The sequence below is a fragment of the Grammomys surdaster genome, unplaced genomic scaffold (assembly GCF_004785775.1).
Source record: "Grammomys surdaster isolate TR1022 unplaced genomic scaffold, NIH_TR_1.0 125953, whole genome shotgun sequence".
Lineage (NCBI taxonomy): Eukaryota > Metazoa > Chordata > Mammalia > Rodentia > Muridae > Grammomys > Grammomys surdaster.
The window spans coordinates 1-64002 of NW_021620773.1; the positions used below are offsets into that span (position 1 = coordinate 1).

General features: G+C 38.7%; 1 protein-coding gene across 1 annotated transcript; it reads left to right on the plus strand.

Annotated features, from left to right (window-relative positions):
* Positions 1-9159: 9159 nt before the first annotated feature.
* Positions 9160-53973, plus strand: Abcd2 (ATP binding cassette subfamily D member 2). Its single transcript, XM_028753674.1, has 10 exons — positions 9160-10327; positions 11899-12079; positions 17712-17833; positions 21367-21532; positions 22362-22456; positions 25928-26073; positions 35919-36064; positions 40816-40900; positions 47150-47275; positions 50805-53973. The coding sequence occupies exons 1-10, from the start codon at positions 9389-9391 to the stop codon at positions 51022-51024; spliced, it is 2226 nt and encodes a 741-aa protein (XP_028609507.1). The 5' UTR covers positions 9160-9388; the 3' UTR covers positions 51025-53973.
* Positions 53974-64002: the final 10029 nt, after the last annotated feature.

A 64002-nucleotide genomic window follows, 5' to 3' on the forward strand; every position in this document is an offset into this window, starting at 1 on the left:
TAATTGTTTATATATATATATATATATATATATATATAAACAATTAAAAAATAGAAACCATGAATTTGAAAGAGCAAGAACAAGGATATATGGGAATCGTTGGAGACAGTAATGTAATTATCATTACTTTCAAGTATAAGAATCGCTTTTTGAAAGCGTAAATATGCTAGACTAAAGGTAACTAGGCTTCTAGGTATTTATTAACCATACTTGAAAGCATATGCCTATGTGGACAAGAGGACAAAATGACAGCCAGCATTTTAGGCTTTACGTAAAAAAATTCTCTACCACAGTGGCTTCAATTGGCTGCTAGTGCTCACTGAAAGCACTCTCACGCTGAGGCCCCTTAGATGATCACAGTACCAGCTAACCCTGTCCTCTCTTGCCTGCACTCACAGAAGACACAGGAAATAATCAGATTTTCACTTCATAATCACTGTAGGGCTTCATCGTAGAGAGCCCATCTTTCTAAGAAAAGTTTATTTAAAATTGTATATAATGTTTTTTTAAGGTTTTACATTTATTTGTGTTTGTGTGTGTGTGTGTGTGTTTGTACATATGTATGCGTGATCATATGTGCAATTAGAGGTCAAAGGACAACTTCAGTAGTCAGTTCTATCCTGCCTCTGTACAGAGTGCAAGGATCAAACTCTGGTCATAGGGCTTGACAGCATGCACCTACCCTCCCTGAATCCTCCTGCACCTCACGAATCCTAGTGTTTCACATGTCTTAGATTTACTCTATAGAGTATCGATGGGGGCTTACATCTAAAGGAAGGCTCTCCTCTTTCTGATCTATGATCAAAACAAAAGTTCTAAGAAATTGTAACCATGTTTCTTTATTCTGTGATTTAGGCTCCTGGTAGCTGAGGCCAGAGGTACAGCAGTACTTCATGTTGAGAAAAGCAATCTTAGACCGCGTTTCCTTCAGAACACTGCTTTTGTAACTTCCAGCAGCAACTAAAACATTAATCGCAAAATAACCAAGAAGTTCATGATTTGACAAGAACACCTACAGTGCTTTTATCTTTGAAACTTCCATGCAATATTTAATATATATTATTTTAAATTACGTATATGTGCACATGAGAGCAGTTGTTTGTAGAATCCAAAAGAGAGTGTAGTATCCCAGAAGCTGAAATTATAGTCTATTAATATTAACTTTTTTAAAAGTCAAATTTGAATACTCATGTATCAACCATATTCTAGTAAAGTCTGTAAGTGAATTTCTAGTTTTCTCTACAGCGTGCTAATTAATAGAACACTAGCCAAAATAAACCATTTGCTTTGTTTTTACATTTATGTGTTTACTTATTTGTAAATATGTGTGTAAGCATGCACATGCCACACTGTTGGGTAGCAGTTTCCTCCAAGATTGAAACATACTATCCATACAAGATTGAAAAGGACCATCCAGCAGAGAACCTCCTCAAGCCAGAAGGCAAACAACTGAAATGGCTGCAGGAAATTCCTGAAACTAACCTTACTCACTAGGCCCCCTCCCTCCCAGAGTAAACAAGGCAGTAAAACAGATCAGGCAAGCTGACTGGAAGAAAATTAAACTAAGTCATTTGAAAAGGACAGTCCCCAACCTGTGTAGCTGCCTGCAGGGTGTGCAGCAGATTTTCTGCTTTGGAAGCTGTCACCTATGCTGGGGTAGGCTTTGGTGATTCAGCTGTCTTTGAGCTATTTCTGCTCCTGTAAGTAACCCCTCACCCATATTCTTCTAAGAAACGTCAATACATTTACCAAGTTGGACTTTGGTACTATCTGTACTTAGGTCTGTCATAGGCCCTCTATCTGGGGTAAGTAGACATAAATATTGTGTTGTGTCTCCACAGGAAAAAAATTTGTCACACAATACACATCTTGTGTGTGAAGATCAAGAGAACACCTTTCCCTTACTCAGTTATCTCCTTTTAGCAGGTGGGTCCCAGGGATTAAACTCAGGCCACCAGGTCTGGATGACAAACATCTTTGCTGAGCCATCTCAAGGGTCCATTTTGTTTTTTAAGATGGTATTTTTGGCCTGAAACTGGTGGAGATACTCTCACTATAGCCACTCTATGGGAAATTACAAGCATGAGTCCCCACACCCATTTAAAAACATGTACATTTCTGAAATACAATGCTAACATATTCAACAGAGGTGCTCCTGTTAAAATCACTAGCCATCTTTCTCCTATAAAATTCCTTAGTGATTTATATTAGTATCCTGATATCCTGGAATCTATTTGTGATATAATATATATATATGTGTGTGTGTATGTCATATATATCAAATATATATCACATATACACATATAATCATATATTCACATATATATCAAACAAATTAATCCTGATCAACATATTTTATCAAGTTAGATTAGCCTTAAATTATTTCCACCAGTGCACATATAAGGTAAACTACAATGAACAGTTAAATAATTTAACAGTTAAATAATTGTAAATTTATAATGAATTTTTATGTAATTAATCCTGAGTACTGAACAAATTTTTATTCAAGGTAAGTATTCATTGTATTTGTCTTTTTAAAAACAAGCTATGAGCTGGGCATGGTGGTACATGCCTGTAAACCCAGCCCTTTAGAAGCTAAACAGGGGGATTATTGATTCCAGACCATCCTAGGCTAAACAGTGAGATCTTCTCTAAGGTCAAACAAAACTAATAATAATAGGTCTTTTAAAAATTATAATTTGAATATAATACAACTGGGAATAGGGCTCATTTGAAATTCCTGCATAGATTGTATCCCATGCCCACCGGTCCTCACTAGAGGAGGATGCCTGGAATGGAGGGAAAGCAGCAGCAACCCCGCCCTGCCCACCGTGAGCCCTCAGAGAAGCCCCTGGAGAGTGGGAAGCTGAGTTTGTTTGGGGCCCTGGACAGTACCGAGGTCTCCATCCTGGCATTTACCAGGGGAGGCTGTGACCTTGCCTCGGGCCTGGGATGATGGCGACACTCCGGGACCACGAGGGATGGATCTCAACCCGAGCGCACACCTTACCGGGAGCCCCCGACCCAGTTCATCTCTCCAGAGGCTCCCACGCGGGGCCCTCGCGGCTCTCTTGCACACTGAAGGTCACGCAGAGGGACCGCAGGCTGCACCTCTCCCGACAGGCACCGCGTAAGAGTGCCTTCCGGTGTGACACCAGGGATCCCTCGGTGCGCTTCCGGTTAGGCCTCCCATAGCTGCCATGCTTTCCTGCTGGTTCTGTGTTGGGCCTTCAATTCACGGGCTGGACTTGGAAAGGCGACCTTGAATTCGAAGGTAACGTTGCCAACCAACTTGTTGCACCATACCCCAATTCTTGACTTGAATTTGAAGTACAATTTTAATCTTTAGAAAGCATTGTTGAGAAGAAGCACCGTACCGGACAGTTGTGTACGTTTTGTGAATCTCTTAAAGGGCTTTGCAGAGCTTTGATTAGCCGTGATTAGCTGTGAAAATTTCTTTCTGAACAAACAAAATCCTAAAGAAAAAAAAAATGGCTCTATGTTGCTTTGTCTTCACAAAACATTTCTCTTGCAAATTGTCACGTTTGTTTTTAAACAAGTTTTAATTGAGCAGTGGTAGAGCTCGCCTTTAATCTCAGTACTCCAGGATGAGGGTGGGGGTGGGGTGGCAGAGGCAGGCAGATTTCTGAGTTCGAGTCCAGCCTGTTCTATAGAATGGGTACCAGGACAGCCAGGGCTACACAGAGAAACCCTGTCTCAAAAAATAAAAAAAATAATAAAATAAAAATTAAAAAAACAAAAAACAGGACAAACAAAAAACCCTCCCATTAAGTTTCTTGTTCCAAATAAACAAAGTAATTTTTCAAATTGTCCTGATTTCTTCCAGAAAAAAAGTGTCAAAATATAATGCTTATCTAAGTTGCCAAGAACTGGTAACTAAAATAAATACATCTTATTTAAAAACATTAATCCTAATTTTATAATAACAATCCCTACCAAATTTTATCTGAACAGGTGAATTCAGCATTTCAGACTGTTGATTTTTATTTTAATTATCCATACAGACAAAACAGGTACGATAGATCTGAATCTCCAAACTTCAAAAACTTTGTTGGATAACTGAAAGGGGAAACTTAGCTAATAAGCTATCCTTTTCTTTCTTTCTTTCTTTCTTTCTTTCTTTTTCCCTTTTGCCTGGAAATAAACAAAAAGTTTGTTTGTTTTCTGAGAAGATTGAAGGACAGAAAACCTAGATAAATTATCTTTTCTACCTAACTAGAGTTTTGTTCCTAGTCATAGAGGTGCAGTGCGAGTATGAATCAGGTTACAGATTAACATTAAGAGACACTTAGACAAGCTAGTGCTGATTTTTCCTTCACAGCAAATGATAGCTCTGTGAAAACAAGGGCACAGTTGAAATGTTGACCTACATGTTATCGTCGGTGTTGTTTATGCCTTCAGTCAGTAAGCCTCATAAGAGATACATTTAGTTTAAAATACCACTATTTAGGAGCCAGTATATCAATTAGGTACTCTTTTGGGTTTGGAGGACTATTCAAGAGAACAGTATTGTACAAAGAAAATACTATTTACTATTTCTTAAAAAGAAAAAAAATGACCCACTCAGACTTCTTAAAACTTGAGTAATTTATCTTTTATTTCTAAAGATTGCTGATTTATAATGAAAACATAAACTGTATTATATATTTATATATTTATAGTTCTCATCATTAGAAAGATGTTTCTTTTATACATTATGAAACATATTTTATATATAAACATATATGATTTTCAGCTCTGCACTTAATATTGGTGATCCATGATACTACAGCACCTTTTTAGAGAAGAGTGGTTTAATTGCATTTAGAAAAAAATTTAAATAAATTTTTATTTTATTTTTTATTTTATATGCATGAGTGTTTTGCGTGCGTGTGTGTGTGTGCCATTTTCATGCCTAATATCCTTAGAGGCCATAAGAGGACATTCAATTCCCTGAAACTAGAGTTCTAGACAGCTGTGTGTCACCATGAGGGTGCTAGGATCCTGGGTCCTCTGTAAGAGCAGCGAGTGCTCTTAACTGCTTGGCTATCTTTCCAGCCTCCTGCACTAGCAGATTTGAAACATTAATATCATACTACTTTTCTCAGATTATTAATCCCCTTGAGAAAATGTTAATATTTTTCATATGAAATTACATTAAGCTTAGAGGCCTGAGTGGAAATTTATAATGCTTACTAAGATAACAAGTGATTTTTTTTCACTTCTTTTTTTCTCTCCCAGTTTGAAACTCAAACTAATATTAACTTTATTTTTGGCTTTCAATAAAAATTAAAAAGAAATCCCCTAACAATCTTAATGTCTTACTTTAAAAGAATATGTAACCATGCATTGTTTAACAAAACAAACACATTTTGAGATTCATTCTAATGGCTTTATCATTGGCCAAACATGAAGTGGACTACCACAGAACTAGTTAGAATGTATACATTATTTTGTATGTTCTCTTAAATGTGTACGACAAAGAGATACAATTAACATGAGAAGTATAGAACTGTAGTGTTTCTTAAAAAGCCATTTAATAGTCAGGTGTATCCTGCACAACAATAATTGGACCAGTAGCATTATTATTATAATCTAGCATATGGTATTTTGTTATATTATGTCCAGGAGCACAGTAAGTCTATTTACTATATGGTGGATTCAAACGCATGAGTAATGCTTTATTCTATTATGGCTATACAATGTCAATAGGCAAGAGGGAAATTTTCAGTTCTTAAATGTGATTCATTGTTAACTGGGATGTTTTGTGGCATATTTTCTGTCTTCTTTTCTCTCAGATTGAATTCTTCTTTTCCTATCTGAAGCCTCGAGTCTAGTTTTAAGTCTTAGGACCTACCCTCCCCTATTTGGAACATGTGTGTGGAGGATAATGGTGAGGTTTACGTTATTATAGTTGGGTCTGTGATAAACTAGCTGACTCTCAAGTCAAACCACACACTGACCTCTTCCATAATACTAATAAATGACCTTCGACCTTCCTTCTCATGCCAATTTTTTTGTCTTGATTATTTTCTTCTTATTTAATTATTTTCACAAGTCTCTTACCTCTGGAATTCAAAGGTTGCTTCTGCTACCCCATTATACCCCAATATATTATTATCTGGCCTACTGTCTTAGTTAGGGTTTCTATTGATATGAAAAGACACCATGACCATGGAAACACTTATAAAAGAAAACATTTAATTTGTACTGGCTTACAGTTGAGAGGTTTAGTCTATAATCATCATGACAGGAAACATGGTAGCACACAGGCAGACATTGTGCTCAAGAGGTAGCTGGGAGTTCTACATCTGGACCTGAAGGATGCAGAAGACCTGGCTTGAGCATTTGAAACCTCAAAGCTCATCCCTGGTGACATACTTCCTCCATCAAGGCCACATCTTCTAACAGTGCCACTCCCTGGTGACCAAGCTTTCAAACACATGAGTGTACATGAGCTTACCTCTTTAATGTTCCCTTGACCTAGATTTTCTGATCACTGCCCCTTCTCTGATATGGCTGCTTCTTGTTTTCTAGTGATGAATGCTATTTCCTTCAACTGCCAGCTGCTGTCTAACCTAGTCATTCAGCTTGAATGAACATCCTGCCATTAACCTTAGTGATGTATATCCTGCCCCTATCCTTCCCAGCTGCAGTTAACCCTTCTATGTTTAGCTACCAGAAGACATGACATAAGTGATTTAGTTGTGTGTGTGTGAAAGAGTCTTATTTTTTTCATGCTCCAATAGCACGATCCAAGAAATAAAATATTTTGTCAATAACTATTATGACTCCAAGATCTCTACATTTGGGCTTAGAAAAAAATCAATCCCTTGCCCAGTGTTGAGAATTGAAAACCTCAATGCTTCATGCGTGTTAGGCAAGCACTTTAAATGCAAAACCATATAACAGCCCAGAAAGTCCTTTATTATTTTTGATTTTTTAAGTTAAAATATAATTTCATCCTCACCAACTATTTCCTCCCTCCAACCCCTCCTATATCCTACAATTGCTTCTTAAATTCATGGCCTCTTTTTCTTTAATTGTTATTGTTACACACACATACATACACATGCGCACAGGTACATCACACACATACAGACATGCACTTGCATAAATATATAAATAAGACCTAGTGTGTCCATTTAGTGTTGCTTGTGTATGATTTCATGGTTGAGCACTTAGTATGGGGTGACAAGTTAAGGGTCTCGTTCACACCTAGGGAAACCTATTTCTCCCTTTCTTAGCTTTCCTTAGTTGCTTGCAGTTTTTCGTCTAGGGGTAGGGTCTTCTTAAGAGTTCTGTTTCCATATTTGCATGTCTTCTGGTATCCTGTTTGTCCTGGCCCTGTTGAAGCAGCTATGCAGTTAAAGGATCTTGGGTGACGCTTCCCTGGTATTTCTAGGAGACATACTTTCATAATAGATTTTTCTGGTACTCTGGCTCTTCTAATCTTCCCACCCGTCTACCCTGTTGTTTCCTGGGCCCTAGGTGCAGGAGATGTGTTATAGATGTATTAATTAGCACCCCAGGGAGTCTTAACAGCATGACCAAATACCAAAGATATTTTTTATTGGTATATTGGTGAATCTGTTGAGTTGAATGCCAATAAATGATCGCTGTATAGCAAACGATTCTTAGATTTAGTAGATGTATACCAAAGAGCCTAAAAGAACACTGCTTTAAAAAATATTCTTCGTAAAGGCAATTTGTTGACTCATGTCTAATGAACAATCAAGATCACTCAACATTGGGGCACATATTCTAGCATAGAGATTTGCAGACTTCTATATACAATGGTTTTTTTTTTTAAACAATTTGACTATTTTATTTAAGGTCTACACTCACATCATAGAATAGCATTGCTTTCATTTTACAGACAGATGGCAAAGCTGAAGCACAGAGAGGACTAGTAACACACACAGAGCTGACCAGCTGTGTGATGTTACAACCACCATGTAGCCATCTTTCACTTCTTTATTATGGCGTGATCTATGTGAAGCTAAATCAGGACAGAGGTGAGGCTGTCAAAGTGCAGTCCTGCCCTGGAACTACTATGGAAGGATCAAAAGGAGGAGTCTGTGGACAGTAAGGCCCAAGTATAAAACGATTCTTGGCTTAACGGTCATATAACACTAGCAGGTTAAAATGGGCAGTTCTAACTTACTGTGCCTGGCTCTGGCTTAAATGTACACCTTCAGGATTACTGGAATGTGAATTATTTTTAAACATTCTTGATTTTTATCAAACAGCAAAAATGTTCATAGAAAGAAGCCAGCAGATTATCTCTGAGCCTAAAGAAAACTGGAGAAAAAAATGTCTAGAAGAAATGCATCCTAAAAATCGTTTTCCATCACTGAATTCCAGCTTAATTCCCAGCTGATTAAATTCTTATTATAGAGCTGCATTACTTCCAAAGAAAAACTAAGAGAGATTTTTAAGTCACTTTGTAGGCAAATATTAATATGTCAGATGAACATTGTTAAACATAATCATGGAGCAGAAAGAATTTTACTATCAGGAGAAGTTAGTACGAAGGAGTCTGGGAGATGAGCTCTGGGTGTTTTCTGTAATACAGGAGCTCGCCTCCCGCTTATTTACAAGGGACACCCTCAATAGCAACCTATCTAGTAGGTTCTGCGAATATCTGATAAAATCGAACAAGGGCGAACGGCGGGGGAGTAAGGGCTGGAGGGACAACATCTTCTGAACAAAACATTCTCAAGGATATGTGTTTGCTATTTTGTTTTATGGCTTTCACTATCACTCTTGTCTGACTCCTTTCCCTAGGCCGGTCCGTTAATCCTCTTGAGGCTCCGCCCTCCTCCTCTCGCTGGTTCTTTCTCTTTGGGCTCATTAAAGCTGCTGCTAGCCTTCTTTCCCTCTGCTCTTCCCCTTTGTAGAAATCTCAGAGACGGGATGTATATTCTGAAACTTCTGAGGGTTTCTAAGTGACGCTGAGCATGCTCAGAAGCTCTAAGGGAAGGTTTGTTCTCCAGCAGCTGACCTTATTCGACCTCTCCAGAAATAGTTATTTAACTCTCTGAACTCCTGTTTAAGTATAGGATTTGTTTTGGCTCTCTCTTCTTTTTTAAGGTTCAGAGGGAAGAGGCGAGGAGTCCAGGGTCTCACCGCCAACGCAGCCAATGAGAAGCCTGTGGGTGGAGCCTGGCCAGCTCAGGCTGCTGAGGGACTCGCCCCCGTTGGATGCGGTGGAGTTTGAGCTTTGCTGCATCCGTCACTGAAGAACAAAAAATAAGAGTAGAGGAGACAAGCTGCAGACCATGGGAGGCTGTGAGGTTTTCTGAAACGTTTGTTGGGCTTTCCGCGGAGCATGAGCTTTTAAAACGAATTCTTTTTAAAGAGACCTATTTGTGTAGCTGGAAAAATGATACACATGCTAAATGCAGCAGCCTATCGGGTGAAATGGACCAGATCCGGTGCTGCTAAAAGGGCTGCCTGCCTGGTGGCTGCGGCATATGCTCTGAAAACCCTCTATCCCATCATTGGCAAGCGTTTAAAGCAGCCTGGCCACAGGAAGGCGAAAGCAGAAGATTATCCGCCTGCAGAGAACAGAGAAATACTGCATTGCACAGAGATCATCTGTAAAAAACCTGCGCCGGGACTAAATGCAGATTTTTTCAAACAGCTACTAGAACTTCGGAAAATCCTCTTTCCAAAACTTGTGACCACTGAAACGGGGTGGCTCTGCCTCCACTCGGTGGCTCTAATCTCAAGAACATTTCTGTCTATCTATGTGGCTGGTCTGGATGGGAAAATCGTGAAAAGCATCGTGGAAAAGAAGCCTCGGACTTTCATCATCAAATTAATCAAGTGGCTTATGATTGCTATCCCCGCTACCTTTGTCAACAGCGCTATCAGGTACCTGGAGTGCAAACTGGCATTGGCCTTTAGAACTCGCTTAGTAGACCATGCCTACGAAACCTATTTTGCAAATCAGACTTATTATAAGGTGATAAATATGGATGGGAGGTTGGCAAACCCTGACCAGTCTCTCACTGAAGACATTATGATGTTCTCACAGTCTGTGGCTCACCTGTATTCCAACCTTACCAAACCTATTTTAGATGTAATTCTAACCTCCTATACTCTCATCCGGACAGCTACATCCAGAGGAGCAAGCCCCATAGGACCCACCCTGTTAGCAGGACTTGTGGTGTATGCCACCGCTAAAGTACTGAAAGCTTGCTCGCCCAAATTTGGTTCACTGGTGGCTGAAGAGGCCCATAGGAAGGGCTACTTGCGGTATGTACACTCCAGAATCATAGCCAATGTGGAGGAAATTGCCTTCTACAGAGGACATAAGGTAAGACAGACATTAAAGCAACGGGTGAAACGTGAGACTGTTCGAGCAGCCTCTGCACTGCAGGATACCATCTGTTGTCTTGTTGACAGACCCACTTTCTGAGCATTTTACAGTCCTCCGGTAGCTAAATCGTGCCGAAATACATTAGCCCTTTAAATCATCAGCCATTAGAGAATTAAAGAGTCCAAACTTTTCTGAAGTTTTATGAGAATAAAGTGTCTGTTCTTTTTTAAATGGTCTACGTAGCCTCTGTTACTCGAATACTGCTGTAATGAATGAACTCAAAGGCGTTTTCTTCAAACTTAAAGACTAACTTGGTGAAGGGTTCTGTACCTTGTGAAGAAAATGCACATTTGGGAACGAGAGTAAACCCCTTTGGATTGAGATGGAGATGTTAGGGGATCTTCGTTGTTCTTTTGTGTTCAAGGAGGGATAACTGCTTTCAAACAGAAAACCATACAGACAGTTTTGCGAGACTGATCAACGGCAGTGTGCAGATTAAGAAATACAGTGGAGGGTCTAATGAAATGGCCTTTCCTTTCCTTTTACCTCATGCTGAGGACAGAATTTTGACAGAGATAATTAAATTTTGCCTAGGAGAGGAGTAAAAACTAAGATTAGCAAGAACAAGAATAGGAAGGAGCACTAGGATGCTATTTTTAAATGCTAAAGATCTTTAACAGCTGGATAATTAGCCCAGTTATGTAAAATTGTGGTGTATCATAGTGGCTTCAGAATGTTGAGTATGATATAAATTGGGGGTGGAGCTATCTGAAATATAATACCAATGGTTTGGCAATATATACCGAAGCATTTAAATATATATTTTAATTACCAAGCAGAATGTTTCTTTTACAGCATCAAGAATTATCATTGTTTTTTTCTCAATAATAGAAGTAATCCAAAGGGAAAAAAATCTAAACTAACTTAGGACCTCTATTTCTGCTTGGAATTTGCTTTGTATGCTGTGTCCTGATTTGTTCTTTTTTGAACCGTTGAACTCTGTGTAAATTAGTAGATTCTTCACTTAAAAGACAAAAATCTGCGAAATTGAGCCAATTCAAGATAGTCTAATTATACATGTTTTGTTTGGGTTTTTTTTTTTTTTGGATAGTTTTCATGTTCTCAAGAATGATATGGGTTTAACAATGCTAACTTGTATCTTCATAAAATGTAATTTACTTTTAGCTTTTTAAAATTTTAAAATTATAATTACAAGTCTCTCCCTCTCCTTCTCTCTTTCTCCTCCCTCTCTTTTTCTTTCTCTCTGTTGAAAATTAAACCTTATATATGACAGCAGTAGGCTAGTGCTACTAAGCCATGCTCCTGTTTCACTTATGTGTATTTCAAACAATATTATATTTACCAGATAATGTGTTTTCATAAGTAATACTAAATTATGACTAATTCTAATATCTAGTTACATTTATTTCTTGTAGAAATGTATCAACAATGGCTATACTAAATACAGCAAAATAATACATCTACATCATGGAAGAGAATCTTAAGCAATGTCAATGTTTATTTCCATAGCTCGTGCTGGATTCATTCTTATCTGTTTCCCTTTTTAGGTAGAAATGAAGCAACTGCAGAAATGTTACAAGGCTTTAGCGTATCAGATGAACCTTATCTTATCCAAACGGTTATGGTACATCATGATAGAACAATTCCTGATGAAGTATGTGTGGAGCAGCTGTGGACTAATTATGGTGGCTATACCTATTATCACTGCAACCGGCTTTGCAGATGGTGGTAATAACATTCATCTTAATCTTAAAATATACGCTTAACATTGTTTCTCTTGAATATGCCAATGCATGTCCCATGTGTTATGGGTGTAGACAGCTAGTATCAGTAATTGTTTGTACTCAGAAACAGTGACAATCAGACCATCAGTGTGAAAGAAGCAACAGGTAGCTCAGGGGACCTTACCAAGGAAGTCTGTGACACAGTAATCTCTGGAAGTCTACCTGGAACAATTTTAGTTACACTGCTCAGTGACTTTTTGGTTTATGTTTATCCACAAATCAAATCAGTGTATCTTCAGAAAGGGTATGATGTAAACATACCTCATGGTTTGTTCTTAACATCCCAGAGGATTGAGGATATAAGTTTTCTATAACTGAATTTATCCTGATTTGTGATTTGAAAGCTGATTGGCTACTTTAGATAACCAGGAATGCTATTTCAGGGTGCATGTATGCATCACGGAATGGGTTCTCCTCTATGTGTAGTAATACAGACATCTTTCCCTGACATGATTTGGTGATGTTTAGGGGTGGGACTTACCAAGTTGCAGTGACCTAATTCGATCCTACCCCTGCCTCTACAGTTTTTTCTTTTGGTATAACTAGGAAAGGTAAGGGCACGGGAGGCAGTGTTACGGTTGTAGTTGATACAGAAAGTTCGAGTCTTTACTGGCAGGAATGAAGGGGTTACAGTTAGAGTTCCACTTCCATAGGCTCATATTCAAGAATTCAGCCAAGCACAGAGCAGAAGTCAGAGTCTAAAGCAAAAGCAGAGAAAATCTGTCCATGAGCAACACATACCTTTTACTCTCTACAGAACTCACTGCAGGGGCTCTTGCCATAGCCTTTGCATCACATGAAGTATTGCAGATAACCTGGAGCTATTTAAAGAACACGGGGTGATATAAACCCTGCAATCACTCCAGTGGTTTCTCTAAGCAACTTGGCATAGGTAGATCTTAGACTCTTCAGGGTCCCTGAACCAGCCTCCCCATTCCCCACAGATACAAAAGAATGGCTGCAACTGATGAAGAAGGATTTTTCTGTTCTCCAAAAATCAAATATCCTCCCTCTTTAGAAACTACTTGATCAAAAATTTAGGAGTGAGCCTAAAGCAGACTTTTGAGAGAAACAGTCTGATTTCAAACTTGGCCCCAACAATTCCTACTGAGGCCCTCTTAGTCACATCAAATTCTCCCAAACGTTGGTTCCCTCTTCTGGGAAAATGAAATACAGAAGGTTACTTCAGAGGGATTTGCTAAGAAATTTGGCAAAATATAAATTAAAAAGTTATTTCTTAAACTGATAACATTCATCAAAAGGTTGCATATCTAATCTACATTAGATATACTGCCCACAAGAAGATGATAATACAGTGTAGTTGGCAGTGTTTGGTCCTATTAGAAACCCCTGGTGTAATCCACACAGAATAGAAAAAAAATAACGCAGCTATTAATGGTGACAAATTAACCCCACAGAGGTTAGTAAGAAGTAAACATGTATGCCATGAAACTAACTAGCTTACTTACCAAAAGGTAATGAGGTATCTAAAAATAAATCCTCCAAACACTGACAAAACCAGGCCGAAAAAAAACATGTGATGATTTAATCAGAAGTGAAACAAAGTATCATGTAAAGCGCCTTCGAAACATCTTGCAGCTGTGGGCAACGGAAGACAAAAGGACCCATCTGCAGTATGATACTTGAGAATATTTCAAAGTCTGTGGAAATGAAAGTTGCTATGTGTGAACATGTGCTCAGACTTCTAAATATATTTGACTCCTGGTGGCCCAACCAAGTGAAAATACCATTTCACTTGGTGAAAATACCATTTCACTCGGTGAAAATACCATTTCACTCGGTGAAAAATCATTTTTTCACATACTAATATCAGTTTCAGGTTTCAGGTCTAGGAATTATATGCCATATTCTCTAATCTTGTCTTAAATTTTAATTTAAGGCCAGGTGTGGTGATGTAAGCCTTTAATCCCAGCACTCTGGAGGGAGAGTCAAGTGGATTTCCAGGAGTTCCAGGACATCCTGGATCTACAAAACAAAGTTCCAGGACAACTCAGGATATGTAGAAAAGACCCTGTCTCAGAAAATATATATAATTTAAACTTAATCACTTAGTTGCCTCTTGTGATACAGATAAAATAATTTCATGATACTATATTTCAAAGCATAAGAAAGTGGTGGGTAGTGGTGGGGATGGGGAGCAGACAGTGAGTGAATCAGTGGCTGAGATACAGCCCAGTGGTTGAGAGCACTTGCTGTCCTTACAGGGAACTGGAGATTAATTCTCAGCACCTCCACTGAGTAGCTCACAGGTGTTTGTATCCCTAGTTCCAAGGTTCCTTGTCTGGTCTGCATGGGCAGCAGCTCTCCTCACAGGCACACACCCACCTGTCCCCACATACATATATACATAATTAAAAAGATTAGTTTCAAAATATGAAACAGAGTAGCAAGGAGAAAAAGAGGATGAATAATTTTGAGAGGGAAATGGGTATGGGGTGGGGATAGAAAGAGAGGACGGAGACCCTTGGCTTGATGGAATAGCTAGCCAAGCTTTGGGGAGACTATATAAATGTATAGGCCTTAGTTTTCTTAACCATGTGGATAACGGTACATATCATTCAGAGCTACTGGGAAATTATAATGTACCGGTATGCTTTGAAATAGTGTTTTGTGAGTAGTAAAAAGTCAAGTGTCAGGTCTTGTCAGCGTTTTATTATATTCCCAGCCTGTGGGCTCTGCTTTGAAAGTTCTGCTTTCAAGTGACCCTGAGAAAGTCATTCTACTCTTCTGCAATTCAAATCCCTCCTATGCAAAATAGGGGAAGTTAGCAGGATTGCCTTAAGGATCAATGCTAAGCTTAGTATGGCTTCAGCTCATATGAAGTGATTAGTGGCCATTGGCTGGTATCATTACTATTGTTGAAAGGAGCAAGGAACCAGGAAGTCAGAAGTAGGAACTGTCTGGGTCAACGGTTCTCAACACAACCCCTTTGGAACTTGAATGGCCTTTCACAGGGGTCGTCTGTCCGGTACCCCGCATATCCAATATTTACATTACAATTCCTAACAGCATCAAAACGACAGTAGTAGCAACAACAGTAATGGTATGGTTGGGGTCACCACAGCATGAAGAATTGTATTAAAGGGTCACAACATTAAGAAGGTTGAGAATCACTGTGTTTGGAGAAAGAGCCTGTGTAATTTTGGTCAATGGGAGAAAAAGATAAGCATCTCTGTTGTAGATCTGCTTGGACACCCCTTTACAATGTCAAGTGAATGTTCATAGTGAGGATAGGGTATTTATATTTCAAACAAAAATTACTTCTAGAAGCATGCTGTTTTTCCCTTCAGAAGAGGGCCTCAGCGCCTCTAACCTAGAGCTCTTGGATTGGCTAAATCCACATAGGAGCCCTTGGGTTGGGCATTAAGTAACTCCTGGCATAGGAGCCCTAGGGATGGGAGATACTATGTAACTCCTGGCATACTCCCTTTCCTCCTGGACCACAGTGACCACATTGAAACATGCTCTGTAAATTGACAGGAGGAACTGATGGGCCAATCACTGAAAGGGAAACGTACAAGTATTTAATTATTCTTCATTTATTATTTTAAGGCTATGTATATACTAAGAGAAAGACAGATTACAAAGGAAAACATGTTAGTGGTGACTTTGTTCTTCATCAGAGAATCAAATTGTGCTGAGAAGTGAATAGGTGAGCAGTTTAGGTCACAGGTTTACAGAAGACACTAAACGATCTGGCCTTATCAAAGAGGTCAGGCAGTTGACAGCTACATGCAGGACTGATGTTACTGGCACCTGCTTCCATGATGCCTACAAAAGAACACGGCAGGTTAAAAGTTACACACTTAGGGAAGATATTTATTTTGTTGCTAAAAGCATGAAGAAAGCCTGGAAAGCATTAATCTGCCAAAGCAACATGGAAGCTGTAATTCCTATCAACCTTTATCCCTCTGTACAATTGGTTTTTGCTTGACAGAGGTTGCCAATGAAAGGTCAAACCCCTTTTAACCCACATTCCTATAATCCAGTGATGGAGTTAGCCAGATGGTCAAAACTCAAGCCTTTTCTTGGCTTTAGTGCAAGAGGAAGTCACTCTTTTGGTAGCTGGCTGAGAATCCCGTAGAACTTCCATTGCTGTTAAGTGCCTCTCATTGTGCACTTAAGTGTATTTTGAAAGTAGAGTCAAGTATGTGCTGTACACCTGTAACCCTGGTACCCGGGAGGCTGAAGCTGAGGATCACCATTTAAAGACTCGGGCAGTTTGACCTACAGAGTGAGGAGAATCAAATGTGTAAATTCCAAAGAATCGACAGAGATGGGCATGTCAGTGATTCAGCTGAGCTGAAGAATGGTAAATGTTTGGGAAAGGAGAAAAATATCAAAATGATGAAGGCTAGATCTGTTCAAATTCCAGTTAAAGAAACTACACCATATTATTTTGTATTCTTGTTAATAGGTTGGTGTAAGTGTGTGGGTACATGGTGTATATACGTGTTTAAATGAGCCTGTGCATGTCTGCATCTGAGTGCATGTGTGCATATTGGTGCATGTGTGCATCTGAGTGCATGTGTGTATCTGAGTGCATGTGTGCATATTGGTGCATCTGTGCATATTGGTGCATCTGTGCATCTGAGTACATGTTTACATCTGAGTATGTGTATGCATCTGAGCACATGTGTGTGTCTGAGTGCATGTGTGCATATTGGTGCATGTGTGCACATGTTTACATCTGAGTATGTGTATGCATCTGAGCGCATGTGTGTGTCTGAGTGCATGTGTGCATATTGGTGCATGTGTATGAAGACCAGAAGTCAATGTCAGGCATCTCTTGAGATAACTCTCCACCTTTATTATTTCTTTACTTTTAATTTTTAAAATAATATTTTTTATTATTTAAAAATATCATCTGTATATACATGCATTTATGTGTGTATGTCTGTGTATGTATGAATGCAGGCACATATATATTGCATCATGCATGTGAAGGTAAGAAGACAGCTTTTGGCAGTTGGTTGTCTTCTACTGTGTAGGTTCTGGGGATCAAACTCAGGAATTAGGCTTGGTAGCAAGTGACTATGCCCACTGAACCATCTCAACAGCAACCTCTCCCCACCTTTCCTCTTTTAACCCTGAGGCTCATTGGTTCTTTGCTGACTGGCCAGTGAGCTCCAGAGATTCTTCTATCTCTCCAGTGATAAAGCGAGCATCATGCCCAGATTTTTCAAACAGGAGGAGTACAGGAAATCCACACTTGGGTCCTCACACCCACACAGAGGGCACTTTACTGAGCCACTGTCGCAGCCCCCTCAAGTGAGCACTTTTACTGAGACTGTCAGGAGAGTGTTTCACAGTTAGCAGGAGAGTGGATACAGGAAAAGTGGAAAGGAAGGTAAATGGAAACAAACTAATAGATTTATTTGTGCTAACTCTTCTCCTGAAAGAGAAACTTCTAATAAAAGCTAATACACATACGGTATTATTCTAGGAAACTGCTGATAGTTATGAAGTATTGTTATTTTGGCCATCACTTGATTGGTATAAAATAAGACAACGACTTGGGAGGAAAACTCAATAGTTCTGTGATTTTCTCATAGATCTGGAAGATGGTCCAAAGCAGGCTATGGTTAGCGACCGGACAGAGGCCTTTACTACTGCCCGGAATTTATTGGCCTCTGGAGCTGATGCAATTGAAAGGATTATGTCTTCATACAAAGAGGTAATGTAATTTCTTGCAGATTTGCTTAAAATATGAATGCATCTGAAAATAAAGCGGTGTAAAGTGTCTCCCTCCCTCCCTACCTCTCTATCCCCCCCCCCACTCTTCAAAACTGCCAAGAGTATAATTGATGTCAAAGGAAGCAACTCTAAAATGAGGTGTTCTGTTATTCCTGTTTACAAGCATGATTTTGCTTGCTTTTAAATGAAGAGAACAAAAAGGAATTGCTCCTGTGTGGCCTCAAGAACCCATGCTTCCGCTTCATTTATATTCAGACTTCTTCCTTTACAAGTCACTCACATGATCGCCTCAGACTTCCTGTCTGTCTGTATCCCTGTTTCCGTACTTGTAAATTGGAGTCACGACAGCAATGATTTTGTAGGGTGTTGAAATTTCATAATGTGAGATACTTAAGTCAATGCATGTCAACACTCACTGGCTGTTAGCTAGTAATACCAGCTTTATATCTTCCAAACTTAGTTCATCTTCCATTGACGAAGTCTTTCCAGTAAGATGATTCTGCTTCTTCTCACCATCTTTGAAGCATCTGGATGGGCTTCTCTGTCTCTCTCACCTTACTACGATATGGTTCTCTCCCCTGCACCTAACCCTGAGCTCTCTGAGAGCAGGGGCCATCATACACATCTTTCTATTTCTACCATCCATTCTAATACATAGGTATACGGCTAATAAGTAGTTTTTTAAAAGAATGATGGAAAAAAAAAAGACCTGTAGCTACCTCTAGGTTAAAATCAAAATGACTGGGCAATTCAGATATTTCTAAAATTCTATTAATCAATTTGGTAGATAATAAAGCCAATGAATTGCTAGAGTATCATTGTGAATTTATCTCTTACTACCTAAAGTACAGAGTATGATACAACTTCAGAGTTTCTGAGTTTCTTACAGAACTGATCTATTGAATTGGATTTTATTTTTCACCATAAGGCCAATGGTTCAGTACTACTTACTAAAAGTACTCATATTTTAAAAATTCAAACAATTTTAATCATCTGGGGACTTAGTTTTGGGGACAACTTTTTCCATGTATTTCATCTTTATATTGAAATTATTATTGCAGTTATTTTAATTATTATTAAAGGTCAAAACCATTATCCATCTCACATCAAAACATGCTATGTCACAGAAGAACTGCACTTAACCATCCTAGGTTATCTCCAATGATAAAAATGACCTTATTTATTCAGACTTTGTATTCTTTGAATCTAAGAATGTTCACTCTTAGAAGCCCTGTGCTTCTAAGATAGGAAAAGAAATCATTGTGTCTTCTCTACTAGCTCCAGAGGAGCAAAGCTTCCTTTTCCTTCAGGATTCAACATTCTACCGCAAGCCCCTGGTGTCCCGAAGCGTTCTGCCTTATAGCTTTTAGCTTTTCCCTTTTAGCTTTTATAGACATTCCTGTCTCCACTCTCGTCTACTTACCCTTGGCTTCCTGCTCTTTTTGAATCTCGCAGTAATCTTTGGTTTTTTTTCTATGCAAATATTTATGTTTGCCCAATGTGCTACTTGGGTTTATGTCAACCTGACACAAAGCTGGCCATAACTGGAAAGAGGGAAACATAATTTAAACAATGCCTGCAGTAAGACTGGCCTGTAGGCAAGTCTGTGTGGAGTATCATATTGGTTAATACTTGATGTTAAGGGCCTAGGCCACTGTGGGTGGGTAGTGTCACCTGCTACTTCTCAGCAGGTAGTCCTGAGTTGTCACTGTGGGTGGGTAGTATCACCCGCTACTCCTGAGCAGGTAGTCCTGAGTTGTCACTGTGGGTGGGTAGTGTCACCTGCTACTCCTGAGCAGGTAGTCCTGAGCTGAATAAGAATGTACACTGAGCAAGCCATGGGAGAAAGCCTGGGAGCATCCTTCCTTCATGGCCTCGGCTTCACTTCCTGCCTTGACTTTCTGCCCTGACCTCCCTCAGTGACAGAGTGTGACTGTGAGTTGTAAGATGAAATAAACCCTCTCCTCCTCAGGTTGCCTTTGGTTATGGTGTCTTACCACATCAGTAGAAATCCTAAGACACCCAGGTTTCTTTTGTTAAACCATTCCTCTCTTTGCTTCTACTTAAGAGCTCAAGACTTTATTTCAGGTAAAATCTCAGAAGTTGTCCTTTAGATAGCTATAACATCAAAATACAACCATAAATGGTCAAATTACAGCTTTCCCTTCCCTCAAAGGCCTGTGACACTAACACCTACTCATTATAGTTTCAGCTTTATGCACAAAGATCTCAGCAGCCATCTGCCAGCATCGGTGGGTTAATCTACTATGACCGTTGGGAGGAGACATCTTTTGTGACATGCATACTTATTGGTGTCAGGTTCCCAGTTCTTTTGCTGAGGCAAATGACATGGATAAGGCGAGTCACCTTTCACAGCCCCCCTGAAAGCCAGCTGTTCTGGCATGATTGAAAACCAGCAGGAGCTCGACCCAGACGGACAGCTGGCAGAACCAGAGCCAAGCATCTTTCTGTGGAGCTTTGAGAACTAAAGCGTCTCATAATCTTAGCTTGAAAAATAAAAAAATCATGTATTTATAGTTTAACTTGAGCATTTAAATAGCATCTAGCTTGAAAAGAAGCTACAATGTGGGACTAATACGGAGAAGGTTCTAGCCTTTGACCAGGCTCTCTTTCGCAACCTGTGCCCTTTAGCACATATACTCTTCTACCCAAACAGGAACTTTGGCAGCATTTGGCCTAGAGACATTCATTTATAAATAAGAAAAAGGAAGTATTTTTCTGCTACTTAAGATATTCATATCCACATGTACCTAAACACACAGTCTCATTGATGCTGCTTTCGCTTAGGAAAAACAAATGTTTCAGATTATATTTGGAAACAACACAGACAGCTGAATTAATTGTTTGCTTTTGAAAATGTTACTAGTAAATAGAATCAGAGGTAATGTCGTTGTTCTGTTTCAAGTTTTTGGATATATATGCATATCCATGGAGGCATGAACCCAGGGCTTCATGTATGCTAGACAAATGTTCCACTTCTAACACAGATCCTCAGCCTGATAATCTTTCTTAAATAGAAAGAGGAGATGAGGTGGTAATGACAACACATGCTTTTAGTCCTAGTACTGGGAGGCAGGGCAGGCAGATCTCTGTAAGTCTGAGGCCAGTCTGGACTACATGGTGAGACTCTGACTCAAAAACAAAGAAACTAACCAACAAAACAAACACAATGGGAACCAAATCGAAAATGAGACTAAAAGACCCTTGCGACTCATTAATCTTGTGAAAGCTTCTCATTTCACTTTGAACACTGAAGTAAATCAATATTGTTGTCTTACAACGCCAATGACATCTGTACCGATGTCTTCCTTTATTGTCCCCAGTAAGGCTCTTGCTACTGTTCCCTTCAGTCATCTAATATATTGGGGATTTTTTTGTCACACACAATAAAGTGGAATCTTTAGCAACAAATCAAGACATTTACACAGTGCACAATTTCTTAAAATCTTCTATCATGGCTCTATTCACTCATTCTATATATGTTGCTTTTAGATCACTGAACTAGCAGGCTATACTGCTAGAGTGTACAATATGTTCTGGGTCTTCGATGAAGTGAAGAGAGGCATTTATAAGAGAAGTGTCACTCAGGAGCCTGAAGACCATAGCAAGAGTGGAGGTACCACAGAGCTACCCCTCAGCGACACCCTGGCCATCAAAGGTAATTAATTTCAGGGTTTGGGCTTGTTTTGTTTTTTGTTTGTTTTGTTTGTTGTTTTTTACATTTTCGTTACAGGTTATTGTCATTTTATGAAAAGAACTAAAGGTTTCTTCTTTAGGAAACACCTTTTAGTAATTACAAGAAACTAGTATTTAAATACGAATGTTATTTAGGTAGCAGTTCCCATGTTCATGTTACAGTTGGAGTGGCATGATGAATAGTGGAGCACTGAGGAAATCCAAAACTTATCCTCAGGAAACTATGTTTGCTTCGGATTTGCAGGCAGCCCACAGGGCCAAGTAAACTGTCTGCTTTTAAATTTTGAACTAGTAAATAGAATTAGTGCTAGTGCCATATTATTATTAATTATTAATATTAACACTATTATTAATATTAATTATTATTATTATTCCTCATTATTCAGTGTTTCTAGATGTTTACTATGTGTTGAAATATAGCACTTCTTGATTCCTTTCTTAGAACAGTGTACTTTTTTCTTGCAGGAAATAGGAAAACAGAATAACCCTAAACAGTGTGTCTAAGTTATATCAGACATAGTTCATGTCTACTAGGATAAAGATATTGATATTTGATTATGAAATTATTTTTAATTCAAAAGATTTTCTACATAGATTAAATATACATAGATAGATAGATAGATAGATAGATAGATAGATATTAAATTGACATAAAGCATATTTATTTTTTTCTATGACTTACTGGTGTGAATTATCTTTATAACTGAGTTTGCCCAGTCTGTCATATTATCTTCCAGTTAAGTAGAAGTAATGGGGTAGCCTTTGTCACTTACACTGTTCTTTGATTATAGGAACAGTTATTGATGTGGATCATGGAATCATTTGTGAAAATGTTCCCATAATTACCCCAGCGGGCGAAGTGGTGGCTTCCAGGCTAAACTTCAAAGTAAGATGATAGTCAAGAATCTTCTGATTGTTGGCCTCACACTAATAGAAAACACCTCAGAATTCATGTACCTTATGTTAAATACTTGGAGAGGAGCGTGTGGAAAGGGGAAATCCAAAAGGTATGCACAGTGGCTCAATTGCAGAAGCAGTAACTCCCTCAGAACACAGAGTGAAAAGAAAACCGTGATCTCTGCTGCTTTGGTGCCAGATTAGAAATCACATGACAGAACACTGAGAGACATGCGACATAGCTCTGGGGAGCAAAAGGAAATCTTAGAAATCAGTATCGGAGAATGAATTTTAACTTTTTATACAGGTTGTTAAGACATGCGTAAGACTAACTTTTACATGCTTTCTGAAATATTATCTTTCCCCAGCGGTCAGTATCAAATTTAGTTTTACTAACATGTGTTTTCTAACTTTAATTTTGACTTTAAATGATTGGAAGAGTCATGGATTCAACTTAAGTTTTTGATTCTGTTGAAATTAATTTATTTAATATCTCATATCTTAATTACAAAACAGAGTGCAAAAAACACCTGTGAACCCAAGACTCTGGTTTTAAAGCTCTGTGAGATGTAAACATACATGTTATACTGAGTATCAAATGGCTAACATGCTGTTAGTTACGTAGTAGCAGTAGCAGCAGTAGTAATGACGTAAGTAACTTAGTACTAGTCATGTCATTGTGCCAGTACACTGACAATTAGAAGGAAGTATTTAGTTGGCTCCTGCTTCCAGGGGATTTATTTGCGATTGAGCTATCTCGAGGCTTTAGGAGTGAGGAATAGCTGAACATCTGCCAGGAACATGTAGAAAAGAGGCTCCTTACTGCAAGCTGGGCAGCAAATAGAGAAAGAGAATTTGTGTCAGGCCAAGATACGGCCCAAGGACACGTTCCTACTGACCTCCTTCCTCCAAGTAGGACTCATGGCCAAGGCTTTCCACCATCTTCCAAAATGTACCAGAAATTGGAGACTTAGTGACTAACACGCGTGATCCAGGGAAGACATTTCATATTTAAATGAAGCTATAATGAAGACAGTTGAGCTGTGCGTAATCAAAGGCGTGATCAGGTCCCACTCAAACTATGAGCATCATAATACTAATGATTTTTGGAGTGGACCTTAACCTAGGCTCAATTATTTGAGATGTATTTGCAGTCAAACAGGCTTACTGGAAGTTGAAAAGAGAGGTTGAGATGTGTTGAACACAGGGAAATCCTGTTAATGAACTGAAGGGGAATTGTTTGGTCGAGATTTATTATTCAATTGTAAACCTGTAAAGTGGTTTTATTATTAGGATATGACAGGAGTACCAATTAGCTACTTGTTGCAAGAATGTAACATTTTATTTTCTATTAATAGTTCAGCAATTTAGCTGGGGGTGCAGCTAAGTGGATAAAGTGCCTGCCTGGCTGCCAAGCTTGAGTTCAGTCCTCACCTTGAAAAGCAAAGTAACAAAACTCTGGTTTTGTTGTTGTCTTGGCCAGTTTAGGTAACATAATGCTGGTTCTCAGTTGATTTAATTTTTAAATAAATAGATGACAAAGCTTCAATGTTGCCTTCTGCTAACCATGACCCTGTAGAATCATCATGAACTGAAGAAAAACTCAGAACTAAGTCTCTTGAATAGAAAAAATAAATAAATAAGCACTAATCCAGTGGGAGACTCTTACAGATTTTTAACATACTATGAAGATGTACATTGTTTTAACAAACTATTTGCTGTTGCTTTTGTCTTCAAAATGTGTATTTTAGTTCTAATCTCCCTGGAATAGGATAAAAAAGGTTGTGTCTCTTCAATATTTATTGGGAAATACACACTTTTTAAGGAAAATTATATTCATCCTTTTGCTGGTCTTCAAAATTAAAATTATGACATATGGGGGGAAAAGTACAACATGTGAGTTTTCTTTTCCTCATACTCAGTCTTTACTGAGAATTATGTTAAGAAAAATATCAGAATTTACTAAGATGTTATGTTGGGAAAATACTAATATGAAAAAGTCTTCAGTTATCAATTTAAAAAGTGTTAAATTTCTAAGAATGCCTAATGGGAAATGATACTTCAAAAACATTTTATGAATGTACTGCTCACTGGGGCATGTACCTTACAAAACTCCTTTGGATAGTACTCAGGCATCTATCAGATTAACCACCCATCATCAAGACGTCTAGTGGAAGGGAAGAAGCAAGGCATAGCTCATTCTTTGTAGCTTCTCCCAGGATGTTCTGGAAGACTAGCAATTCACCTTTGTCTTTGACTTTTAGCATTATGTTTTATAAGCGTGGATGTTTATATCCATTCAATGAAAAGTCATATGCATAGACAGACGTCCTGTAGATTTCTATCTCTCGTCCTCTCATCTTGAGTTTTAGATAACTGATTATAAAACAAATCAAATTTTCAAGCCATGTTCCTGCTTCATGCTCATATTGTGCCCTACAAGTCTGATAGGAAGGCAGTCTCTATGCCCTACGAAACAGAATGCAATGTCATAAAGTCTAACTGTTTAAATTTAATAGATAGCGAAGACAAATGATAAAGGGGAGCTTCTGGTTAGTGAGTAATAAGTAAACTTGAATTATGAATGAATAATATATGGATATGATCTCCACTTATATGGAGAGGGTGACAATCTTATGTGTATACATTCTTTCTAAATATCCTTCAGGGATGGGTTCCCCAACACCCAAATCTGATAACTTTCAATTGGGCAATTTTATATAGAAAAAGATTCTGTACATATTTGATGCAGATGCAACCTTTCCTTTCTTCACATATTTTCAATCTTCAGTTGACTGACTCCTCAGAAGTGAAGTCCTGAATATGGAGACTTGATTATATGTGTTTAAATTCAACCCTAGGCATATGTGACACTACAGTTCCCTTGCTTTCCTCTGTCTTGGTTTCCTAAGCATATATTTTTTTTACATCTGTGAATGAACCAAACTCAGAATAATATTTTATCTCTTATTGTGTGTTTCTGTGATTTTGCAGCATTTCAGACACTAGTATAAAAAATTAAGAACCCAGCTGGCTCCTTAGATAAATGTGCTTTTTAGTATATTCAACTTTCAGTTGCACTGGATTTTATATAACTTTAATTAGACAGTAATATCAATAAAATATAATTTTAATTTAAACCTTATGATTAGTTTTTCTTTCATGTGTAGTTAGTTTCTCTGTATGTGTGCAGATTTAAAAGATCTCAGTTGAAGTGTTGGAGAGCCAGTATCTTTTCTAAAAAGATTCATTTTTTTGCAATTAATTATTTTATGATACTTTTAGCTTTGAAGAATAGCCAAAGTTAAACTTTAAGTTCCATTCTTGATACATTTTATTTGTCTTCTTTACTATCCAAGATTGTCATATGATTAAATACTTTTTTAAAAAATCATTTTGAATGCTACTAGATGAAATAATTATTAAATATTGCAGCTTATAATTTTATTTCTGACTTTAGGTAGAAGAAGGGATGCATCTTTTGATAACTGGTCCCAATGGTTGTGGGAAAAGCTCTCTCTTCAGAATCTTAAGTGGGCTATGGCCTGTGTATGAAGGAGTCCTTTATAAACCGCCTCCCCAACATATGTTCTATATTCCTCAGAGGTAAGAAACTTTTTATATCAAATAAGAACAGCTGTTTCTGTTGTTAAGTTGTGTTCCTTTCTCAGGCTCTTCAGGTTATGCACACTTAAGGGTAGTTTTATTTAGAGAAACTATTAAGGAAATAAGGACGTGTTCAGTTATTCCTTGAGTTCTGTCTTATGGCTTTGACTGTAATAGATTCTGGGTCAATGCCACTTCTTGGTGTTTTCAGATCTGACAGCGTGTTGAGAATATTCAAAGACTTCAGATGTTTTAGGAAGGAATAAATGGTTACAAAGAATAATTAGAAGTCATATTGTTTTCTTACAGATAAAAATATAGTACTCCGGTTTTATTCAGGCCTTTCTATTATGCTACATATACTTATACATCCTAAGATTGTCCATTCACGCCTCAGGGCCTTCTTACGGTCTTTATTGTGATTATGCTAACTAACGAATAATCTAAACTACCTTAACTAAAATTGCATTAAGAGTAATCGTGGAAAAGCACATTGTTTTCCCCAAATCTTCAACCATCCTCCCTCATAACAACACAGAAGTATCTAAACACAAGGTTTACATACTTGAGAATTGGAGAATTTATTTCGGTGAGAGAAAATCAGCTGTCAATAAAAAATTGACTGCTTTGGTCCAGAGATTTCTCCAAGTGTCAATAGGCACTACATTACATGTATTCTCTCTGGGTCATCCTGTGTGCCACCCAGGTTAAGCAGACAGTCGCAGTGTTTCCTCTGGATCAGAGGGCTGCTCTGAGGTGTGTAACCCAGCATCTAGGATGAGAATGTAAGGCTGGAGCACCAGTACACGTCACACTGATGCTAGGCAACATCACACATCTAGTCCCCTCTTTGCTGGTACATGGTGCTACTGTTCTTCAGTTGGCCTGAGTTTTAGACCATAAGCAGCAATTGGGCTCCGTGAATTTATTTTCTTTCAAATAAGACTCACAGTGGAGGCAGCAGAATGCTGTCTGGTGTTCAGGAAGATTCAGAACCATGTTAGCCAGAGATATTAAATAGGAGCAATATTGTTGGCACCTGTGTTTAACACAACTAGAATGCCATGCGATAACAGAAACACTGTTTCTTTTCTGTCCTTTCAGAAACCTTGATTTTATCGCCTCAGTTTTAAGTTTTTACAAACAAATTACATACATAGCATTACTACATTATTTCAGTTTTGTACTTAAGCTATAACATATAGAACCATGAGAAAAATGGTCTATGAGAAACGTATTCTTGATAAAAATAAAGGTTTCTAGAAAAGCTTACGTTTTACCCTTTAGATATTTCATGTATCATATGAATGAGGCACTTCTTGAACACGTATGTCGTGGCAGGAGTTTTCCAAGAAATGGGCAAGTTTATTAAAGTGACCTTTACCCTCAGAGTGAACTAACAATGATATTGTACAATACACAGAAATCATTAGGGAATCTTGTCTTATGAAATGTAGTTTTGCCTAAGCAATGTCAACTCCAACCTAGTTAATTAAAAAATAAGCAGGAGTCATCTATATTTTAATTTTTAAATGATTTTTCTCTTAAATCAGTTCACCTTAATTATATGCATCTAGAGGCATGGGGAATTATATTTATACTTACAATTTTATAGAGTCCCATTCCTTCCATTTTTACTTAACATTTATTTAAAACACAAATGTAAATTAAGAAAAGCTAATTGTAGTATTTATTTCTAGTATTCTGAAAGCAAGTCGTTTTTGTCCAAGTAAATTCCAAAATGATCACATAAGATTTTATTACATAAAAGAAGGTAACAGTAGGACCTCTTTTAAAGTATGTCAGTAAATGATCTTGGATGATCACATAAATGATTCCTATGATTAATTTTTTTTTTTGCTACTTTTGACTACTCTCTAGCAAGAGAATGTAAGATCACTACTAGTTTGGCAGAAAAACCAACATAGAATTGAAGTCCAAATATGAAATCTGTAAGTCATTAAACAGACTTTACACTTAATCACTATGATTGAAGTATTTCTCCTTAGAGGCTGGATCTCTTTATTCATTGATCAAATGCAAAATACAATCCTCCTTTCACTGGGGTAAAAGCAGTAGGTTTCATGAGAGTGGGTTTCTTATGTTGTGTAGTAAGCCAAGCACTAGCCAGGGAGGAGCCAGCACTTGGGTTCTACCAAACTTTCACACACAGAGACCCAAACAGAAATGCTCCTCTGGCTCAAGTTGTAAATTGGGAAACACGAATTCCAGAGAAATTGTGAAATCTCCCCAGCATTTCCCCAGTTGGTGTCTTCTAATGCTTTAGCAATGTTAATAATAAGAACCAGATCTTTAGAAATCTGAGCCATAGTGTAAGAATACAGAGTTGTTCTGTATAAATTTTGTTCAAACCATTTTCCCTCACCCCATCTCTTCCAGGACAGAATAGAGAAGCCGGAGCATCTGTAGGATTTAAGACAGAACATTTTGTCTGAAATGCACATTAGGTGGTATCCTTCTGTAGGATGGTGAATGGCAGGATGTGGGGGCTTTGCTCAAATGGAAACCTATTCTGACATTTCCAACTGAGACTGACTGTCCTGAGCAATATCACTGCACTCCTTAATCAGGCTGCTGATGCCCATCACCCCCCCCAAACCCCCCCACCCCACCCCTCCCCGCTGGATCAGCACTTCTGACTCACAGAAAGCATCTCCCACTTGGGTATCTCCTGAATCACTTTGTCAATTCTTGGTGTCTTTTCTTTTCTTTCCAGGCCTCTGAGGATAAGCTATGACCCTCTGTTCTTGCTTTCATTTCTCTACTAATCTATGGCCCATTACTCACTTATGCCTTGTTGAGTTTCTGCCTGCGGCTGTAACAGCCAGACTTAACATGTGTTGGTTTAGTTTCCTTTCTAGTCAACTCTATCAATCCACAAGCAGTCCTCAAAGTGGGAAATTGAGAAATGGGACTTTGGAGAACATATAGGAAATGTAGAGAGAAGGAAGAATGGCAGACTGGCAACCTTTTGTTTCTTGATGCTGCTCTATCTAAGCAACCCCCCAGAGGATCGTCTGTGTGCTTCACGCTCAGCAGCCTACCATGCAATTGTAATGTCCCTGCTCTCTGTACTCTTACTTGGAAGAAACCTCTCAGGAGAGAAGTGTTAACAGATCTTCCTACTACTCACAACCACATGTCCATATACCACATCAAACAGTCTGAGAGACATTTAGTCCCCTCTACCCATCTATAACTCTGAGTCTTGGGAAGTAAAACTTTAGCAAAGAGAGAAGGAGTGCACTCATAAGGACTGTGTTAATCAACATAAACTTCCAGGGGTGGGTAGTGCCGGCCTGGATCCACGGCCTCAGGCTTGCTCAGCACGCATGCCCAGCACGCATGCCCAGTGAGCTTTATCCAAGAACTGAATGACTGACTGACAGATTTCCGTTCTACTGGCAAATCTGCCCGGCATCTTACACTATGAACCATCTGTCTGTTTTGTTACTTGTGCTGGGTATGTTGCCTAATCCCCTTTGTGATGGATAAATAACTGTCAGTTGACAGCTTTTTTCTTTTTTAAGGAAATTTCTGAAGCAGTGAAGAAGGCTCAGTAGACTGAGGCTGATTTCTTGCTTTATAAAAAGTTCTAGATGCAAAAAGTTGAAGGACATTATTTTCGTAATAGTAAATATCTCTTTTGAGTTGAGTAGTTCTTGGTTTACGAAAAACCACAAGAGTATTAGGAATGAAATCATGCGTCTGAAACTCAAATCTTGAGCTTGCTGTGTATGAAAAGGCGCAGTAATGTGATTGGTTCAACCTGTGCGTTTTTCTGTGATTGACAGTGAGTATTCATGATTTGCTCTGCCTTCTTTCTGGCCAAACAACCGCAGAAATAGAACATAACTCTTCAATTGTACCCTCCCCATAGTTTAGAGTTAAAAGTGTTGTTGAATTTTTATCAGGATTTTTCAGTTAAACTATATAATTTTAAATTTCTGTCATCTGTTTATTTAAATCATTCTTGTTGTTTTAATCTCTTCAGAGCTATTTGTGCTCAACTCGGGAAATATTTAGCATTTTAGGTTCTTGTCCCAGGGACTCTGAGCACAAAGGTAGGAATTATTCTTTTCAGTGTTCTCCCCATTTTTCCCCTTTGTTTCAAATATAAAATACTCAAAAAACCAGAAAAATCTAACAAGCAATAAATTATATCAGAAAAGAAATATTAGATACTTCAATGTTAGCACAGAAAAAATGAGAACATAATGCAAATGTTTAAAGTAGCTAAAATGCTTGTAATAACTAATAACTATAAAATATAGTTATTGGGGTGATTTCATCTTAAATGCTCTTACTGTGAGAGTTAATAGTTTTCTAGATAAGTGTATATATAAGATTTCACAGAAAAACAATTATAATTTGTTGCTAAAATTCCTTCCCAGGAGGAGCAAAAATTATTTCAGGAGTTATGTATTTCAGATATTTCTAATAGAGCCTTGAAAACAGTATAGGAAATTAAACATTACGATACTGTAGTTACTTTGCTTCATCTGTCCACCAGACAAAATTAGCTGTTTTTCAAATTTAATTATTTAATTATTATTGCAGTGTAGTATCATTCATAATTACATAATATATAAATTTATTGTACACATATATAAAAAATTATTTCCAATATGTGATTTACATATTTCTATATAAAGCTATATAGAAATATATTATAAATATATAAAATAGTGTATAAATATATTAACTAATAATATAATTGTTAATTCTTGATCTGAGTGCTATATTAAAAATACAGTATTAAGAAATTAATACCAAAATATTAAGCAATCATAAGTACTAAGTATTTTGGTGAAGTTGCAGGTTTACCCTGCTTCTATAACAATGAACCCACCTGACAACTCTAAGGGCTTTGAGTCCTTTGAAGCCCTGTAAACTACATCAGTGAACTAGATGTTACCAAAGGAGAGGTCTCAATAAACTTAGTGAACTACATGTTAACAAAGGAAAAGATCTAGATAAACTTGAAGTATTTTCTTGCGTACTCAACCAGATCTATCTTTAAAGTCTACACAGTTGCCTTTTATCCATTAACCACATTATGTCTAATAAAATTTACTATAGGATAAAAACTAGCAGACAATTCTCTGGTGAAGGTCAGTTATTTCACATTCACTTGTTTGGTTTTTATTTCAGTGCTGGGAATCAACCAGCACTGAGCGGAAGGCAAGCACTCCATCAGCGAGTGGCAACTCTGTTGCTTCTTTAAGTTTCGCTTTCACTTGCAGAACTCAAGAGAAATGAACCTTTTTATTGAATGACAATCACTTATTGAGTGCCTTCCTTCCTTTGTGCCCGTGTTATAGTAAACAATCTTGCCACATTACTTCCTTCAGCTGCCTCGTCTTGTACTCATGATAAATGGAATGAAATTAGTGATGTTACAAACAAATTAGGTCAAGTTCAGAGTGGAGGGACAGTACTGCAATAGTGAGACTAGGGGTATAGCCCAGAACCTCCTCTCCATAGCTCACCGTCCAAACCATTTCTCTGTACTGTATAGCATAAAGCAGAGTACGTATGGCGAAACACAGATGTAAGTGATGATGTCATCAACTCTTAGCCCTTCGTGAGGCTGTATGGCGGAGCCTTTAGAAGCACTCACAGACTGGGTGCACAGCTGTGGTTTAGCATCGCAGCCTTGACTGTGCCACATGACAGAGCTGCTCTTGGCATTAACATCTGGGCTTTAGGCTAAGGTGGAAGGATGTCTGCATCTACTGATCTGTGCTAACTCAGAGCTAGCATCGATTTAAAGGCAGTAAACGTTCCCTTTCCTATGGTCCTGGAACTTGGTGAGCACCCTGCGACAGCTGCTCAGTGGCCCTACTTTATGCCAATGCTACTGTTGTTATTCATAGATGTGAATTTAAGATACTTCTGCATGCAACTGCTTAAGTTGGTTACATAACGAAATGGAGCATAGGCTGTAGTTCTGCTGCAAGAAAGTGTGGTTAGAATGGAAAAGTAAATTTAAGAGAAGAAGATACCTTAAACATATGGGGGAAATGAGACTGGAAATGGTTGAGCCATTTTGGAAAGCAGCCTGACAGTTGCCTAGACAGTTCTTTGCCTCCATAATTCCATTTACTGGTTTATACCCAGTATGCGTCATAACCCAAAGAAGGAAACACTGAAATATCCTTCAGTAGATGAATGGATGAAGCAAATATGGCACACACTCACAATACAGTGTTATAATATGGTTCAGCCCTAGAAAGGACCATGGCACATTCTCAAACACACTTGTTGTTAGGAAGAAATCAAGCACAAGAGAGCACATATTGTGTGAGTCTGTGTATTTGGAACATCCAGAATAGGCAAATCCGTGGAGACAGAAAGCATACTAGTTTCACAAAGTGCAATGACAGATGACAGTAGCTGATCCCAGTTGTGGACGTAGGAGCCAAGAAAAGTGTTCTCAAGTTGGAAGTGATGGCCGCCTGAACTTGTGGGTGTATTGAAAAAAACACACTGGATTATAGATATTAAAGGCTGATATAATATTTGCATCCTTGCCAAGTTAAACAAAGATACATAAGTGGCCCCTTGTATTACGTATATGTGTAGTGGAAACACAAACTTTTATTTCAAATATTCATTCAGTGTATTATGAAGTAATTATGCACTATGTAGGCCACAAAGAAACACTTCATAAATACTGTGAAAATGTAAAGGGACATTTGGTGGACAAAACATATTTGTATTTAAAGCCTTCCTTCTCCTCAGAAAAACACACAGAGCTGCTGTAATTTTTTTTAAAGAATTTTTCTAATGTGTATAAGTGCTTTGCCTGCATGCATTTCCATGTGTCACATGAGGACCTGGTGCCCACGGAAATCAGAACAGAGTATTAAATCCAGTGGAACTTACAGACAGTTGTGAACTGCTGTGTGGGTTCTGGGAACCAAATGTGACTCCTCTGCAAGAGTAGCCAGTGCTCTTAGCTGCCAGGCTGCAGAGGCTGGCCCTTGCTGTCTGTGTAAGACAACCACCCTAAGCTAGGATGGCCTGATGTTTCTCACAGAGCCACGCGGGTTGTACAAGGTTTTTGGAGTCCCTGCCTGTGTTAGTTTCCATTGCTACTACCACAAGTCACCAGAAGACAGGAGGTTTGAGGCGGTGGAGAGGCATCCTCCCGTAGTTTGGGACTTACAGGCCAACCTATTGTCAGTTTAACTTTGTGGGAAGGGTCAGAGGTAAGGCAGGAATGTATTGCAGTGGATATGTGCACTTGCTATGTAAGCAAAAATAAATCCACCATATTGTCTACAGGATCTGACCCTCTGAAAGGGTGGCTTTCAGATGTCCCTGATGGGAGTGGAGTTAGGAAACGGTGTTTAATCATTTTTTAATTAATTGAGGCTATGTAGCCAAAGTTACTTAAGTTCATTTATTCCATTCCTACCCTTCTCCTCCTCTCTTCTGGGGTCACCTTATCTAGCTGATACGTATAAACAAAATCCAGCTTTTTGCTTTTTAGCTAATCGTTTAATTTTATTTTTCAAATCGTAACATTTTAATGTGACTATAAAATCAAAACTTGTAATGAAAAGATGTGGCACACACACACACACACACACACACACATACACACATACACACACACACACCTTGAACCCCAGCACTTCAGAGACAGCAGTAGGTGGATCTCTATGATTTTGAGGCTAGCCTGGTCTACATAAAATACCCTGTCTCCAAAAATAAAGAAAACAAAAAGAAAGAAAAAGAGGGAGGGAGAAAAGAGAGAAAGAAAGAGGGGGAAGAAAGGAAAGAAAGAGAGAGAGAGAGAGAGAGAGAGAAGGGTAGGTAGGTTTAGAAAGGATATTTTCTCTCTGTTCTATTCAAGCCATTTCACCTCCTTAGGTGACCTTTTCACTAGTTTCTCACTTTCCCTGTCTCTTTCCATAGGTGTGACCAAATGGATGTATTTTTATTATCCTTCATTTTCTTTTCATAGAAGGTAACAACTGTCTACCTGTGGATCTCAGCTGGGGACAGCTTCGTTACCTAGGGATAGTTGTCCCCCTTGGGGAGACTTGTAGACAATGTTTGATCATGTTTGAGGAGATGCTACTGACATCTAGTGGATAGAGGCCAGGGTATACCACTAACCTTCCCACAGCAGGACACCCTAAGCAAGGATAGATCATCCAGGCCAGCCTGTCAGGCTGCCTTGGAGACATACTGATCACAATCTGCCCTCGCATTTTCCTTTTGAGCTGAATGATGGTCACAGAACTCACTCTGTATTACTTTGTGTGCCTGCCTGACTGCTGTAGCACATCATAGTAGCACAGACATTAGACTCAAGGATTCTCTCTGCCCAGTCCTTTTACTTGGTTTTGAGCATGTTGATACTGCAGTTTGCACTGTAATGGATAAGCTTAGGCACGTTTTCCTTTGGGGCATTTTTAGGAGCATATCCTCCGAGAAAATTCCCAGAAGTGAGTCAAAAAGCAAATGGCATGCCAGTTTGCTACATTTCCACCAAGGAGGCTGGATTTTCAGCATTGTATGGGGCCATCTGTTTTGCCTCATGGGCCTGTCAGCTGATAGAATTATCAAGCTGTTGAATTTTTGCCTCTCTGATACACAAGAAAACTGATGCCATTTTAATTTATGTTTTCTAATTAATACCTTGCCTTTCAGTTTATTTGTTTACATGACTGTCAAAACTCCAAGTTTTATGTTTAAAGCAAATAATTGTAGATAATCAGAAATAGTCATTATCAAATATGCTTGTATTAATCAGGGTTTTCTAGATGAACAAAACTGATGGAACAAAGATAGATGACAGATAGATGATAGGTAGGTAGGTAGGTAGGTAGATAGATAGATAGATAGATAGATAGATAGGAGATAGGTAGATGATAGATAAGAGATAAATAGATAAGAGATAGATGATAGATGGATATATAAGAGATAGGTAGATGATAGATGGATAGGTTATTAATAATAGGTAAGAGATAGATAAATCATAGATAGGCAGATGGTAGATGGATAGATGGTAGATGAATAGATAAGAGATATAGATAAGAGATAAAGAGATGATAGGCTGATGATAGATAAGAGATAGATTGATTGATTGATTTAATTAAGAAAATGATTAAATTTAGAAAAAATAAATATAAAGGGGATTTATTAGAATGGTATACAGGCTGTGGTCCAGCTAGTCCAACAATGGCTGTCTACCAACAGAAAGTCCAATAACCCAGTTGTTGTTCAAGCTATAAGACTGGATGTCTCAGCTAATCTTCAGTGTACACTGGAATCCTGAAGAAGCAGGCTCTAATGCCAGTGAAGGAATGAGCTTGCTAGTGAGGAAAGAGCAAGCAGGCAAAGACAGCACTCTCCCTCCTTCCCTGTCTTTATATAGGCTGACACCAGAAGATTTAACCCAGACTAAAGATGAATATTCCCACCTCAAAAGATCAAGATTGACTATGTGTCTTCTCACCTCGAGTGATTTAATCACAAAAGGAAGTTTCTCACTGCTGTGCCCAGACACTTGGGTTTTAGTTAGTTCTGGATTTAGTTACCTCGACAACCAATTATAGCATCACAACGGTAAAGCAAAATATTTTTTCTATAGAAAATATCAAATCATTTCTTACAAAAAAAAAACCTTTCCTGCATGTATATCTCAGTATTTTTTCATAAACCAGGTATTATTTTTAAGTCTGTCCAAAAAATATAATATAATCCTGTAAATTGAGTGTTTAAAGTCTATTGTGTTTCAGACATGAGAATGTCACCCTGAGTGAGTTAACATAACCTTTACACATGTGCTTCATGTTTTCTAGGCCATACATGTCACTTGGAAGTCTCCGGGATCAAGTCATTTACCCTGACTCCGTGGATGACATGCATGAGAAAGGTTACACAGACCAAGACTTAGAACGTATTCTGCACAGCGTGCATCTCTACCACATAGTTCAAAGAGAAGGAGGTAGATTATGTCATTATTTTCTTAAGTGTGGTTTAACTTCATATACAAAGCAAGTTTGGGTTGTGTGTGATGGTATGTACCAGTCATCTTAGCACTTGGGACACCGGGGCAAGAGGAGCAGGAACTTAAAGCCACGGTCCCCTATGTAGCAAGTTTGAGAATAGCCTGGGTTACATCAAACCTTTGTCTCAAAAATAATGAATTGAATAAACTTAGGTTTGGTGTTAGTTACCAGATACCCAGATACCCAACAGGGACAGCCTACAGATTGGCTTCCCCTCTTACTGATGGTTCGTAGGTGCCAGATTGTCATGGTGTCGAGGATGCAATGGTGTAGACGGCTGCTGCCTCTCTCCTTCTCTCTCTTTGTCCTTCTTGGGCTTCATGCCAGATCTGTTCTGTCAGTCAGTCCTCCCTGAAAGCACCCTCACTGAGACACACAGGCATCCTCCACAGTGGGTGACTCTAACTCTATTCAAGCTGACAACCGTGATGACTGTCCCAGGTGTCTATGAAGTCTGGGATCTCATTTGAATATATGAGATTTTTGGACCATAAGCATGTGAGTAGAGGCTTATGATTTTTCCGTGACTGATGTCTTGTTTTGCTTGTGTTGTGTTTAATACAGCACACTACAGTACCTTTACCGGGTAACCGTAATGCCACATCTAGCCTCTGATGACCTTGATATTTAAATGTACAGGTATCCATAGTTCACTGTCATTCTAGATGTATGCAGAGTCGATGATGAACTGTTGGCTTGTCAAGCTCTCTCAGATTACATTAAATGTAACGTCTGAAGTGAATCTCACACAACTTGCTTATTTTTAATCCCACAATCTTTCTAACACACGCACGCGTGCGCGCACACACACACACACACACACACACATTTAGACAACAGATAAGAGATTACAGAACCTTCGTTGTAAGTGCCTTTAGAAGAAGACATACATGGAAGAGTGAGGATATGTATGTATAAATAGGCGCTTTCAGTCCAAGTGTCTCCTAATAGCTGAGCTCTCAAATGTTCCGGTAAGACGTGATTGTACAGCACAGAAGACTACCTAGAGAGCAAGCCGGAATTCTAGGTTGCTTTGTGCATGCATGGATCTCATGTTCTGCTTCCCAACCTAATTACATTATTTTAGAAAAAAAAAAAGTTCAGTAGATGCTTGAGAATATGGGCTTTGAACTCAAGAGTTAAACAGTCAAATCCTAATTAGCATTGCTTTCGGTGCCCTCAGTGGTAAAATGGGGCTACACTTTTTCAACATTTCTGTGAATATTAAATTGAAACTATATGTGTAGCATTTACCGTGATACATAGCAAGTACTCATAAATCGTGACCTGATCCCTGCAGTAAGCAAATGAAGCCAACAAGAAAGACATCACTAAGTTTCTCTTTATGATGTCTGCTCTTGGGGGGAAGCAGATTTTCCTTTAGTGTCATGTGGCCAATCCCTTCTCTATTTCAAAATATTTTGACAGTATAAATTCCATATATTATGGGAGGATTAAATCAGTTTGGAATCTAGTAATCCAAATAGAAATTTAAAATAAAGATGAAATATTCTGTTTTTTAGAAGTCATGACATTCTGTAACTATTCTTAAGATGTGCCAAGCCTAGAGTTTTATACCTTCTTGCCTTAGACACATAACAAATTTTGTCCCTTTTTTTTTTCCCCATAAATAAAAGAGTCTCTGGACCTTAGTAATATAATGGGATCAGTTATGGTTTGTTGAGTTTTACTGCACAGAATACACCATGTTCAAACAATTATATCTCATTTTGTTCAATGTTCGTGGAAGCCCATTGATGATGCTTTTCTCCCTCCATTCTACAGATTAAACCTGAGTGCTTCCTGCACACCTGTTCCCATACAGCAGGTAGAACAGAACTGAAAACAGATTTAAGTCTGAAAGACTTACCACTAGGCACAGCCTGTGTTCTGACGTGCTTTATGTCTCCCAGCTTTTCAGACATAAGAACTATTACTTAATTTCATACAGGCACATCTTTCCTTAGAAGCTAGTTTTACTTAATCTCTAAAAAAAATGAAGCATCTAAGCAGTGCCGAAAAATACTTTCAGTTACTAGTGTATAGTGTCCTCTGGAAGAAGCCTATTGGAATTATTTGGATTAGCTGATTCTTTGCTTTAGCAAAGGGTGGGGGTGGGGAACCACCTTTCATTTCCATAAACGGGTTCCAAAGTAGGAAGGAGTAGAATGGGTATAAAGAGACACTGGGAAATGTCTGCATCTTCAGGAAGCAGGGAAAGGCTTTTCCCGGTTAGCTGTCTTGGTCTCAGTCAGTGAGCATCCGGCATGATGGCTGTTTCCAGGGATGCCGATGGAACCCTCGGGGTTTTGTAGAACAAAGGGTACAGTTAATTAAAATATGGAAAAATTAACTTTCCTTTGACTTAAAAAAACTTTTCTCTCGTGCTCTGCTCCTGGAGCAGGGAACAAACCGTTCTCACCAGCGCCGGCCATCCTCACCAGCGCCGGCCATCCTCACCAGCGCCGGCCATCCTCACCAGCGCCGGCCATCCTCACCGGCCATCCTCACCAGCGCCATCCTTCCTACCGGGCGATCCAAATCCGTCCCTCAAGTCATCAGTTGCATTTCATAATTACTATATTGGCCACAGAAAAGTATTATTTCAACATTTCTTTTTCTCAGAAGCAAGCCAGTATTTTTAGGTTTCAAAATAGTCTTATAAAGATCTATTTTTAAATAACTTCGAACAGTGGGCTCTCTGAAGAGATCAACCTGATGTTGTCAGGGGTAAATGATGTTAAAGTCTTTCACTCTAGATACTATTGTATTGATAGTTTTTTTAATTTACTTCAAATTTTGCAGATGTATGCTGGGAGGTAAGGACACATGAGTACAGGTGCCAGGCATTGTGTCACTTGGAACTGACGGTACAGGTGGCTGCGAGCCACTTATCATGGGTGCTAGGGACCAAACTGAGGTCCCACTCATGAGCAGTGTGTGCTCTTAAGCCACAGGATCACCTCTCCGTTCCTGGTGTTACTTTTCTTGCCTCTCACTTCTCTCACCTCCCCTAACTCCTCAGAGATCCTTTCACTCTGCATTACTTTAAATATGTTAACTTTTATTGTGTCTCCTTTTTAATGTTTGGAACAGAGAATACTTCAAGACTTTTTCAAATTTTAAATATAACATAAGATGTATTCTTAAAAATAGCCTTCCCTTCCTTGTTCTCTCTAATTTTCATCTTCCTACTTTGTTTAGTTTCTTACTCATAAATTCAGGATCTTTTTTTTTTTTTTTTTGAGACAGAGTATCATGGCATAGTCCAGGCTTCCCCCAACCCATGATCCTCCTGCCCTTGCCTCTGTCCAGAGATTACAGACATGTTACACTGAGCCTCGTTTACTGTTACACTTTCTAAAACATGCAGTAAATTTTATAACAATTCCTAAAGGAAGAAAACATTGAAAACATCAAGATGAATCCTGATTTAACAACATACGTTATTCTGTCGAAGATTCTGACCTTCTGCATTCTAAAAGATAAACCCATATTCTCCCTTTTAAATTTGCAAAAGAATTAAGTAATTGATCTGATCAATTTTTTTCAGGTACCCATGGTAATCAAACAATAAAGATTCTAAGTCTTCTCATACCTAAAGCCAGGTTATTACTTAGATACATTACTAATGAGGACAGGTTGCTAAGGGAGAACGATGGGTGTGTGGAGCATGTCCCTTCAACGGGAAAATTAAATTCAGAACAATGAAGATGTGGAAATGTTGACTTTAGTGTTTGCCAAATGTGGGCAGTCATTTTCTCCTCCAAAAATTGGAGTCTGCAAAAATAGAACTGTGGTTTTGATCTTAAGTAATCTTTTCTAGATAATTATGTAAGATACTCATTTAAAATTTTTCAAATATTATGAAGTGTTAACTTGAAAAATAAAACTCTCAAAATTCTACTCCCAGATGTGTGCCTGGTATGCATGCACATTTTCAGAAGTGCGACCATAATATGTGCCATTCTGAAACTTGGATTCTCATTTAAAGTTTTCTGATATTATTTCCATATGAGGATGGACAGATAGAAATACAGATATATATGCTTGCTTTGCAAATTGATATTAAGCAATCAGTAGATAAAATGTTTTAAGAGATAGGCTGCACAAACTGTGAAAACATTACATAAACCTAAATATAGACCCTAGCTCTGAGAGATGACTATAACTCAGATGTTTCTATTTCTCCGTGAGTTTTGGATTACCCATTTGTAAAATGCAAATAAAGGCAACTGTCTTATAAGCTGTAGAATACTGAAGAGACTTGCATAAAGTACCAGGCTTGTGGGAACTGCTTAATTTAGTTCTGTTTGGGGGCTTGGCAATTGTTCTATGCAAATTATGAGATCTTTTCTCCCCCTGCCCTCAAAAATCAGCATGTGTGCATCAATCCTTTGAACAGACTTAGTAACAAACATACTTTATTGGTGGCAGCATTTACAACTCTTTCAAGATGTCTATCAGTGTAAGGAATGACTACTCTTAAAAGAATATCGTATTAAAAATAAAATCCTCATACACATGGCCGTCAAGACTGTCCATCTGCTCTACAAAATACAAGGCTTCCCTTATTTTCAATCAAAACAGGCCAGGACTCACTTGTCCAGAATAGGTGTGGTAACAAGTCAACAAGTGTCTGCAACCTGTATGTTTATTTGTTTGTTTGTGTGCTTTTATTTTCTAGGATGGGACGCAGTCATGGACTGGAAAGATGTCCTTTCAGGAGGAGAGAAGCAGAGAATGGGGATGGCACGGATGTTTTACCATAAGTAAGTGCTCTGCATTCAGGGAACCATAGTCATTACTGATAGAAAGACAGTACTCGGCAGGGTGCAGCAGTCTCATCTTAGGTTAGATAACATCTGACTTGGAGACTGGACGGATGGCTCAGTGGGTAGAGATACTTCCACCAATGATCCCCTAGACCTTCCTAACGTTGTCACCTGATACAGATCCTCCTTACTGTGGTGACCCCCAGCTATAAAATTTTTTCATAAGTGTAATTTTGCTACTGTTATGAATCATAATGTAAATTATCTGATACGTGACTCCCCAAGGGGATCACAACCCACAGGTTGGGTACGGGGCCTAGATCCATGTGGTAGAAGGAGAGGCTCGATGACTATTGCACACTGTCTTCTGCCTTCCACATGCACTGTGGCAAACACACTCACACAGGCTCCCACACGTACATACAGGTAAGTGACAGGGAGTCAATAAATCCGTAAAGCACATTAAGACCAAAGACAGAGGGACTGAATAGCATGTTGAAAAAATGTATCTTACGATAGGTGTGTAAAATCTTTACTTTTAGGCTAGCTTACTTTTTATAGCATTGGATTCTCCAGGTGTTTTAGTTTTTAGCTGATTTCTATTGAGTGGCGTAGATAGAAGACTGTTTGGAGTGCTAGATTAAATTTTTATGTGTTCTAAAATTTAAAATAGGATTTTTACTAGATTTAAAGTGCGATTTAGAATATATAACTGCTGTGTATCTGGTTAAACCAGTTGCTGCACATTTGGGAATTCCTCTGAATTGGATCTAAATCAGACTCCCTGAAATACATTATCAATAACTATACAGCATATACATTATTTTATATGCAATCCATATATAATTAATTATAAATAAAGCATCAGAATTACTCAGTTGGATCTAAATCAAGTTTAAGTAGTCTCTTAAACGAATTTTCCATCCTCAACTGTTAAGAGTTACAATTAGTGAAAAAAAAAAGTGCTCACACACATCTTAGTGAACTCAGAAAAATTGAGATGCAAGAAATAATTTTTAATTAATTATTTTATTTGTCTGCATCCCAAATGTTGCCCCCTTGCAGGTCTCCACTACCAGAGTTCTTCACTCCCCCTTTGCCTCTGAGAGCATATCCTCCTTCCTGGGTATCAAGTCTCTACAGGATTAGGCACATCCTCTCCCACTGAGGCCAGACATGACAGTTCTCTACTACATATGTGCTGGGGGCCTTGGACCAGCCCCTGTGTGCTCTTTAATTTGTGGCTTAGTCTCTGGGAATGTTGGTCTCTCTATGGGGTTGCCATCCCCTTCTGCTCCTTCAGTCCTTCCCCTAACTCTTGTTTAGGGGGCCCTGACCTCAGTCCAACGGTTGGCTGTAAGTATCTGCATCTGTCTCAGTCAGCTGCCGGTAGAGCCTCTCAGAGGACAGCCATGCCAGGCTCCTGTCTGCAAGCACAACATTGCATCAGCAATAGTGTCAGGGATTTGAGCCCACCCATAGGATGGATCCCCAGTTGGGCTGGCTAGTCACTAGGTGGCCTTTCCTTCAGTCTCTGCTCCATTTTTATCCCTGCATTTCTTTTAGACAGGAGCAATTCTGGGTCAAAAATTTTGAAAATGGGTAGGTGGCCCCATCCCCTGGGGGCCCTGTCTTGAGGTAACCCAGACCCAAAAGGACATTCGTGATATGTACTCCATGATAAGTGGTTACTGGATGAAAGGTACAGAATACCATTGGTACACCCCACAGGCCATGAGAAGTTTAACAAGAAGGAAAGCCCAAGTGAGGACGCTTCAATCCCACTTAGAAGAGGGAACAAAATAATCACTGGAAACAGAAGGAGAGAGGGTCCTGGGTGCAAGAGTGGGGGGTGAGATAAGAGGGACAGGATCAGATATGGGGGGAGACAGGAGAGAAGCCCAGAGGGCCAGGAGAATGAATGGACATATGCAGCTGCTGGGGTTGCGGGGGGGACCCTACAAAGTCCCAAAGACCTGGAGTGTGAGAGGCTCCCAGGACTCACTGGGGGTGACCTTAGCCAAAACGCCCAACAGTGGAGAGATGGAACCTGAAGAGACCACCGCCAGTAGATGGACAAGAAATCATTTTTTATAAAGCTTTTCTCTGTGACCTCAGCTTTATAGACTTAAAGAACTCTAAGCCTAAGTTCTAAGGAGGAAATCCAGACAATGTCCTCATTCATCCGTTCTGTTTGTCACACTCTTCTCTGAAATGAGAGGATTTTTTTTTTTAACCATAGTAATGTAGTTAAACTAGAAATAATTTTTCAGAGTGACTTAATCTCCAAGTTTCTCTTGTGGCCTAAAACCCTTTTGATACCTATTTATTCAACACAAGATCAGTCTTACGGATCTTGCCACAGTAGAGAATGGTTTGAAATTTTTCTCTCCTGAGAGCTGAGGTCGTCAGTATGTTACACTACAGCCGGCTAAACATAGTTTGTTGTTCTCTCAATTACATTTTAATCTTTAAAAGTCTGATCTTTGCCCCTTCCTGCCTCAGTCTAATTTTATTATTACATTTTATATATCATCTATCTGTCTGTCTATCTATCTATCTATATCTATCTATCTGTCATCTCTCCATCCATCCATATATCTATCTATATATCTGTGTATGTATGTATGTATATATGTAATGTCTATCTATCTATCTATCTATCTATCATCTCTCCATCCATCCATATATCTATCTATATATCTGTGTATGTATGTATGTATGTATGTATGTATGTATGTATGTATGTAATGTCTATCTATCTATCTATCTATCTATCTATCTATCTATCTATCTATCTGTCATCTCTATCCATCCATATATCTATCTATATATCTGTGTATGTATGTATGTATGTATGTATGTAATGTCTATCTATCTATCTATCTATCTATGCATCTATCTACCTTTTATCACCTATATATTATCTATCTCTCCGTCCCTCCACCCATATATCTTTTCAGCATGTATGCATGCATATTTGTGTGTGCATGTGTGTTAATGTGCACACATGTGTATGTGTGTATATGTGTCTCACCTGCATATAAGAGGACAATTTGCAGGAAATAAGTTCTCTCCTTCCACCTTGTGAGTTCTGGGATCAAACTCCTGCCGTCAGGCTTGGCAGCTGAAAGCTTTGCCAGCTGAGCCATTGTTTTTCTATCCCACATTTCAGTGTACTGACTCTTGTCATTTAGGATGCTGTACATTTTCACTTGGTCTGTTGGCTTATAATCCTGTTCTTCTCATTCCCAGTCTTCAGAAAAGCAGGCGAGTAGAGCAAAACTGATTGGTTAGATTTAGGTTCCAGTTTTTTGGGGGTTTTTTGTTTGTTTGTTTGTTTTTGATATTTTATTTACATTTCAGATGTTATCTCCTTACCCCATTCCTCCCCCCCACCCCCCATTCAATCCCCACTCTTCCTGCTTCTATGAGGATGTGGCCCCACCCACCCCCACCTCCCCACCCTCAAATTCCCCCACACTCGGTGTCCAGCCTTCATAGGTTCCAGTATTTAAAGGCGATGATTGCACATATTGTTTGTCATCAAAAAAGTATACTCATAAGTATATGCTTATTTAAGAAACACAGATAAATAAAAAGAATTCAAAATTTCCTATCTCAATAGCTGTCAGAAAACAATGTTAACATTTTGAACAAATTTCTTCCTGGTCTTAGTCCACATAGTTGGCTGTAATCTTAATTGTTTTCATGTGATTCATAATTTATAATTTATACCCCTTATGCTTATATGTTTCACATGGTATCATATGCAACTATATGCCTTTCTTTGTTACTATATGATGCTTGGCCAGACTTTATTATGATTATTTTAATAATTACATACTGAGTATATTTTAAGTATATAATTCAGTAAGTTTTTACAAATGTAGGTACATTAAGTAACGTAATATCTCACCCAATGTCTCATCCAAGATAGAGAATATTTTTATTACCCAGAAAAGGGCTTTCTGTCCCCTTTTCTTTCATGTTCTACATATACCTACTTCTGCTCTTGCTGGTTTATCTTCTTCACACTCTCATGTAAGTGAAGTCATACACTATATAGTTTTGTGTATTGCTGTGATTTTTAGTGAGAAAAATTAGTTGTCTCAGTATATGTCTTAACATATGTATTACTTATACTAAACTTATGTTGTTAGTCTAAGGATAGAGGGTACTTTTTAAAAGCTGAACAAATTTTACCAACTGCAGATTTCTCATGCTGTGCTTTGAAATGCTGCCCTCTCCAAGGAGACTGAAGGGCACACTGTAGTTTGACATTTCTGACCAGCTGTTAGCTCGTCTCTGGGAACTGGCTTGGGTTCCGTCCATAAATACTCAGTAATATGATCAGCAGCTCAGCCTTTGAGGTAGTGAACTGCAAAAGTGACCATTTTTCCAAGTCTCTGTGTTAATAAGATAAGCCCTTCAATAAGAACAAGAGACATCAATAAAGAAAGCATTTAACCCAATATTTCAAGTATCGGACTAGTCAGTATTCGTGATTGTAAAATATATCAGGTATACCATAATAATGAGTGAAAATTGAATGAATTATGTGAGATCAAGGACAAGCAAATGGTTTTAAAAAATGCAGTGCTCTTGCAAATGAATCAAATAAATTAGAAAGCTAAAGCCAGCAAAGGAACGGGGTAATGCTGAGGCATTGCCTCTTCCCATGTTCTCAGGGTCAATACGGTTATGACAGTGAGATTATAACACATACTGAGCTTTGATAGGAAAGGTCTGAGCTGGCGACAATGGAGAACTCCAGTCAGAAACTGTACAAAGCATTACAATAGAATATGTTTTATGGGAGCCTTATAATTCTAATATTTGAAGAATGACCAGGAAAATTCTGGCTTGAGGGGATAGGTTTCTGCCTTGACATATCCTACACTATTTGTGATTCAGTAAAGGGAGAAAAAGAAGCAAAAATCTAAGAGATGATGTCATTTAATACTGTATTAGTTCTACAAGTGCCTAGTCCTTGCTGTGTTGTTTGGTGTATTTACACACACACACACACACACACACAGCCTAACCTTGCCAAGGAGACAAATGTGTATGACTCATCTTACAGTCCTTATGACTTGCTATGACAACAGAACATAAAATATACATTTTTTTTCTTTTTCAAAAATCTTCTTTAGCTCCAAGCACCCTAAAAAGGAAGGCACAAAATACGATGAACAGTGTGGAGAAGAGCTTTATGCAAACAGAAGATTTTACCTAAATTTTCTTTCTCTTGCATACTTTTCTTCGCCTTTTCTATCTAAATAAAATCACAAACAGTAATTAACACACAGAAAACCAGTACTTGATATATAATAACCAACCCCCAAAGCTGCTTCACCGTTGTCCTGGGGAAAGTACAGTGATCATTAGAGACTTTCACAATCCTAAGGAACAGAGCATTAGAAATGCCTTTAAACGGCTTGATGCTCCAGCGTAGGGGGGTGCTAGGGCGGGGGGGGGACCGTCATAGAAGCAGGGGTAGGGGCCTGGGATGGGGACTTTCAGAGGGGAAACAGGGAAGGGGGATTACATTTGAAATGTAAATAAATAAAATAAAAATAAAACTTTTTAAAAGATAAATTAATTAATGAAAAAAGAAATGTCTTTAACTCTTGCTTCTGCCAGCCTTCACCTCCATCTCCAGAATAGGTAACAGTGTCCAATTAATACACAAGCACATGTTAGAAAAAAAACTTACGATGCTAAGAAATCATTTGTGTAAAATCAGATACTTCTACTGATTTGGTGTTGGAGGCCATGAATTTGAAGTAGAAGAAGGTGGGGTACATGGGAAGATTTGGCGGGGGAAATAGGAAGGAGAAATTATATAATTATATTAGAATCTCAAAAAATCAAAAATAGATAAATAAAAATAATTTCATGGTGAAAACTGCCCCGGAATGTTTTGAAACTAATTTTCAAAACTAAAATGAAAACATCAAATGACAGTGTTCACATTGGCTTTAGTCCTGTCAGCTAAGCCAGGCTGGGTTGCTGGCCCAGCGGAATAAAAGAACAGCTGCTTTTTTGCTTTATTGTTTACCGGCCTGAACCATGTTGCATTCTTCTTAGCCCCTCCGAAGTTTTCAGGCTATGACTGTTGTCCAACGGGAGACACAGTACCACAGCAGATTCAGTCGTTTGTTTGTTTGTTTGTTTGTTTTTTACACCATAGTACATGTTGCTGGATGATTGTAACTCAGTTATTTGTACTCTTTTTTTCAGGCCGAAGTACGCGTTGCTGGATGAGTGTACCAGTGCCGTGAGCATCGACGTTGAAGGAAAGATATTTCAGGCTGCTATCGGGGCTGGGATTTCCTTACTATCCATAACACACAGGCCTTCTCTGTGGTAAGTGCTCATGGCATCCTCCTCTGGGGTGGATGCTTTGTATCTTCTTAGAAGATAGCCTTGCTAAGTTTTTCTGTGAAGAGTATAAAATATCTCAATTTTTTTGTAACTGTTTTTCTCTGATGTTCTCCCCAACACTTTAGCTCCCTCTGGCCTAATGGAACCTAAATGTGTTATGTGGAAATGAACATCACCCTCTAGTCATTTTGAAAAGCTACAGGAGAATCTGACGGTTGATCTGTACTAAAAAATATTTATCATAATACTAGAATGTACTGTGAGAGATTATGGAGCAGGTTAGGTTTAGGGTTAGGATATGACTGCAAAATTTATGTTAAAATTCTAAACTTAGTATTTCTAAAATTATCATGTTAGAGGAATCACAGGAAATAAAAAATAATCAAATAGAAATAATAAAGTTTATTTTTTTTGTTGTTTGTTTTAAGAAAAAAAAAAAAGAACCTGGTAGGAGTAAGCATAAAATCTCATAACTATTCAAACAATAATGACCAATCAGTGGAGACGTCAGACATCATAAACAGTATCATCCTCTTAAAGGGGAATGAGCCACTCAGCAAGTACCTTTAACACAGTAAGCCGTCCCACTGTCCTTAGCCGTCATAGTTTAGTGATTAGGGTTAGGAGGCGTTGTTTTGTTGTTTGTATTCTCCAGCTTGACATATAAATACATTGTTTTCAATTTAATTTTTATATGGTCTTATTTGTTAGAAGGTCAATATTTTACAATCTACATTTTTATCATTGAATATAATTTTTTCATACAATATATTCTGATCATGGTTTCCCCTCTCCCCAACTCCTCCCATATTCTCCCCATCCCCCTACCCGCCCAATCCACATGCTTTCTCTCATTGGAAAAGCCAGCAGGCACAGCAACAAAAAACAAACAAACAAACAAACAGGGGGGAAAAAGAACCAAAGAAAATGCACCCAAAACTACATACAGATGTAAACACACACTTTAGCTCATGTAGTAATCCCATAAAAATCACAAAATCAGCAGCAATAATATATAAGACCTGTAAGGTTTAAAATTAAATACTCAGACAAAGCATTACAAGACAAAAAACCTCCAGAAATGCCATTGAGTTTGGTTTGTGTTGGCCATCTGTTGCTGCCCATTGTACCTGCCCTAACGTGTGGTTTATATTCCCAGTGAGACTCAGTTCGAGAAAAGTATTTTTTTATTTGCAAGTGATTTGTGAATGGAGATAGCTTCTTAGTTAGGGATGACAGTTTGTGTCTACTTTCCCCTCAGCGCTGAAACCCTACCTGGCTTTGGCCTCTTGTGCAGACTCTCTGCATGCTGCCACCGTCTCTGAGTTCAGTGTGCATCAGTCCTGTAGTATCTAGAAGGCCTTGTTTCCTAGGAATCTTCCTTTCCCTCTGGCTCTTCAATTCTTTCAGCATCGATTTCTATAGAGCTCCTTTACCCCTGAGGGGAGGAATTTGATGGAGACGTCTCATATAGGACTGAATGTTCCGATGTCTCATACTCTCCGTGTGTTGTTCAGCTATGGGTCTCTGTTCCCATCTACTGCAGGAGGAAGCTTCTCTGATGTTGGCTGAGCAAAATGCTGATTTATGAATATAGCAGAATGTTATTAGGAGTCATTATATTGCTAGTTCCTTTAGTAGAACAGTAGCATTTGGTTTAACTCTAGGTCATGACCTATCTAGTCTTAGGTTCTTGGACAACCAAGCTGTGTTGGATATGAGTTCCATATCATGGAGTGAACCTTAAGTTCAAGCAGATAGTGGTTGGTTATTCCCACAAATTTTGCACCACCATTTCGCTAGCATATCATGCAAGAAGTTCACCACTGTGTGGTGTTCATATTGGCGCAGGTTTTATAGCTGGGTGGGTTTACCTGTCTCCTCTGGTAATGTGCCGAGTACTTCCCGGTTCCATGATATAAACACTAGTCAGTAGTGACAAACTCTCTAGGGTGGCACTAGCTGGACATCTCCATAGTTAATGAGTCATGTAGGTATTGTCTTCAGCAAAAGGGCTTTACTATCACTTTGTGGAGAGCAATCAACAGACTCGGCCTGAGTTGTTTGGGGTTTTTCATGGGGCCCCTTTGGACAACAACACAATTATATGTATCCCATCCCTGGTGTTGGAGGTTTCATTTGGTGACAAATGATGTCAATGTCAAGGCTTTGTCTCCATCATTATGTGATGATTCCATTCAGATTTCCTTTTTATATATGTATATATTTTAAGAAATGTCTACAGTGATAGTGTCCCATAGCCCTCAAATGTCCCTTAGTCTTACCTGTCTCCCCGTGTCCTACTTTACCTCCCTCTTCCCCCCCACCTCTATTTAATCCTCTGATTCCAGCCCTTTCTTCCATTCATAACTATCTATTCTATTTCCCTTTCTTTTGGAGTTCCTTCCCTCCCCACTGCTCTAGACATAACCTCTGTGGTTTTAAGGATTGCAGCCTGTTTATTGAAGGCTAACAGCTCACACCCACATATAAGATAGAAGCTGGTTGAAAAGGCTGACTGTTCATATTAAATAATTACTTGAAGTAGGATGAAAAACTGAAGACAGAAAAAGTGAAAATCCATGAGCCAGTTAAGCTAAGTGACCAAGTACAGGTAACTCATGACTGGAACAACTCTGCCAGCCATAGTCTCTCCACCCATCCCACAATCCTCTGCTAGTGGCCTGGGCTTCCCTTAGGAGAGGGATGGATTGCCTCCCACCTTTCAGTTCTGTACCTTTATGTAGCTCCTAAGTAGCTGAACCATGGGAGAAGAAGCAATCTATGTGGCCTTAAGAGAATGTTTCTAAAAGACTTCTGTGGGCAGTCATGTAAAAATGATTCTAAATTATTATTACTGAGAAAGCTGTACTCATGTAGAATTCATCCCAGAGGATGGTATTATATATAAATACATTTCTTTTGTGTTTTCTTCATTTTCCTTAGTCATTCTTGGTGTGGTCTTTTAAAGTGTACTCTTTCCTCGATTTCCTTTCCTTCTGTTCTAAGTATGCTTCATTATTTATTCAGAATACATATTTATTCAGAAGATGTTATGAGGGTAAATCAATACAAGAATGGTCTTCCTGAGAAGATGGCTCAGTGGTTAAGAGCACTGACTGCTCTTCCAGAGGTCCTGAGTTCAATTCCCAGCAATCACATAGTGGCTCATAACCATCTGTAATGGGATCTGATGCCCTCTCCTGGTGTGTCTTAAGACAGCTACAGTATACTCATATAAAAATAAAGTAATTGTTTTTTTTAATTAGTCTTCCTTTGTAAATTATATGCACTCAAAATATTAAACAAATTCAGGAACATCAAGAAGAATTTCATACATATGAAAGACTTTAGACTTTAGCAATTCCACTGTTTATCTGAGATATCATGAGAATTAAAATGTAAAATAGCCACATTTACTAAATTTTGTCTTTGAATATCAGTTAGAAAGCTCTATAACTAAAACATCTTTTAAAATTATGACTAATAACACTTCATTTTAATTACACAGGAAATACCACACTCATCTATTACAGTTTGATGGCGAAGGAGGCTGGCGCTTTGAACAGCTGGACACTGCTATCCGTTTAACGCTAAGTGAGGAAAAACAGAAGTTGGAGTCGCAGCTCGCTGGAATTCCCAAAATGCAGCAGAGACTCAATGAACTATGCAAAATTTTGGGTGAAGACTCGGTGCTGAAAACAATCCAAACTGCAGAGAAGACATCCTAACTTATCTTGACATTTTTTCAAGTTAACGTCTAGGTGAAGCCTCAGAGACTCTCTCTTTACTGCATGCAGTATGTTAAGCTAAGTGCAGAGAAAGCAAGCCAGCAAAAAAAGTATTTTGTATGATTTTGGCATTGAGGAAATATATGATGACTTTTCAAATGAAGCAAAAAGCAAATGTGTTAGTTGAGGTTAGTACCCAGTGAAAGACTAACTCAACTGTAAAGCAGAACTTTCTAGGATTAGAAGAAAGTGTGTAGCCTGGGGTTCTTCATGTGGGAGAATGCCCTAAAACAAAACAGCAAAGGCACCAGGAGGGCTGATTTCAGCTGTGTAGAATTAAAACCTTGAGAGTCTTTCAACCCAGTTAATAGGTACAATAGGTACAATACCTGGAATCGATAATCAGCATTGCTAGGGGCCAACTAAATCTGTGTACAAAATGAGAGGCAGTTTGATACATAATTTCAGTCTAAAAAGGTGTATTTTAATGAGAGTGGTTGAAAACAAGCATGGCTAGACAAGTATAAAGTACTATATTTAAATTTTTCATACCTTGAGCATCTTGATACAGATACGAAAAAATTTAAAAAGTGTATTTGCTTAAGAACAAATCATTTTACTTTTTAAAAAGAGAATTGCCTGTACAGAAGAGGAGGGTCTGAACAATGCTTGATCTGGCTGCTGCTTGACTCTGCAGTGCTATCTACTACAATTTCTATCCAGAAATACTGTTTGTTTGGTGCCCAAAAAAGCATTTTAGAAACTTGATTGCTGTCCTAAATTTCCTTGATCCTGGAAATCAGTTATGTTCCTACATTCATTTTATCTTACTCTGTCTGTGAAGCAATCTTTTAAGGCATACAAGTTTTTGTTCTATTTTCTTCTGAGAAAACAGACACTCAGATTTACTTTAATCACAAGATTTATTTTGGAAGAGCCATAGAGATCAATGAAGGTTTCATGACCCTCTGATCCAGTGCTATCATCACTATAGGCCCTTAAATTTAACTGGGATATAATGTCAATTTTAAAATGATGTGGACCAGGTAGATGACCAGAAATGGAATTGTTGGCAATGAAGGACATAAGGGAAAATTTAAGTATTAAATAAATATCATTCAGTCATGGAGATATGACAGTTGCTTCTCTTGTAGGAGACCTGAGTTCCATTGCCAGCATCTACATGGTGGCTCAAAATTGTATCTAATTCCTGTTCCAGGGGATCTGACACCCACTTCTGGATCCCAGGGTCCCTGCGTGCATGTAGTCCTCATACATACATGCAGACAAAATACTCATAGCATTAAAAGTAAATAAATCTGAAAGATAGTAAGGATAGTGAAAATTAGCAATGTTGATGTTATTATCACTTAATTACCATTTTCAAGAAATGAAAATTAAGTTGGAAATGCAATGGTCATTGGTCTTTGACTTAAAATCAATCAAGAACGTCAACACACCTCAGCTGTGTACATCCGCCTGACGTGTCTGCAGCATCAGCACTGAGAAGGGCAGTACATTGTACCTCCAGTAAGCTGCATAGTGCTGCTGCTCCTGAGAGACAATCTGTACAAGTATGTCATGAAATAAGCACATCTGGAGTACAGAGCCATGACTGATGTTTTAATCTCATCCTCTCTCAGGCATGGTGAGGTATGTAAAGACCTGAGATGAACAGTTTTAGGGGCATAAGATTTTGTTTATGTACTAAGGCAGCACTTTAGCAGACACTAACTTGTAATAATAGACTGTTTGGAAGATAGACTACCTGGAAGTCATTCACAATGATTGTTGTAAGAAATTGCCGAATTTCCACATTTTCAATTCCACAAAATCTACATAATTTGAATTACCAATAAATGTAACCACCTTACATGAAACAATACAATATAAGGTCACAAAAAGTACTTTTTTATTTTGTCTGTTACTACGACTTCTTACTAAAAATGTGGAGCAAGAATTAAATATTTTGCTTAGCAAAAGTATAGAACCAGAAATTAACACTTGATTTTTTTTTAAAACAATTCACTAATCTTTAACAATCATGTTAGCAGTTACCCAGGTTATAGTGCTAAAGGAGAAACATTTGAAGCAAGTGTCTTATATTAGGTCTAAAGGCACAAGGGAAATTAAAAGTTCACATTTGAAAGTATACTTTTCAAACTTTAAACCCTGTAAGACCTGATATATCACATTTTTAAGCTTTGCAAACGATGCCAACATCAAGACTAGATTTGTAATTCGATCTTATTTAATAGATGTTACGAATGAGCTGAATCAAAATAAGTAAGACTCGTTACGCAGTGGACAGGGTTCAGTGATGTTTGAAATGCTATACTAAAACGCTAGTCATGAAATTTAAATGTTAAGGTTTCAAGACAAGCTATCTGTTTCCCAGTAGCTTTTTGGTAACTACTGATTTTCTGAATTGCTTTTTTTCTGAGACCAAACACCCTCTGACTTGGAGGAGAACCTGATGTGAGTTTGTGTTGTGTATAATCCAACTCTTTCCAAAGTGGTCCCGCGGGAGACCAGAGCTGATACTCTCACAGGCATACTTGTGAAAACATAAAGACCACTGAGACCTCTTCTTTGACTAGGACAACGAATAATAAGGAAAATGAAGTATAGCTTTAGCTGGCAAACTAATCTTTTCCTCAGAAAAGGTGTAAATTCATGGAGCTTGATTATTTGGGTGGGGGGGATAACTCATAACCTGCATTGTGACATCCTATTTCTGCAGCATGCTATGGTATGCCGAGCATGAGTCTGACGCTGTGTTCACTCTTATAGACGAGATAATTGCTAAAATCCTCTTGAATCACAAGGTTGATGATCTTACTTGAAAACCAACCCAGTTTACCCTATGTTTACACAGGAAGAGTTTTCCTTCTATAGTAATTTGACTTTTGACCCAAATTTTCATGTGTCAATAAAGGTCTAAACAAATGTGTTGGTTTTTTATTTGGGGCATTAATTCCAAGTAGAAGCTTATCTCTATGTTTGGAATAGCTTTTTGACTGTGTAGCCCAAAGAGTATGTTGTACATTAATACTCTGAGGAAGTTATGTGCTTTAAGACTTGATAAATGTGGTAACAGAAATTAAATTATTTGTTTAAAGAGATGCCTCTGATATAATTACTCTGTGAGCAAAATGTCCCTGGCTGAGCGTAGGAGTGCTTCCCCACACCTGGCACATCACAGAGCTGCTGCTCCACGTACAGAGGCTGAGAGTCTGCATGTGAACTTTATTGCCACATGAAAGTTTGCAGATGGATGTATGTTTTTAAAAATCAAAGACACACATCCCCTTCACTTCCGATGAGTTCTCGCATTGCCTGGTACAAATGTATCTCGCCATTTAATGCAGAGACTTCAGAAGCAACTGCCCCTCCATTCAGCTTGAGCTGTGTTGATGAAGGCGAACATGAAAACTGTCTTAGAGGTGAGCATCACTATGAAGCTGGGGAGAATAGGGCTGTGGGTTCATGATGGTCCTCTCTGCTGTCCATGTGCCAGGACTTGAGGTCCTTAGGTTTGAATGTTTGGTTCCTTGTTGGTGGTCAGTATTGGAAGGATTAGGAGGTGTGGCCTTGTTAGAGGAGGTGTCTCACTGGGGGGTGAGCTTAAAGGTTCAAGAAGCCCACACACCAGGCTCAGTCTCATCAGATAAGATGTTTAAATCCTTAGTCACTGCTCCACCATTGCTGCCTAGCTGTTGCCATGCTTCCCTCTGTGATGATTATGTAAGCAACCCCCTAATTAAACACTTCCTTTTATTAGTTACCTTGGTCCTGGTGTCCTCTCACAGCAATAGAAAAGTAGCTACGACAAGATTCACGACAAATTCTTTAATTACCATAAAAAAAAATCCTTGCTTTTCAGAGGAGTTACAAGTTACTTCACTGATGTCAAGGGCCTTATTTCTGTATTCCGAGAAACTGTTGGGTTGTGACTACATATACCTTAGTTACACTATGTGCTGGTGCCTCCCACATGATTCCATCATTTAGGCAGAGGCAGGAAGATCACCATAAGTCTGAGGACATCCTGGGCTACATAGTAGGTCCTTGGTTAGCCAGGGTTACAGGATAAGATCCTATCTCAAAAACAAAGCAAAAACCTGCATAACGTTTCCCAAACAGTTGTATAAATAATAATTTTTCATTAATTATTACACCAGGTACTGTGCTGACTCTTGGAATGAATGTGACCTCTTTTCTAAACTTAAAGCCCACTGAATCTGAAAACTGGAGATTATTAATCAGAAGGAAAGTCAGTAACTGCATTTGTTATTTACTAAGTAGAATCAAAACACCGCCTGCACATACATTAATTCATTAAAGTGCATAAATTAAACTCTAATAACTGAGAGAGAAAGGTTGAGGAGTTCAAGCCGCTCAACGTGGCATCCGAGCTGCGTTAGCAAAGATTGATGCTAGCAGCATGTGAGAGGCAAGTCTGTGCAACTCTGTGTCTCTGTTCAGTTGTTTCAGGGCTGTGGGAAATTTGTGTAACATATTATAATTTTAATATTTTTATTGCACATTAAGAATGTAGTTCTACCGAAGGGGATGACATGAGGCAACTTTTTAAATGTTCTGAGGAATTCATCTCCCAGCCAGTTATAACTTACTGACTGGAGAGATGTTTCAGCTGTTGAGATCACTGGCAGCTGTTCCAGAAAACCCAATTCCTTCCTAATTCTGCAGCAGCTCCCAAAGGCCTGAAACTCCAGTTCTAAGGATCCAATGTCCTCTTTCCTCACCTCCAAGGGCACCAGGGACACGAGTGGTGAACAGAGTAACATGAAGGCAAGATACCCATGCACATAAAAAATAATAAAAATAAAATAAGAATGCTATTGACACTTTCAAGGTACCAGCTACTATGCTAGGGATTCAGAGACAAACAAGACAGACACTATTACAATATTGTGTTTGAAACACTTTGGTAGATGAACTGAACAACTGTTAACATGTTGACGCTATGAATGCTATAGTTGCTTAAATAGCATATTTGTTTTGTAGAAATCTGTATGTCCTGCTTAGACCACTCTGTTATAACTAGTAAGCAATAAATACATTCTCAAAGCAAATTTCCTTGATTATGTGATAAGAATCATGTGACCTTCTTCCTCAGAAGGAGCTCTAATGCAGTTAGTATGCTGTCTAAAAATCTATGAAATTATTTTAAGGTCAGAACGTCTACAGTAAACCAATTTTGTACATTCTAGAGTATGCATTTCATATCAACACAAAATATAGATAACTAGAGTGTGCAAACTCTAAAATGCAAAAGCAGTAATTACAAAAGCAAATAGCTAGGTGCGTTGTCATAAGCTGTGATCCCAGCACTGAAAGGCACAGGCAAAGGATTACTGAAAGTTAGAGGCTGCCTGGATTACATAGTGAGTTTCAGCCAGTGTTTTCTAGACTGAACGTATCTCTACAACAACAACAACAAAAATTAAAACAAAAGACTTCCAAAGTTAAACACATTTAAAATCACTTGAAAATCTCAGTAATTAATATTCAATATAATTGATAAGGTGTGTAGTGGTTTGACTAAGAATGGCCCAATAGATTTGTATATTTGAAAGCTTAGATATCAGAGAGTGGCACTCGTTGAGAAGGATTAGGAGGGGTAGCCTTGTTAGAGGAAGTGTGTCACTTCCTTGAAACTTTGAGGTTTCAAAGGCCTAACCCAGGCCCAGTGTCTCTCTCTTCCAGCTTCCTGAAGATCTGGATGAAGAACTCTCAACTACCATGTCTGCCTGTGTGCTGCCATGCTTCCCACCATGAAAATAATGTACTAACTCCCTGAAACTGTAAGTAAGCCCCAATTAAATGCTTCCCTTTATAAAAGAATTACTGTAGTCATAGTGTCTCTTCACAGCAATAGAACACTAAGACAAGGTGATTAAGTATTTGTCAGTGATTTGATATCTAAAACTACGTCACATCACAATGAAACAAAAAACTATTAAATACTAAATATTCTTGTGGCTTTGCTATTGAAGACTACTTGGCTTAATCCATGTCAAATACAGTTCCTTTTGTAAATGTAAACAGTATTCTAGAGCTATCTCAGGGCTCCCAATAGAGAGCACTAAAAGACGTCCTAGAGGAGGCATTTTACTGAGAAGCTGATTCAATGGGATACACTGAATGGGTACAGGTGCTGGTACCTTCAAAGTGACAGAAACTGGTGATGGTTTCAAAATCTCTGTTTAGACTACATTATACTCCCCTGTATGGAATATGTCTCTAAGATCTACAAGGCTTCTGTAAATTCAATCATTGGTGTTTTCCTGGAGCCTGTGCACACGTGTGCATGCCCACATGGTCACACAAATGATCTGTTTCATACATAGCAGTGTAAGACTTGAGGACTTAAGTAACTGAAGAATTATCTTTTTTTTACTGTGGTAAAGAACATTTATCATCTTTAGCTGTGTGTGTGTGTGTGTGTGTGTGTAGCATTGTTAAGTGTATTCACTGAAAATCACATCTGTGAACCTTCTTATCAAGCAAATCTAAAACTCTTGATCCATCAAACAACTTCCACTTCTCTCCCAACATGACTCCAATTAACTCTTATTCTAGTTAGGTTCCTATTGTCATGATAAATCACTAACCAAAACCAACTTGGGGGTGGAGGGGGGAGAGAAGAGATTTTTTTTTTTCTTCCAGATTACAGTCCGTCATTGATAGAAGCTAAGGCAGGAAATGAAACGGAGACCACGGAGGAATGCTGTCTGCTTGCTTGCTCCCTCTTGTTTACACAGCTACTTTTCTTACACAGCTCAGGACACTCCTTAGAGTGGTCTGGGACCTTCTACAGCAACCAAGAAAACCCTCCATAGACATGCTCATGGGTCATTCTGATGGAGGCGATTCCTCGGTTGAGCCTCCCTCTTCCCAGGTGACTACGATTCATAGCAGATTCACAAAAGCAAACCAGCACAACCACCATTTCCTTTGTGACCCTGTGACTTTGAGTACACACAGTGGGATATGCACTATTTGTCACTTCTTACATCACTTGTTTCACTTACTGTGATGGTCTCAAGAGTCACTCAGAGTGTAGCACATTACAGGACCCATCCCTTCTTATGGATTAGTGACATGACAACATATTTTGCTTTGGGGCTGCTTCTCCCTCTCCCTTCAGCTCTTGTGAAGCACCGCCAAGTGCCTTCAGAGTCATGTCCAACATGATACTGCAGAATTTACCATTCCCATGAGGAATGCACAGGGTTTCCAATCTCCCCCTCCCCTGCCCCCAGCTTTTCCAGCACTGGCTGTTTTTAGCTTTTTGTTAATAGCCATTCTAAGACATATGGATGCTTAATGTTTGGGTTACACTATTTCCCACTTGTATAAAATCTTTGGAGAATTGTCTTTTCAAGTCTCTGCTTAAAGAGATTTTTAGAAAATTAGAAGATGTTTCGTAGTATTCAAGGTCCATGATGCTTGGGCCTCAATCTATCTCCTCTCCTTCTTGGTAGATAACCTCCTTCTTTCTTCTATCCCTCTGTTCCTCGTTTCCTTAGCCGGGCATGCTTGGTGTTATATTCACTCAGATTATTAATTTTTTATTTTATTTACTACTTTTATTTTTTTCATCCAAGAATGTCCTTCTCTCAGAATTTTCATCTTTCAAAATCATATTCTAACTTGATAGAGATCTAAAATTTTTTATATGCTTTTTATTCTCTTATGTCCTGCTTGCAGAAGGCTTTCATTCATTTACCAACACACATTTCCTAATAATTAATTCAGTTAACCATTTGCTTATTACATCTAAAACAGTTCACCAACCAGTCTCTTGTCAACAAATCATCCAGTTTTATTTTTTATGTAATATATTATTTTTATTTAGCCTTTGTTTTCTTTCTTAGCTGGTATGTATAATGCCTTTTTTTCATTATTATTTGTTCTTTGAGAACTTTATACAATGTATTCTAATCATCTTCGCCCCTCCCCCAGGTCCCCTTTATTCACCCCCACCCTTCCTTACCTCCAAGCTACCCTTAATTTATCCCTCCACCCTTTCTTACCTCCCAACTTTCTACTGTATTTTGTTTTTTAATGATCAGTTACAGTTTTTATTGTTCACATGCTCTTGGGTGTGTGGTCTTCTACTGGAGTGTGGTCAACCTTGTAGGGACCACACCTTTAAGAAGACTGACTCTCCTTCTCCCTGCAGCTATCCATTTCCAGTATCTTCTTAGCTAAGGATGGGACTTTATGCCCACCTACCCTCCCCATGTTGTTTGTTCTGGCTTGAGTTTAACAAAGGCTTATGCATATTGTCATGACTTCTGTGACTTCTGTGTGCAATGACCTTACTTTATTCATGCTGTCTCATGCTCTTGCCACCTTGATGAGTCGCTGGTTACATGAGACTACCACAACCTTTATAATAGCATGTTATTCTAAGGAATGTTTGTGTGAATAAATGGAACATATTCAAGGTTAATCTCATGTGGACATTCTAAATTTCCAAGCAACTCGCAGGCCGATGGCTCTGCTCATCACAATTGGCATATTTGGCCTGTATCATCTGGAGGTCTATGGGACCTCAGTGACCAAGACTCCAAGAAGAGGTAACTCATTTGCTTCTGCCTACCACGTCTTCTTAGATGATACACAAATGATTACCAACTGCAGTATTCATCATAAATAGAGAAACATATATCAGGTGGGAGACACTTAAAAAGTGCTTGTTCAATAGGGTATGAAAGATGATTGAATTGAAATGTGGCAATAAAGATATGAGAAAAAAAACCATGAAAATGAAGGTGAGAATGAGTATTATCCCAAGTGAGGGGGAGAGTCCACCCTTCCCCCCACATCCTATGTGATAATCTCCAGTAACTAAGGTGACAATGTTCACTCTTCCTTTTTGTCAATAGAAAACTGGGGCTCTTGGTGTTTTGTACTCTTTGCTTCCACTACTTTGTCTTCTCTTCTCTACACTAAGAAGCAATACGCTGCTTTTGACTTTTTTTCTGATTAGATGTTTTTATAAAAGTACTACAAATGGTTTTTCTTGCTTCAGCAGCACATATACTAAAATTGCAACAATGCAATAAAATATTAACTATTCTATTTAAGTTACTTAGTTCCACTTGCATTCTCTTTCCTCCCCAACTTCCAAAATCCCAAAGTACACATTCTTCTTTCTGCTTCATTGAGTGGTTCTCAACATTCCTTATGTCCATGAGGACAAGGTCCAGGAATCCATACATTCTGCTATTTTTATGGATCCCACTGACTCTAAGATGTCTCTGTGAGTGAGAGAAATTAGAGACATGGACAATTTTGTACCTTCTTAATATTCACATAAAGTGTAATGTCACCTGAACAATGATGACTAATTCCCAATGACTATAAATTAAAGCAGAAATACACTTAACCAACAGCTGAGCACATTGGAAACACAGCCCTCTCCCCTGCCTCTGGGCAGCTGCTTGGTTGACCCTAACCTGTAGTAACCTCAGGCCAAGCATGCTACTGAGCTAGCTTTTCTATGCCTTGAGTTTTAGACTCTTTGATGTGAAGATTAAATATATCAAAGTGCTAGGAGAAAGTGCTTATGAATATTCCCAGTGACATAGATACTGTAATGACTAATGTTAAAAGAAGTCTAATCAGAATTACTCAGGGGATCGTTGTGTTTTACGAAGGCATGAAAGAGGGAAGGCTAATTCTAGGAAACTAGAAATCCTGTTGGATTAAAATAGCCCAGATGTGAGTTGCTGGAGGACAAGGTCCAATGTGTGTGTCATGCCCTTACGTTTTCGGAGTAATGATGGGAAGACTGAATGAATAAGTGTGTGGGGTAGTAAAATAAAATACATAGGTACAAGCCAAGGATATAAAGCTGCTTTCTCTGTTGTTGTTTCAAGAGTCCAAACATAAAGGGGATTATCTAGGGGACTGCAGAGATCATTCTGTGGCTAGTACAAAGAATCAAACATCTAGAAAAGGCAGGAAACCAAGACAGGGAAAGGGAAATTAACACCTTCATCTATAAGATGGGAGAAGCAGAAGACTGGAGTCTGCTCACCCACTTGGCTTTGGAGTTTGTGTGGTGCCTGGGTCTTCCACTTTCCACCACTTCCCTGTTTAGATACTCCACCCTGTTCCTCCATGCTCATCCACATTTCTTTTCACAATGTCTTCTGGGGACTAGACGCTGTCCCTTCAGGTAGCCTGTTTCCAGTTTTCCTGTCTATCCATGTCTCTAACTTCCTTTTATGAGTGCAAGCCAGGTGAATTTCTGCAGTTGTAGGGTTTTGCTGTATTTGAAACAGAATTCGGATATTGTAGGTAAAACAACAGCTACAGAAAGCTGAACCATTACTCAAATCTTCCAGGGCCCCTAACAATGTTAATGTGTCCTCTTCATAGTTATACATTTTATACACTCTGCATATGGAGAGAGGGTATAAAAGGAGATATGGGCTTGGGGAGGTGGAAGAGAAAAAGATAAGGATGGGGCTAGGAAATGTCTCCATGTGGTTGAGATTGCAAGAGTAGGGGAAGATGCTTAAAGAGGAGAGGAGAAGCCATCTGGATACAGGCCATCACCTCTCTCTACTTTCTCAAGTGAAAGTTCCTTTTCCAGAGGCTCTCTGGAGCATGTATAAAAGGTCACGAAGGTCACGCGCAGCTTGGACAGATCACAGCAGACTAGACAGTTCCACGAGGGGAGGTTTATTAAGAGAGTGGGAGAGCGGGAGGAGAGAGAGAAGAGTAGAGAGAGTAGAGGCCGGCCATGACCACGTGGAGAGAGGGGGAAGGGAAGGGAGGAAGGGTGAGGAGAAGCTAGAGGCAAGAGAGTAAGAGAGTAAGAGAGAGAGGAGGAGGCAAGCAGCCCCTTTTATAGTGGGCACGCCTACCTGGCTGTTGCCAGGTAACTGTGGGGCGGAGCATATCTGGGTGTTGCCAGATAACTGTGGAGGTGGAGTTTAGACAGAATACTAACAATGTACCTGTTTACTACCTACTTTCTCTTTGTAATCAGATAGAAAATTGGACTCTGGCACAGTATCATTTTGGGGTTTTGTTCTGTTTTGCACATTTGTTGTTGCTGTTGTTTTGCTTTGCTTTGCTTTTTTTTTTTTTTTTTTTTTGAGACAACATCTTACTTTGTAGCCTGGCCTGGAGATAAGCTTACAATCCTTCTGCATCAGCCTTCCAAGTGCTGGGATTACAGGTACACACCTTTGTTTGTGGTTTCAACCTCTTATTTAACATATTTTGACTAACTATACTACCTCAAACATGCTACTGACCAAACTCACCTGGCAAAATTCCAGACACTTATCACCCAGATGACAGCTTCCAGTCGCACTCCCACAGTAGTGGCTGAGTATTGTTGATGCAAGTCCTCCTTACGCTACTACAAACACAGGATGGTCAATCTCAAAGGAACTCCCCATACCACAGGTCAGTCCCACCACATTAGTTTTCTCCTCTGTTCTCCCTTTCTCTGCAACTAGTGTCTCAAACATTCCCTGCTCTGTACACAAGTACGACAAATATACTCCCTTCTTCTCTTCTCCTGGATGGCCACCGACAGACCCTTCAATTCCACTAACATCTCATTTTAGCTATCAGTCCTTCCGTACATGGCTCCTTCCCTCTGAGAGCTACTTATTTTCCAACGTACAGCAGTTGTTCTTAGGAATTATCTTTGGCATTTCATTCACAAAACAAAACAAAAAACAAAGACAAAAACAAAAACAACCTGCTTCTCTTTCCTCCTAAATCAGCCTTTGAATACATCTGCTACTTTCCAGATTCACCAAGTTAAAGGAACATTTGTTTTCTTCTAGTGATACTTTCTGCCACTGGACCCTCTTCGGTAATTCCACCAACCTGTTCTTAACAGATTTTAAAATGTTGTGTGTGAGAAAACACAGACTGAAAATTGCAACAACTTTAATTTCAGCTCATTATCACAAAGCCAACACCAGGTTAACTACCCCACACCGATTGTACTTGGGAAATGGAAAGTACAGAGAGCTCTCTGTCTCTCAAGTGATATCTAGTTAGGGCAATAAAGACTACTAAAACCCAGCACAAATAAATCAGAATGACTTTTCATAATCAAAAGCAAATTCTAAACTCTAAGAAGGGAGGCCACTACCTGACTTCGAAGGTCCTGTTTGTGAGACTTGGTTGAAAGAACTGTCAGTGAGTGAGTGAATGAATGAATGAATGAATGAATGAGTCACAATGTAGCAGAGAAAGTAGCAGGTAAGAGCATTAAGTGGTTTCAAAATGCCAGCTATGGGTGAGGTCACACTGCTAAAAAGCCATAAAGGCAATGTAGCTATCAGTGCCAAGATCAGCACAGCCTCCATGAAAATAGATGCAGCCAGTAACTTTATTAGTTACTTTTTTCATTGCTCTGACAAAAACAACTTGAGGAAGGGTTCGTGTTGGCTTGCAGTTCTAGGGTACAGTCGATCATGATGGTGAAGGCACGACAGCAGTGAGGTGAGACAGCTGACCACACTGCGTCAGTCACAGCTGTCCGGTCTCCGGTTCCACCATATTTGCACCCTCTGCTCCTCTGCCTTTCCTGCCTCTTCATCATAGTGACTTTGGGAGCTGTGGTGTGTCGTGTAGTAAACCTTTTTGCCGAGTTTTGCTTACAAATGTTCGTTGCAATGAGTCCTTGGTCTGGCGCATGGTATCTGGCATCTGCTACTCCAACAATGCTGCTTTCCCATCTCTCCATCACATATTTGTTAATCAGAGCGAAACCTGCCTCCCCACCCCCACCGAGGGGCTTGGGTGGGGGCTTGGGTGTCTCTATCAGCATGTTCATCAGTTTCTGTTAAAAATAGATTTCGGCTTATTTTGTGTTTATAAATCGTCAGTCTAATTTTAAATATCATTGTATGGAAGACTTGTGTGTATGCTTTTTTTGTAAAATATAACTCAAACGTG

What these genes read in the sequence shown, in the direction of transcription:
- Abcd2 (XM_028753674.1), top strand. Translation starts at nt 9,389, where the DNA reads ATGATACACATGCTAAATGCAGCAGCCTATCGGGTGAAATGGACCAGA. An exon ending in CTTCCAGGCTAAACTTCAAA is followed by an intron (nt 22,457 to 25,927) that starts GTAAGATGATAG and finishes TTCTGACTTTAG; the next exon opens with GTAGAAGAAGGGATGCATCT. An exon ending in CATAGTTCAAAGAGAAGGAG is followed by an intron (nt 36,065 to 40,815) that starts GTAGATTATGTC and finishes TTTATTTTCTAG; the next exon opens with GATGGGACGCAGTCATGGAC.